The 72089-nt window shown below is 42.6% G+C and overlaps 1 protein-coding gene across 1 annotated transcript; it reads left to right on the top strand.

The window, feature by feature from the left end:
- The first annotated feature begins 12505 nt into the window (after positions 1-12505).
- ANKRD63 (ankyrin repeat domain 63) lies at positions 12506-71462 on the top strand. Its single transcript, XM_078662028.1, has 3 exons — positions 12506-14642; positions 63486-63604; positions 71435-71462. Exon 1 carries the CDS (start codon positions 12738-12740, stop codon positions 14211-14213), a length of 1476 nt encoding a protein of 491 aa, XP_078518154.1. The 5' UTR covers positions 12506-12737; the 3' UTR covers positions 14214-14642; positions 63486-63604; positions 71435-71462.
- Positions 71463-72089: the final 627 nt, after the last annotated feature.

Below are 72089 nucleotides of genomic sequence, written 5' to 3'. Positions count from 1 at the left end.
AATCTTGTCTGTGTATTTTAATTATTAAGTTAAAATTATTTGTTATATTGTCAATGTTTGTGTTTTATCTTTTGTACTTTTATGATTTTAATTAATCGAATAAAGTGGATTGACTGACTGACACAACGGGTGAATTCTTCTGTATGTGAATGTATCATTCACATTGACTTCAACATTTTCAATATTATCACCTTACTAGAGCCTGTTGCACTTCAGGAGGCTCACAAGTCACCATTTACATTATTAGCCTTTATGGATTCGGCATTGTGCACAACTTTGGTCAATTGTGGTCGTAGAGAGGATTTGTGACCTCTGCTGGGTCTCCTATCAAGAATGGGTTGTATGCATCAAACCTCTTGGAAGTCCTTCAGTTACTGAAAGACATTACTGTGGTAAAGTGTGCTGCACACAAGAACTATTATGACTTTGTCACTAGGGGCAACTACAATGCAGATGAGATTGCTTTAAATTGCGCTCTTCAGTCAAGCACCTTCCAAATGGGTGAGCCATGCAATGCTGAGGGAGAACCAGTTTCAAACATTTTATTACACACTGTGCAAATTTTCAATGAGAAGAGGGAGTTGCAGCAAAGAGCTCCAGAGATCGAAAAGGGCAGATGGGAAAGAATGGAATGTGTGGAGGATGCTAGTGACATGTGGGTATCAATTGAGGGAAAGCCTGTACATCCGGATTCAATGTTACCAGCTCTAGGGAGACACATGCATGGGCCAACACATGTGGGCCTTGATGGGATGGTAATGACATATACGCAGGACTGGCATAATCCACAATTTCATGCAATGGCAGCAAACCTGTGCCAGATTTGTCCAATTTGCCAGAAACAAAATGTGGACAAGAAGGTTGCAGTGACTCTGAGTCAGATAGGGAAGTCTGTTGGTCCTTTCAACCGTCCCCAGATTGACTTTATGAAGATACCCCAATGTAATCAGTCAAGGTATGTCTTAGTCATTGTATGTCTGTTCTCTCGTTAGGTTGAGGCATATCCCACCAGGAGATGCAACAGTCTGACAATTGCCAAACTACTACTGCAGACATTCATTCCGTGCTTTGGGATGCCAGTTCATCTTGAATCAGATCAATGAAACCACTTCAAGAACGAGGTGATGCAGTAGCTCTTTTGACGTTAGGGATAGACCAAAGATTCCATTGCAGCTATAGGCCAGAAGCTTCATGCACAGTTGAAAGATTAAATGGGACGATTAATTAAAAACTGGCAAAAACTTGTGCGTCAACATCTCTCAGATGGCCCAATGCACTTCCCCTGGTACTGCTGAGCACTTGTACCACACAGAACTATCTCCTCAGGTGGTGCTGATGGGGAGAGCCAAAATAATTTTGTTCAAGGTGCTGATCTTGTGAGTACCACAGATGATCTGGTTCTCGAATACTGCATGGGATTGACTGACGTGGTACATTTTATCTCTCCCCAAGTCAATGTTGCCATTCCGGCTGATAATGAAACTCCATGCCTTAACCTGTGCCCCAGTGATTGGGTTAATGTGAAAAACCATGGTCACATGTCATGCCTGGAGGAACATTGGAGATCTCCAATACCAAGTGATCTTGGTTACCAACACTGCTGTGAATTCTGCTGGACGGCCAAACTGGAATCATGCCTCCCATACAAAGATGGTGAGACAAGCAGAGGAAGAAAAGGAGCCAACATTGACTAATTCCTCAATCACGTCTAGGTTTGAGGTTTCCAAAGCATCCAAACAGGAAGGCCAATCTGGAACTTCTAAGCCTTCCAGATAAGAACAGCGGCAAGAGCAGAATGACAGTACCACACTTCAATCCGCAAACAACACTGCAGGCTCTAGACTGAAAGTGTGCATTCGCAGAGATAGTGTGAAATCATGGAGAGCAGAATTGAATCTGTTTGGAACAGGTGCACCAGGATCAGAGTGGTGTTGACAGAGAACGTTCTGCCTCTGATCGCGAATCAGCTTCATCTGAGTCAGAAATCACAAGTACCTCTGAGAATCGGGCATCCACAGAAGAAGGTTGGCCAAAAACTAGGATCAGACAAAAGAAACTGTTGACAACTACTGAGCGACCTGAGACTATAACAGAAGTTAATGAGTTAAAGGAACAAGAACATCTAGAACAACAAGATACTTGTGACGAGTTTCTAAACTTGATGATTCCAAAAAGGTCCAAAAGGGAGAAAAAGACCAATCACAAATATTCAGGTCCCAATGGGACATACTTCACCAGGATTGACATTGAATCTGACGATTGTCAGACTGCCACTGAAGACCCTCCATGAGTCAAAGACAATTAAAGGTTTGAATCTATGCAAACTGTTGACAAACTTGAAAAGGACAGAAAGATAGTTAGGGTAAAGGTAAAAGGACTACCGATCCTCAGACATCCAATTGATGGGGAATAACAGTCACCATAGATTTCGAGGTAGTGTAGTGTATTTAGGGTAGGCAAAGGACTAATGTCTTCAATAGAAGGTACAGATTAATCACTTGATCTGATTTAAGCTAACATGGTGCAGCAATGCTGCAAAATTGTGCTTGTAGATTTGGTAGTTGCCATTTCGGTTTCTGTAGTTGGGTGGTTGTTAGATGTCCATCTGCTGAAGGGAAATGTTTCCCAAGTGCTAATGAATAAAACTAATTAACCTGTTACTAGTAAAGAAATGAATGAAGGTAGAGTTTGGCATGCCCCTCGAACTGGATGTGGTTATACTCATAAGGTGGGGAGAGGATGTAGACTTACTGTTAGAGCGGTCAACTTCGAAGCTGGTGAACCAGGTTTGAATCTCTGGGCAAATCACTTAATCTCCCCGTGCCTAACAAAAATAAAAGTGTCCATCTGTAACGAAACTGGTGCTCATGTAAAACGTTCTGATACATGATGTCTCGAGTCTAGTTTGTGCTATATAAAACTCTAAAAAAATGTCTATTTTTAAACATCAGCCGAATATTTTAGAATCATGGAAATTGAGAACCTCTTTGTCTGCTTCTGCCTTCAAGCCAAGGGCTCTGCATACTTTCATTTGCCCCTATCCTATCCTTTTTCTTGCAGTGGCTTTCTTATTCTGTTCTACCAGCAGAACTCTATTATACTGTTTTATACTGATTATGAAAATTATTTAGAAAATGTACCATTGGCGAAGGGATGTGTATTTGTGGTCTACCAAATATGCTTATTGTTTTTCTAAAGCTTTTAAATAAAGGAATTTTGCAAGTTAAGTTAAGCATAATTTGGTTAGTAGAACTTGTGTTAGTAACAGGGGTAAACATTTTCATTATGTACTTATATAATGAAAATGCTTACCCTGTAGTGTGTTTTATCTAGGTACCTGAATCAATATCCTATTCTTTGCCATTGTCCGGTTATAAATCAATAATATCCCTGCAACGGCATAGAAACCCTTTTCATAATTGGATCATAGCGCATGCTGTCACATTAAGCAAGCCTATTCCTCCAGCCCCCTAGAAAAGCACACGAGTTCTTAAACAAATCCAAGCCTCCAGCAAACCTGGGAAATCCCCGCCTGCTATTGTTTTGATTTCGTCCGAGAACTCCTGTAAAGCACTGTAAGAACGACCAGTTCTTAGTGACATCTTTATTGATGTCTTATGTCCATCCTTACGTCAACCCCGGCACCTTTCATGTATAAATATACCGACGCTGCCTTAAGCAAAGACACGGTGGTGGTGAATCTGGAGCAGCGACTACTTGCCCGAGAGCCCAGCTGATGCGAGAGCCCACGGACGCTGCCCCTCCCTTTTGACGCGCTGAGAAAGACGCTGTCTTTTCTCTTGCCGAGAAATCCAGCCTCCGGCGTTTCCAGCTTACCCTTGCGGGTGACTGGGATACCGAGTCCTGAGAGAGAGATACCAGCCCTCCTGCCTTCTAATACCCAGGTACTGAACTGACTAAACCCTTACAGAGAATTCTTGAGTCAGATTCTTGGCAAAACAAACTTAACTTAAACTGCTACCTACTTACTCCTTCCCATGTATTAGGCTTAGGTCAGGTACACCGGGGTAGGCGTAGTTAGAAGCACCAGTTGAGTACGATTAGTCAATGTATATATGTATGTATCTATTTTATCCATTTTAAAGTATCACATGGCTAAGAAACCATATCAATGCTTTTACAGTATTATTTCATAATCCTGCTTTTACTGTATGCACTTTACTTAACTATAAGTATTGCAATTGTAGCAATTCATTTCTCTTGTATGAGGAAAGAGACTGCTCAATAAATAACACCTTTTATTGAAAAACGCCTGTCTCTCTTTTTCTCTGCAAATCTGGTGAAACTAAGTATGCACATATTGACTGAGTAAAACAGTTGTCTTTTGTTTTCACACGACTCTAGAGATGCACTCTTAATCAGGGAGAGCAAAGTTGTCATGTTTTATGGTTGTCAGAAACTAAATCCATTCTTGTCTATCCAGGGAGGTTAAACTCCTCCTCGCTTATTCGAGAAAGTTTCTAGCGAACTCTGAGCTAGCTGGCAAAAACTTAAGTCTAATATCGTCAGTAGAGACCTAGTTAACCTCAGTCCTACGTCTACACTACTGAAGATATTATTCCAATGCGCAGAGCCTATTGGGAATATAGGAACTACACTACAACCCCTGTTACTAACACGAGGGCTATGAACCAAATTATGCTTAACTTAACTTGCAAAATTAGCAACAACTAGGGGATTTTCATTTGTTAATTAAACAAAAGAATAAGGATAGCTGAAGAGAAGACGAGCAAGAAGGTTAACCTGGACATATTACTGGAAAGGGCAAAGGGAATCTAGAGGATCCACTCCCAAGGGAGAGCATTGATGTCACCAAGAAAGGAACATTATGTGTGATAAGAAAACCAGAAGGGAATGAGACTCTTGAGGTAGGGTGTTGGAGAAACTGTGAGCATAGCAATTTAGTTAGAGGAAGAGTTTTCGCTGAATTACAGGTATGTATTAAAAAGATATATTGTGTGTGTGGTAAATCAGCATATATACTGTTGCAACACAATTGAGTAGGTAGTCGCTATATAGCTTTAGTCTTTTCAACAATCTATCATACCAGTGATATAGATCCACAACCTTATCGCTATAGGAAGCGAAGCAGGCACAGCTTTAAGCAGCTACTCAGCGAAATATTTGCACCATTAGTATCCTCAGTGGGAGTAGTGTTAAATAACATTAAAATGTAAAGGAAAATCAATCTTAGTGGATAGGATTGCTACTAATAAGGCAGGCACCCAAAATAAATAACCACCTTAATAGTTATAGCGCCAATATTACAAATATTACTTATGAACTAACTGAATTAGAAGAAACAGGTGCCTGAGAAGGAATCGATAAGGTATTTGGGACTATTGAAAAAGGTTTTGTCAAGATAGGCAAGTTGTTAGGTAGTGTAGGTGGAGGAATACTAAAATGATTCATATTAATTTGCATTGCATGTGTGCTTTTCTTCCTAAAACTTTTCAAAGGATTTTCATCAAATAGTGGGTTATAATGTGGGGCTAAGAAGCAGTCAGCAAACAGCAGAAGAAAGAGAAACAGTTGATGTAAAAGTTGAAGAGATGGAGAGCAAACTTTATGACATCATGAAGGGACTGGGAGGATCCAAGCAGAAGAATCCTAAAATTACAACAACTGTGTTGTAATAAATACATGAATGTGATGATTCAGAAATCATCAGAGGGGGGATTTTGGGATCAGTGATTTAAATGAATTAAACACAAATAATCAAGCTCATGCTAAGCCAATGTTGTGCTTTCTTCCATTTTGGATGTGACATCGTAATATATCATGTGATCACTGGTGCTGTTGTTTTTCATTCTGATAAAGAATTGTGGGCTTCATACAGAATATACTGAGGCTTTCCCAGTCACATTGAACAAATTGTACCTAATCAAGGACAACCTAACAGTCTCAGACCAAATAACATACTATGTAACAAGTCATGTCACCTGAATAGATTCTGGGAATGGCCCAATTTGGCAAAGACTTTACCCCCTCAGAAGTCCCTGGTATATGGTACCGAGGGTACCCAGGGCATAGGTGGTACAGGGGTCCCTAGGGCTGCAGCTCGGTTTTGTGCCACCCTGAGTGACCCAAGTAAACTACTGACAGCAGACCTGCCATTACAGACAGCAGGAGCAGGGCAAACTGTTTGAACTCGACTGTGCCCTCACCATGTGTGGCACAGTCAATACACTATTTTTAATATAGGTCGGGTACCCCTAAGGAAGGCCTCCTGAGCCCAGGAGGCAGAGTGCATTATAGTAAAGGTGAGGACATATAAGTGCAAGCCTATATGTCCCTATAGTGGTGTTCCCCACTGGAAAATATTATAAGTGTTAGCAGTCCATAGGATAACAAGGGCTGACACCCCGGAATTCTCGAATTTGGCAGCTCAATTATTGTACCGCTGATATAGGTCTTGTTTGGTATCAAAAAACTTGCCTTCTCACCCCTGACATGAATCTCATGTCGGGGGTGATGTGGCATGCACCCAGGTGGCCAACTAAGACGTTGCCCACCTGGTTGCCCGAGCTTCTCCGAGCTCCAGCTGCCAAGCCTGCGCTTCCCAAGTTTGCTGTCGCCAAGACAGGACTCTGACCTACTGCCAGCCAAAACACCCGACCCCGCCACAGTGTCAAACGAGTATGGCAACATGGTGTTTTGGTGAAGGCAGTACACTGAGCATGGTGAATACTGGAAAGAAAGACAAGCATTGAGAACGATAAAGGAGTTTTTAAGAGAGACGCCGCTCACACAGAAAGCCGTTGTGGTCCGGAATTATCACCACAGATCAAAGGAGTGTACACAGATTAATTAGCCTTGAGGAAGTCGCGGGATAACCTCGCTTGGGCGGCGAAACACGTGTTGGCTGTTGGAAGCTGTTGTAAAGGCCTACATGAATAAAATACCAAAGAAGAAAGAAAGGATTATATTGGTGTCTTACTGTGTGATACATTGTTAACTGGTTGTTCTAACTAAATTGGGAGACCTTATCTACAATAGACGTGTGCTGGGGAGTGAATTCTATTTCCTGCTACCTGAGGCTTCTTTCTGTGGAGGTTGGTGGTTCTCCACACCCTACAGCACCGTCAGAGTAACTTGAGAGATTGAGAGTTACTGTGTGATTCTTCCTAGTGGCGCCATATAACCTATACTTAATACCACTTTTCTGAGCGTTGTATACTCCCTAGCAAAGTGCACTGAGAGTGTCGGGGCCTGTAAATCAAATGCTGCAGGTGGGCCTGCAGCACTGGTTGTGCCACCCATACAAGTAGCCCTGTAAAGAGTCCTCAGAACTGCCACTGCAGTGGCTGCGCGCAGTTTGTAACTGTCATGCCGACTTGGCAAGTGCACCGACTTGCCAGGCACTAACCTTCCCTTTTCTTACATGTAAGTCAACCCTAAGGTAGTCCCAAGGTATCCCTGTGGGCAGCGTGCTGTGCAGGTTAAAGGTAGGAGATGTACTGGTGTGTGTGACATGTCCTGGTAGTGACTTACTGTGTATTTCGTTTTCCACTATGGAAAGTCTATCTGTCCCATAGGATAGAATGGGAGTTTACTTATAACATCTTAGAAGCATAACTTCTCATTGGGACAAGATAGGGAAATGGAGTTCAGTATGCTTGGACTCCGAATGTAAAAATGCATCATCTAGCAAAGATGATTTTTATGTTCGGTGTTTGGAAATACCCTTTTTAGAAAGTGGGTATTTTCTCACTTAGCCATCCTGTGTGCCTCTGCTGGGTTTGTGGATTAACTGTCTGGCTTTAGAGTGTCAGGGGTTGGAGATGTGCATTCTCTTCAGACATCCACTAGGGGTCAAGGTGTGTCCTGCCTTTCCTGGATGAGTCAGGGCTGGGCTGAATAGACCTGGGCTGCGTTTAGAGTAGGAGGAGGGCCGCCCGTTGGGTGGATTCAACAGACACAGGCAGATCTTGCGCGTTTTATTTGGCAAGGCAGGAAGCCCAGAATGAGGAGATCACTCTCGATGCTAGCCCCTGAGGCTGGAGGTCTCGGGATTCCGGATCTCCGAAAGTACGTTCAAGCAACACAATTGCGCTATCTGGTAGAATGGAGCAGGTGGGAATCAGACAAGCACTGGCTCTTTCAAGACCAGGCGGTGGCTAGTCGGCCTTTGCAGGAAGTGCCGTTTCTACGCCGGGCTCACCGGCCCGCGAATCTCTATGCCTCATTCGTCACCCGACCCGAGTACCCCTGCGGGTATGGGATGCGACAAACATCCATTGCAATCTCACCTCGTTCCCCTCGCCACTTACACCCATAGTAGATAACCCGGACTTCACTCCGGGCACTGAAAAAGGGGCCTTTACCCACTGGAGAACGGCCGGATGTCGGGCCCTGTGTCACATATACGACTCAGAGGGAGTCATTCCCTTCCCGCGCCTCCGACAGGAATACTCCTTCCAAGAGACCGAGAGGCTCCGCTATATGCAGGTACGCCACTGGGCTCTGCACCCACAGGTGTGAGACGCAGCGGATAGGCAGCTCCTCCCTTATGAGAGGTGGCTTATGACTCGCTCGTCGGATGCGAAACTGATCACAGACCTTTACAAACTACTACAGCCGCCTTCCTCACACCTCTATAATCCGGGGAGGGAGCGATGGGAGCGGGAATTGGGCAGGACACTAAGACATAAAGAGTGGGAGCAGATTTCATACAGAGCACGGCACTCAGCATACCATATGGGACTCACTGACACACTGACCAAAGTCTCTACCTATTGGTATTATACCCCAGAACCAATACACGAGATGGACCGTAGTAAGGATAGCGCTTTCTGGAGAGGATGCGGACGGGTGGGCACGCTGACACACATCTTATGGGACTGTCCACTCCTAGAATCTGACTGGAAGGAAGTGATAGATGAGATTGACTCCCATTTCGACACCGAACTGCCACGCTTCCCAGCTTATATACTGCTAGGCCTCCCGAACGGGTTGGTGTATCCCCTTAAATCCCGTAGGGGCAGACAGATAGCTATTGCATTAGGGTCGGCGATACAGAACATCTTACTACTCTGGCGCACCACCACACTTCCTTCTATCACGGGCTGGCTTTATAGACTGTGGCATGTGATAGGGATGGAGAAACTGTCGCTCACAGTGGCGGGGGACATAGAACAATTTGATGACCTCTGGCAACCATTCCGGTCTCTGCTGCTCACCGAATTTAGGGAAATCACCTGCCCCAGATACCTGCGCCTTTTAAGGCTTACGACACCTGAAGAGTCAACTTCCTGAATAACCATTGAGCTAGTTTTCTCAGTTCAGGGAGATTGGGGTAGAGGGTAAGGGGCGGGCCTGCGCACTGGATGGAAAGGGGGGGTGCAGGGGATTAAGGAGGTGGGGTTTTGGGGGGTTTGGGGAGAGGGACTGTTCATTTATCGCAACACCGTATATCTTTAGGGGTTGCGGGGTGGGTTTGCAATGTAACTGCTCTTTGGACAATTAATGCTGTGTATGCAACCCTAGCCGCAGCGACCTGATATCTCATAGGCTATGTATGTCCTGTCTCTTTCTGTTGTTTCAATAATAAAAAATACTTAAACCTAGAGTAGGAGGAGGAGCGGAGGAGATTTCCTTGCACCTGAATGGGCCTGGTCTGGTTTAGACATTGCTGTCTCCACCTCCTGCCGGGAAGCTGGGCCAGAGAGGACCAAACTGGTTTGGACTAGGTACAGACAATCTCTGCCTAATAGAACAAAGACAAACTGAGTATAAATATTGGAGCCCAACCCCCAGAACTGTAGAACTCACTGGAATCAAGCAGAAGAGCTAGAAAAACCGCCAGGAAGAGTACTGCCCTTTGCTGTTTGTTGCTTTGTTGGGTTGGCCTGCAGTTACTGATTCTGCCTTGGGCTGTAAAAGGATTGGACTGAGCTTTCTTTACTTGTGCTGAGTATCTCCAAGGGCTTGAAGTAGAGCTTGCCTCCTGTTCTGAAGTCTCAGGGACCGCAATGACTTAACTGATCTATGGGTACCACCTCTGGAACGGTGGTTTCAGTTGCCACAGAGGGAGGAAAGCAGCTGACTATGTCACCGACTCTGTTGCTGGCTCCGTGTCCTGAAAACACCGCAGAGGGCACCGCCGCACCTCACACCTCAACCCTGGTCTCACGGACAACATCACCACCGAGCCACTGCTTGCACCGTGACCTGTGGACACCATACTCCGCACCACCTTGCTTCACTTCTCCACCCTGGTCTCACTGACTCGGTCGCTGCCGGCTGCCTCCGGGGCACCGCTCGTAAGTATCACGATGCACCATCCTGTCCTACAGCGCAGACCGAACCGACCGACGCCAGCTCCCCGCAACCGGCTCTGTCGCCTGGACAGTGATCTGTCAACACCGCATCGAGCATTGCCTTCACTCCGCACAGTAGCCCTTGTCTCACCCACGCCGCTTTAACATCGTCACCAAGCCGCTGCCTGCTCCGTGCCTTGAGGGTCCCGCACGCTGCACCGCTACGCTTTGAATCGCAACCACAGCGGTTGCCATGACTGGCTCGCAGCAACGCGGCGGCCGCAACAAAAAGGTATTGTTTACAAGCCTGCTGATGCCCCGAACGACACGGTTAGATGGAACTGTAGGAATCTGTTGTTTTCAGTATCGCAGTAGCACCCGACAGAGCTACCGATCCCAAGGAACTGCATTTTCAGTGTTATTCTTGCAAAGTGCATATCTTTAAGTACTATATGTTGGATTTTTATCGTTCTGGACTTGTTTTAAATATATAAAGTATTGGATATTTTTCTAAACTGGTGGGGTATCGTTTGTAGTGCTTTTACTGGGTTACTGTTGGTTATGTACAAATGTTTTACACACTGCCTCTGAGATAAGCCTGACTGCTCATGCCAAGCTACCAAGGAGGTGAGCAGGGTTTTTTTTAGGAGTGTAACTCCCTTACCCTGACTAGGAAGAAGGGTCCCTACTTGGACAAAGCTGCAAACCATTGCCAACTAGAGACCCTCATTTCTAACAAGAGTGTTGCGATAGTCAAGCCTGCGGATGATGAGTGCTTGTGCGATTGGTCCATTTGGTGTTCTGAGGCAACCATTTGAAGTTCTTTTGCAGCCTGCATAAGATGTGGAAGCATGTGGTGTGCACACTATGTTGACTTGAACTGTCATGTTGAGCTTGTCATCTAAGATGAACACTAAATTTGTTGCGTGGTCTGTGGGTGTTGGTCATAGCTCCAAAGGCCACCAGGGGGAGGTCTTGTTGCCGAAGACCAGTACTTCCATCTTGTCGGAGTTGAACTTCAGGCAGTTGGTTTGCATCCATGGCTATGCAGTTGGTGAAGTTGGTTATGGTGGTGTTTGTCTTGTCCATCGGGGATAGGTTGAGTTGGGTGTCGTTGGGGTAGGAGATGACTTTGATATCTTGTAAGCGGATGATGTCGGTGAGCGGTGTAATATATATGTTAAAAAGACTGGGGCTGAAGGAAGATCCCTGTGGGACACTGCAGATCAGTTTCTTGGTATCTGATGTGAAGGGTAACAGCCTGATCCTTTGGATTCTTCCTGTGAGGAAGTTACAGATCCATTTAAGAGCAAATACAGCTTCATCTTAATGTATGAAATTTCATTAAGTAGTGACGGGTCCATGGGGATGGGGGGAGTACCAAAGTACGTTAGGGACTACACCGCTCCTAGTCCGAGCAGTTGTGCCACATTGGACAAATAAATGAGAGAAGCGTCTGCATGCTGCGTATTTCTCTGAATGTGATAGAGTTAGGCTCAGCTATTCAGCCCAGCTAGTTGCCTACATAAAGTAGCATCTGGTGGTGTAGCCAGAGGAAAGCTATGGAGCAAATTATCTATGTTGGGTATTCAACATAAACTGCTTTGACTATGCTAGCTGTTTAACAGTTATTTCAATTGACATATAAACGGAGTACAGATATTTCAGTTTCTGAAGGAATAAGTACTAAGAAGTTCTTCACACAGTGTATATTGTCACCCGCTGTGCAATATTTATTTCGCAGATGTGGGAGTATGCCTGAAAAGTGTCTGGATGTTTCCACTCACTTTTTCCAACTAACTCGTGTGTTTAGATTCGGTGCCATGGGAAGGTCCGGGTGAAGTGATGGTGCACTTTTAGTTTAATTATGTATGCTTCAAATGCATTCATACAGCTTTTAATTGAGCGCAAAAATGTGAGTCACTAAAAGTTACAGTTTTGTGTTGTAAAGATTCGTATAAAGCTCCGCGCCTGAGATACGCAAGGAAGAGATCAAATAGAGATGTTAAACACAAAAATCGTCACCAATGTTGTAAAGAAAAATATTAATCACGGGAATTTAACAGTAGCGAATATTTTTTTCTCCAAAGCGCTTCTCCTTCGGGATGTGCAACAATTAGTGGCATGATCAGAGGCTCGAGAGACCGCGCAGCGGGGCACGCGGGTACCCCCTACAGTTGCCGCTGTAGAGCTGCAGAGACGTGGACCGGGTTGGACGCTCAGCAGTGGCTGGCTCTGCGTGTCCTTCACAGCATCATTGGGCAGAGCTGTCGTCGTCATGGGGATGTGAAGCTGTGGGAGCTGCAGAAGATGAGCAGCGGTGACATGTGTGGCTGGATCCTGTCCGGGGCTCGGGAATGAAGAGAGAGCGCGGGATCTAAGCAGCAGGCGGCCAGCGGGGATCTCTCTGCTGTCGGCGCCCTCAACCTCCCCTGCAGCCCCGGACCCCTCACGATGCTGAAGCCCAGGGACCTGTGCCAGAGCTCGGGCACCAAGACCTTCCTGGATGCCATGCACGGGGGCAAGGTGCACCTGGCGCGCTTTGTGCTGGACGCGCTGGACAGGAAGATCATCAACTCGCGGACGGAGCAGGGCCGCACCCCGCTCATGTTCGCCACCTGCCTGCCCGAGGCAGACATGCGGCTCAAGTTCATCCGGCTGCTGCTCGACAACGGCGCCGAGGTGAACGGGCAGGACGAGGGCGGGCGCACGGCTCTGAGCCAGGCCTGCGAGCTCGGCCACCTGGAGTCCGTCAAGCTGCTGGTGCAGTTCAACGCCGACCCCGAGATCCCCGACGGGTCGGGCAATAGCCCGCTCATGTACGCGGCCTCCTGCGGCCACAGCTCAGTCCTCGACTTCTTGCTGAAGTCCTTCAAGCGCCTGGGGCTCCGCGTGGACCGCACCAACCAGGCGGGTCAGTCCGCCCTGCAGGTGGCGGCCGCCCTGGGGCACGGGGACTGCGTGCAGGTGCTGAGCGGCCGCCTGCGCGGGGGCCGGTCCCAGGGCGAGGGCGCGGCCGAGGCCCCGCGCAGCCCCGGCCGACGCATGACCGAGCGCGAGGGCGGGCCCTGGAGCCCGCGGCCCCTCTCCCGCCAAGTCATGGAGCGCTTCACCCGCCAGTTCCAGCACCGCCCACGCACGCCTCCCAGCCCCCGGGACAAGGCTCTGCCCAGGGCCCGGCACATCTGGGAGGCCCAGGACGGCGGCGGCCGGGCGGGGCACCGCAGCCTGGCGCCCCCCGGGGAGCGCGAGGGCCGCTCTCTGCGGGAGGGCAGGAAGTCGCAGTCCAAGGGACGGAGTTCCTGGCTCTTCTCCAGATCTGCCAGCTGCTCCCCCCGGCGCGGGACAGAGAAGGGCCGGAGGTGGGCCAGTCAGGACCAGGGAGACCAACACCTGTTTGTATGCAGTGCCACCTTAGAGCCTTCCATAGAAGCCATCCCAGCAAGGACTGTGCCATCCCAGCAACCCTGCAGTGGGCACCAGGAAAAGGGACAGAGCGGACCCCGCAGTGGTGAAAATGGGGATTGGGATTTTGGCTCACCCCGCATTGTGATCCAGACCCGCATCTTGTCCAAGTCACATGAGACTTTGCTGAGGGCTGAGAGCTGGGACTGGTCTGACAGTGATAGGGACCCCATCACCCCAAGGGGCACTGGCTCCCACAAACCTGTGGTGAAGGCTGAGGATGATGAAGAAGCATTGGTAGACAACCATGGTCCTGGCCACAATCGACTACTACGGAGGTTCACCTCACCCGAATTCCAAGGCCTGCCTGGGAGCAACCTGGCATCAAAGTCGGAGGATAGCACCTTTCTTCTCTCCAGCACCCAGGCCCAGGTGCCCAGGGAGCCTCCCACTGGGAGTGGAAGCAGAGGGAACCGCAGCCCGCTCTTCATCCCCAGGAGCCGCAGGCAACCCATTGTCATGTGACCCACCAAGCCTGTCAATAGTCCATAGCCTACTGGTGACCAGCCATGTCAAGCCTTCTACAGCCACCACCACACCATGGGCTAGGGAACTGAAAAACAGCAATCATGGACCAAAAAATACTAACTTGAACTAGCAAACACTGCCACACGCCCTGAAAGAGTTAATAGTATGTGTGCAACAACGCAGAAGAACGACATCCTACAAATATGGTCTGGGAAATGTTGATAGTCATGCGATCCATGGGAATCCTGGCGATTTTCTAGTTCTAGGTCACCCGAAGACTGATCCATTCACATCTCAATCTCTGGACTCTTTGGTTGGCACACTTAGAGGAAGTCAAGTAGACCAGGCGCACATGGACTACAGTAACCGGCAAGGGAGCTCTCTTCACCAGCAAGATACTGTCATTCCATTATGCAGGTTATAAATGTATGTTCCCATGAATAATATATAGAAAAAAGTCCATCTTATTGGTAATTCTATTTAAAAATATAGATTAAACTGCAGAAGCCTGCAATAGTGCTCAGAATACAGCTATAACATGATTACAGCTTCAAAGTTTAGCAATATGTGCATAATAATAATATCAATGATGCTTACTACTATGTATGTTACTGTGAATGACTGACTAGGACAGGCACTCGTGCGCGACAGTGCCACGCAGAGCTATATAACAGAATGTTTCGTATGTCGTCTTTGTATCTGAGGCACGAGGCTTCAACATGCGCTGATCTCAAGAGACAATACAGTCTACCACATTTCAAGTATTCAGACTTTTCTCTGTGACAGTTCATTCTCACATTTTTAAAGCCTTTTCTTCATTATCCAGCACACTGACTCCGCTAGAGTTTCCTTTCATGCGCTGCACATTTAGAGCGGTAATGGGGACATCTGGCATCCACCCCAGAGGACGCCTTTAATGTGCAGGAATCACTGAACCTAAAGAAAATCCCTTCAACATCGACTAGTCCAGAAAAAAAAGACAACCTCCGGTGAATACTCGACACCGACTAAACCAGCACAAATCAAACTCAGCTATTGTTTGTAACCATCAGCTCGTGGCTTGTAGTAGTAAATGACTATCCGTATATAGGTAGACTGTATATTACTTAAACTCGTGACTGTGAGCGATGCATCGCGTTTTAAGAGATATGATAATCCATGTTTATTAATATTACTGCCAGAAGCACAGCGCCGTTATAAAATAGCTAATACACGCAGTATTATTGAATAAAGATATGTTGATTTATTTAAAAAAAGCTTTTAGCTTCAAAGTGTTCCATGGCCAACTCTGCAGCATGAAACAACTACGTGGGCTGGAGCTGGGGAGGGGAGGGGTGTATGGTCTGCGGTTTTTACTCGTTACAGAACCCTCTTCCCATGAAATGCGGCCGGATAGAAAGCCACTGTCACGAGAGGAGGGGGCGAGATCGGGTGGGGATAAGAAATTCCTTCCCCAAGGACTCCTAATGCAGATTTCTAAAGTGCGAGGCGAAATGAAAGCAGTTCCCACATGTATTCTGTCGAGAGTGCTTGGCAGGCAGCCTGACACACACAAGTCATCACAGAGCACTGCTTTAATGTTTCATCTCGTTAAACTGTATTTTGTAGAGAGGGGGTCAAAACCCTCCTAATCTGTTTTCGATTCTTAAAGGAAGCTGGGCACCCGAGGTTTTTTTTACCATCAGCATCCTAGCCACAAACCTCTTCTTTTTTTTTACTTGAAAAGTTAAAAAATATATATATGTTAAAATAGTCCAACTAACCCAATTTTCCTATCGATTTTTTTTCAGTGTTTATTGTGAATGTGACTTTAATTCGAGCTGTCACCCGGTTAGCAACAGATACACCAGGCATCTCCAAGGGGATTGATGGGTTATGTCATTGTATTTTTATTGTTGTTTTTAAAAACAATCACCTAGTGTCTGTTTTACTATGCTGAGGAATGCAGACTACATACATAACACTGGACTGGGCCTGATTACCAGAGCCCTGCAAAGATAGTTGGCATTTAAAGCTGCATAAAATCAAGTACTCAGGGGTTCGGAATTCCCTGGGTGCAATAAATATTACCTATTTTGCGTATTTTGTAACATGGGTTGTGGTGCTCCTCACATCAAGATCCATGTGTCTCACTAAATACTGGCTCCTTTTCCTCCGTTAAATTCTAATGTTTGACTGCCAGCATTTAAGGCACAGTGGGAACAACTTATAATTGTGAATGGATAGCAATTTACCCGGATACTTGTAATCCTGCCTTCTGCTGGAAAAGGATGCACACTCTATAAGGGTTGATTTGTTCTGCCAACATATTTTTCAAAATATTTTTTTGCACTGAGACTCTGCAAACATGTTATTTTCCCCCACATTTTTGGCCCTGTTTCCTTTTTTGTTAAAAACAATGAAGCAAAACATTTAAATACGTGCTCATTATGCAGAGGTCTCTGTCTCATGTGGGTGGTGGGAGTAAGATAGCCAATTCTGGTTTTGTTGTTGCTTTCTGATACTTGTTGCAGTGCTTAATTTGTAAAAATTCCAAATGAATTAATTTTGCCAGCCAATTGCTCTCCTCCAGATTTACTTAGTTTCAAAGAAGTAGCATTTTTATAGCGATGGAATGAGCCCAGATTGTTCCATGCCTTTACAAATCCCATCTCCTTCCAGTGCTGTTTTTAATTCCTTTTTGATTGTTTTGCTTTCTTTCTTTTTCCTTCTTTCCTTCTTGTATTCCTTCTTTTCTCTTTTCTCTTCTCTTTCTTTCGTTTGCCTTTTCTTTCTTTCTTTCCTTCCTTTTTTCTTGTCTTCTTTCTGGCCAGCCTTTTTGCCTGCCTTCTTTCTTTTTTTCTTTCCTTCGTCCCTTCCATATTTCTTTCTTTCTCTGCACCTCGTCACATAAAATACCTCCCACTCTAATGCTGTAATGATCCCCTGGATGGCCTTGTCTGATGGACACAGATTAACCCCACTTTAAAACCTGTACTGCGTGAACGAGGCAAATCAGCACAACAAGTGACTTTTAAAAGAAATTAACGTTTGAAATGTTTGACATGCAGATTGAAATAAAAACAAGCAGTGGCAAAGTCGTTAGGCCTTTTGGCAATTCTTTTTATGATTCTTCATGAATTTTACAAAAAGTTATTGTTCAGAAAACTACTCTGCCCTCATTACATATAAAAACCAAAAAAAGTAGCTAACTACATAAATGCATAAAAAAAGTACAGATTACCAGGGTACATCCAGTACCGAATAGAACATCATTGTGTGTGGATGTGCTCCTTGTGAAAGGGCAGCACGCCTTAACTCATAATAAAGTTAGTCAATGGCTGAAGTGGGCTTACATTGCCCCTTGATGCATGCTGGAGTGGGTGGAAGAAACATATGAATGACATAATCACAGACCAATCGATAAAGTCTGGCTTTAAACTCCTATAAGTAACTATGCTATACATACTTTTAGAGAAAATATAAAGGTCTTGGCTAAAAAGACCGAAAAAGGGTATCAGTCTGCATTAGCTGCTAGCCTCGCCTTGGAGAAAGAAGGCAAGAAAAGGGAAGATAGTAAGGAAAAATGTAAGGGAGGAAGAAGGGCGGCAGATCAAGAAGGAAGGAAGGCAGACCAAAAAAGTAAGGAAGAAGGACAAATGGGAAGGAAGGAAGGCAAAAAGGAAGAAAGGAGGAAAGAATGCAAAAGGAAGTAAGAAGGAAAACATGAAAGAAGCAAAGGAAGGAAGAAAGAAGGCAGAAAGAAAGAAAAAGAAAAAAGAAAGAAAGAAAGCAATATAGAAAGAAGGAAGGAAAAAGGACTAATAAGAAAGAATGGAAGACAGGACTAAAGAAAGAAAGAAAAATGGAAAGCAAACAGAAAAGAAAGAAAAAATGAAGAACAAAATGAAAAAATAGGGCAAAAGAAGGAACAAAACAAGGAAAGAAGGCTAGAAGGAAGGGAATAAGGCAAAAAAAGGAAAGAAAAAAGGCAAAAAAGAATAAAGTAGGAAAGCGGGTAAAAAAGAAAGAAGGGAAGTAGGCAAAAAGAAAGAAATTAGGAAGGAAAGAAGGCAAAAAGAAAGAAAGTAAAACGATAACAATGAAAAGAAGGAAAAAGAAAGAAGGAAAGAAAATAGTTAAATAAGTAAAAAAGATTAAAGGAATGACAGGAGTTTAAAGAGAAATAAAGAATGGATGAATGAAAGAAAAAAGGAAAGAAAGAAGGAAAGAAAAAAGGAAGAGCGCCAAAAAGAAAGAAAAGAGGAAAGAAAAAGGAAAGGAAAAGGCAACGGAACGAAGAAAGGAAAGAAGGAAAAGAAGAAAGGGAAACAATTAAAGAAAGGAAAAGAGAAAAAAGAAGAAAAAATAAACAAAGGAAATAGGGAAAGAAAAAAAGAAAGGAAAGAGGGTTCACAATATAATTGGATAATAAAACCCAAATTACACCCCACTTATGTTTTAATAAAACTAATGCAAGTGTGCTGCAAATGACATACGATAACACTTGTTTTTCTTTCTCAGCAAAGATTATTAAAAAGCCACTGATGAAACTGAGCCCAGGAATATAATATGTTATGTGGTGAAGTAATAGCAGTCCACTTCAAACGGAATTTACAACGGCATTCTAAGGAGTCAGGAACTGATACATCTGGAATGTGCCCTGTGCTCACTTCAAATGCATCCTGCTATGACAGCAGGCAACACTGGCACTAAAGGAAAATAAACTATCTTGTTTGCACATGTGCTCATTGTGAAAGAGCAAAATGCAGTCACTCAAAGCGATGTTAACCAGAGGCTTAAGTAGGCTGACCCATTCCCCCTGCGGTGTGCTGTAGTGGGCACAAGCAAACGGGAATGACACAATCACAGACTAATGGGTGAAGAGGGGTAGCTGAAAGCCCCTTTATGTAATTATGTTATAGATATTATTTAAGTAAAACCAAAAAGCCTTGTCTAATGCCAGACCTAAAAAGCAGTGAGCTTATGTCATGGAGTGTGAGGAGAGGTGAAAATGGGAACATTCACTACACAGTCAGTGATGTATTTTGTCACGGACCCTCAAAAAAATACTGGGACGTGTATTTATTTAAGGTAAAAGTGTTGAGACGCCTGGACAGTCAATGAAGAATAGTTTAACTGTCCAGGCAGATCTGGAACATATGATCACCCTACTTTAGGCCACAGTGCCTCGGAAACACCTTTTTTTTTCCTGGGATGTCAACCAGCCCCACCTGACTCGAGTTCCAGTCCTCCCCTGTCTGTACTCTGAGAAATACACTTACACACCTCAGCTGGAAATCTCACACATAGAAAATGTTCTCCCTCCGCTTGTTGCCACTTTCAGAGTCCTAATATAACACTGGTTTACAGTGCTGCCACAGCTTTATCTAGTCAGGGCTAGTCAACTTGCAAAACCTGGGTCCAAAAGTCAATATGAAAATGCCTCCTTTGAGGATTCGATATGATACCCCAGGCTTGCAGTGATCATCTATGTACCAGAGACCTATGCGAAGTTGGGTAGCCACAAAAACAAAGTTTGGGCAGCTCAATGGGGCCCACAGATTAGTACCAGTCCAGCCCACTGGGTATTAGTTGCACCTGCTATTCATAGTGCTTGGAAACTTTAAAAGTGTGGTGTGACATGCCATCTAAAACATTATTGTTAATAATATGGCTGTGCTGCAACCCAACTATGGGGCCGATTATGATGGAGGATTTTCCGCATCCTCCGGGCCGGCGGAAGCCACCGCCGGCCCAGAGGATGCGGAAAATCCTCTGCGGAGCCTCAAAAGACCCACCGCCATATTAGGATGGCGGTGGGTCTTGAAATCTTTCCGCAGCTTTTCCGCCGCGGTCGCCTTCCGACCACAGCGGAAAAGCTTTAACATGGCTGGCGGTGTCTATCAAACACCGCCAGCCATATTAGGATGGCGTAAGACGCATGCTTTTCCGCGGCGGCTTTTCAGCCGTGGAAAAGCATACGGACCTTCACTTCGGGGGCCCGTTGCGGGCCCCCTGATTGAAGGGGTGGGGTGGGGGGTGCACATGGGGGGTACCTATGGTACCCCCCTGCATTTGCGTGCACAAAGCGGCAGGTACCGCGCAGTGCCTGCCGCTTTGTGCTTGCAAATGCACAACTTTCATTTTTAACATTGCGGCGGGTGCTGCTTCAAGCAGCACCCGCCGCAATGTTAAAAATACAGGATGTGACCGCCGGGGTGGCGGTCACATCCTAATTTGCACGGAGGGACCGCCGCTGCCCCTGCAGACGGTCCCTCCTACTCTATGGTGGCGGACGGATTCAGGTCCGTCCGCCATCATAATCGGCCCCTATGTGTGCAGGAGCTCTGGAGGGAGTCTGACTAACTGGGTGTTTATTGGGAGTGGGGAGAGTTTGCATTTTTTAGGTCTGGCTTTAGCCAATTCCTGTTGTTTTTAATACATACTTACTTTCAGTAAGTCCTCTTCATATGTTGCAGTGTCATTCACATTTCACTAACGCCCACAACAGCATTTCTTAGAGCAGTGGTTCCCAAACTTTTGACTCCCGAGGACCCCCATTGAGTCACCACTGGAAGCCGGGGACCCCCAAGTAATTTGTATGAGTTAAATTGTAAACATTAAAAGAGTAATTCGAAATAAATACACACGTGTGCACAGAAAACAAATACTCAAAGTAGTAAGTGTTTTGAGGCCAGATGTACCATCATTTCATTTAGCGCCTCGCAATTGGCGACACATTGCGAGTGGCAAATTGTGAGTCGCTAAATGAAATGTACAACAGTGTGTTTAACACTGTTTGGGTTCCCAATGGGGTCGCAAATTGTGAGGTTCATTAATATTAATGAGCCTCTCACAATTAGCGAGCCCATTGGGAATGCCAGCCCTCCCAGCGATGGTGGCCTGCTGGGCTCTGCAGGCCACCATGTCTCGGACTGCTTTTAAATGAAGCAGTTTTTTAAAAAAAATGCAGCCTGTTTACCATGCATTTAAATAAAAAAGAAAATGAAACGTTTTTGTTTCATTTTCTAAGGACAGGCAGAGGTCCCTGGGACCACTGCCTGCCCTTAAAAAATAATTTTGCATGCATTTCCAAAGGGGAAGGGGTCCCCTAGGGACCCCTTTCCATTTGCGAATGCATTACCATCTACTTGAAGTAGGTGGTAATTGTGACTGTTGAGCGACCGCAAAACATTTGTACATGGTTTTGAAACTCGCTATTTGGAAGGAGCAATTGCAAAACCTATTTCGCCAGTCGCAAACAAAATGCGACTGGCGAAATAGGCTATGTACATGGCTCAATAGGTGTTTGCATGCGCAAACAGGTTCGCGAACCCGTTCGCGCATATAAAAACAGACCGTACATGTGGTCTACTTCAACCATTGGCTTATCAGCGTTTCTGTAGGAATTGTGTTTGTTGTGTTGTTAATACCTTTGGCTCTGTTTGATGAACCTCCATAAAACTTTCCAAAAAGGTGCTACTTTTTGACTAGGTTGTGAATGGAAAGTTTTGGGGTGATTCATCAAGCAGGGCCAAGAAAAACAGGTACGGGGGTTCAAAACACAAAATTCCCATGCATTTTTCATAGACTTATTTAAGAAGCACTACTGCAAAAACTGCTGAACGGAATTACACCAAATCTGTCAGGGAGCTAGATCTTGGTCCGCAGACTGTGCTTTTTGTTATTTTGTTTAAATCTCCTAATTGTTTTTTAAAAATGATATGTGTATTGTTGGGTCCGCCAGAGTCTCTATCGAGTCTCTTGTGAGCAGCAATTCAAAAATAGAAAGTTCTGATTGGCCCAGGAAGCTTTTTTTTCCATTGGGCCAATTCACTCTTGTGGGAGTCAGACTCCCCCAGCATTGAACACTCTGATTGGATGCCAACAACATGAGAAACATTTGCTGGCAGCCACAAAAGGGCTCAGGGACTTAGTCCACTGTCCTGGACTTAAAGAAAAAAATATATAAGGGAGCAAAGTAGGCATACCCTACCTCCAGGCCCCTCAGGGGGGGGGGGGGGCACAGGATCCCCCTTAAGAGCAAAGTTGGAAAAATAGCAATTTTTGCCACAATCCAGTGGGACTCCCACTGATCACAAACAAGAAAAAAAAACACAATCGTGTCAAGGGCTGTATTCTTTAATTAAGGCAATGGTGGGGGCCCTCTTCCCAAGTTGTTTACAGCACAAAGACTCCACCCCAGGGAAATAGTTTAGTTTTTTTGAGGAGGACGGTGCATGGCCGGCTGGGGCTGCGGGGGGTTTTGGGGCTCCACCCACAGCTGCTAATGTGTGATTTGTGGGTGCAACAGGTGGGCACCAGAGCGCCTGCCTATCATAAAGACAGGCCCGGGGCACACACCCTAATTGATGCTGGCCCCAAGTGATGAGGTCCCCGGGGGCGAGTACGACTCAAGGAGAAAGGCAGCATAGCTCCTTCCCCTTTGAAATAAGTTTTGGTCCCAGGGGATGAGGTCCCAAAGGCCATAATAGTCTCAGGGAGAAGGGTTATGTGGCCTCCCTCCCCTTTTAATATATTTATACAGCCCTGGGGGAAGCGATACCTGGGGCCATCATAAGCTTGAGGAAGGGGGCTGCACACCTCCCTCCCCTTTCATATATATTTATATGGCTCTGGGGAATTCGGCCTCTAAGGGCCATAATAAGCTCAGTGAGAGGGGCAGTGCTTCGCCCTTCCGTTTAAACAAAATATGGCCCTGGGCCTAATGAGGCTTAGGGTTAAGGGCCACGTAAGCTCCTCCCCTTTAAAATGAATGCAGCCCTGGGGATGCAGTCCCAAGGGCATAATGTGGTCTGGAGAGGGGGTCCACTTTTATAAAACAATAGACTCCCTGGGGGATTGGATCCTCGGATCTGAGAAGACTCGGGTAGAGGATCATGTGGCCCCTCTCCCCCTTTAAAAAACACACAGACCCAGAGGTTGGGGTCCCTATGGCCTAACAAGACTTGGGGAGAGTGGCTGTACGGTCTCCCTCTCCTTTATTATTATATTTGTCCCAGGGAGAATGGGGTCCCCCGGGCCTTATAAGGTTTGGAAAAGGGGCCCAGTCAGCCTCTCTCCCCTTTTAAATTAAGTATGGCCCCTGGGGATGGGGTCCCCGGGGCCCAAAAACTGGATCTGGGAGGGGGGCCGCAATGATGTAATTTGACATGTAATCAGTGATGCCATAAATGATGTCATAGAATATGTCAGAAGTGGTGTAATATGAGAGGTCATATGAAGTGCATAGCAGTGGTGCAAGTTATAGTTAGTTCCACTAACTATAACTGGTGAAGTTCTGTGTTTTTTTGTTCAAAATGTCATATATATATATATATATATATATATATATATATATATATATATATATATATATATGTGTGTGTGTGTATACATATATATATATATATATATATATATATATATATATATATATATATATATATATATATATATATATATATATATATATGACGTAGACTTCGCCACGGCAATCCCAGATCACAGGACTCAGGAACAGACGAATACAGACCCAATTGTAGGTGCAAGGTGAGTTTATTAGATGCTTTGCATGGCCGCCATGACGCGTTTCAGCCTTGAAGAGGCCTTGATCACATGTCAGATATATATATATATATATATATATATATATATATATACACACTAAACATTTTTTTCCCCTCACACAAGGATCGGACGTTTTGAGTTTCACAACCTTTTATGAGCTTTACGAAACTGTCAACTCTTGATCAGGGATTTTTGCTACTTGGTGCCAAAGAGAAGGAGGGAACAAAAATGCCCTTGTGCTATGATGCCATAATACGTCAGAGGGCCCTGCTCTGGAAATATTTATACTTTTCCTTTCTAACTGTCAAGTCAGAGGATGTCTTCACAGCTCATGTCCAAATATAATGTAGCTACACAATTTATTAATTTTAGAAAGGTGTGCCAGTGCCCTCTGACCTAGCGTAGCACGGGTACAGAAGCCATTGTACACCTTCAAAATTGCTTTAATATATCATACAAAGGCAGCTCGCAGCACCTGTCACATTTTGTTCTCGTATAAAATTAATAATAACATCTACAATTGAGAAAGGTGTCCTTAAATCTTTAAAAAGCAGGACAGTAGTTTAAAAGCGCGCTACCCTTTTCCAATTAACCACTCAGGTGTGTGCGTATAATACAGAGGCTGCCTGTAAAAATATTCTGAGCTCAGCTGTCTTTCCGGTTGGAAATTCCAAGGGACATCAGGCTTTGTTCTCACAAAGCAAAAATAATTGGATTATTACAGAGGGGAAGTGAGCCGACATGTGAAGCCGGCTCTTCACTGGCGCACCTTCGGGCAGGGAGGCAGCTGCAGGGGAAGCTGGGCTGTCTGCCCCCCTGCTAGCAAGGGACCAAGGCATAGCCAGGCCTGCTTTTCTTATATTTGTATTGATGGGATGCAGAATACTCCTTTATTTTATATCTATAATCTGTTTCTAGCGAGTGTATACAAAAATAAATGTTTCCTTGTAAGTAAAAAATGTTACTTGACTTTTGTGATTTCAAGAGGTTTATTAAAAACATTTGTATTTCTTTAATTTCGAAGGTTGTTGCGTGGGTCACCTGTTATGAAATAATGTAATCACATTTACTACAATAAACAACTTAAAACCACTAAGACCTGTGACATATTTTACGTACGAGGAAACAACATTTAATTTTTGGGTACAAGAAATGTTAGGATATATCCCTATAACATGTTAGGTGCCTTGGGAATCCTACTTGTGCATTCTATCAGAACTGTTATCACTCTTTATGGCTAAAGGATGAAACCCTCCAGGGGAAGCGCTAATCTGCACCAAACATGTGCAGTACTAGATATATAGAATGATAAAAGAGCATTGTCAATCACCTTGCAAAGCTGCATTCTGGACTGGGCACACATTCACACACAGTTCTCTTCTCTCTTATGTTTGCTTCTGGTACAATTAAAAAAGCACCTTCCAGAGTCTGCACAGCTCAAGTCAATGTGTCTTTGACCTGGTCTCTCAAAGGAGCTAACAGGAACATGTTTAAAATTCCATTAGCAGGCTGCAGGCAACTATTTAGTTGACTTTTATGCCTCCTTCTTACCACCAGGAAATGCAGTCTTTAAATGTAACAAAGTGTGGGATGTTGTTACTGGTCTAATGTGCTTACAAAGGAACTGTTTGTAGCGAAATTGCATCGATTTCAACGAAACAGCTTGTAAAGTAGTATTCAGAGTCTCACATGTTTGCCAATGCAACTAGCTAAATGTCGCCAGCCCCTACCCTTAACTGCCTCGTGCACATATCACCTGTGCCCTGATTTGCACCATGACATTTCACATTTTTGGCTCCCTTACTCCTTGCGTGCTGTTTTATAGTATAGGAGCTAGCCCAGGAGGATGGCTTGGCAGAGATCTGTAACCCATTTGGCAGTAGTGCATTTTTGCCCTTGCATGAAGGCCAAGTTTCGGAGATAATTTTTCTCAACGAGGTTTCTTGTCACGATGCAGTGGTGTCTTTAGATGCACCATGGTCCACATAAAAAATGGATATGTGAGCAAGGGCGGATGCCCGAAACGCGTCGGATTTAGTGGCTCTTTCTGAATAAATCTTTGTGCCTAAAGAAATACGTTGGATTTGCGTGATCTCTACATTCGCGGCTGCGGTGATGTGGGAGACTGCATTTGGTTTCATATATATATACATTCACTGAAAAAACCATAGGTTATAGACCATATATAGTTAGGAATTAGCATTTAAAAAACCTTATTTTACTCACACAAAACCATTGAAATTCCATATATAGTTAGTTGTACTAACTATATATCGCGCACCCGCAATCCACTGCTGATCATGTCACATATTACATCATTCATGACATGGTCAGTGACATCACCGATGACATCACTGATGACATCTCAAATGACATCACTGATGACATCACTGATGACATCTCAAATGACATCACTGATGACATCACATCACAACTAAATGAGTGGATGTATAAGTGTCTGAATGAAGGTTTTAGTAGGTGCGTGACTGACTGTATGAGTGAGTGATTAAATGTGTCTCACTGAATGCATAGGTTAGTGACTAAACTGTCTTAATTTGTGCATCATTATGTCTGGTATTCTGTAAACTGCTGCATGTGTTGATCAGTAGCTATATGAGTAACTATATGGGTTATTGATTGATTGTCCAAGTATTTGTATGGGAGACTGAGTGTGTGTGTGGCTGGCTGGGAGATGTGTGACTCTGTGCAGATCAATGTGTTCTTGTATCAATGATTTATAAGAGAGTAAGTATGTGTTAGAATATGTTTGAAAATGTAAGGTACTCTATGTTTAACTGTATAGATTAGAAAATGGAAGTGTGATTGATTCTTTACAGGACTGACTAGGTGTGTGAGTAACTCCAAGGATGAGTGGCAGAGTGTGAGTGTCTGTATAGGGTGTATGAGTGCATATGATAGTGTTGTAAAGATGAGTGATTGTATGTATGAATGATTGTATGGGTGAATGAGTGAATGTGTGTGTAGACGTAGGAATCAGTGAGTGCGTATGTAGTAACTAGTATTGGTGTGTCAATTGTTTAAAAAAATATATTCTGTATTTAACACTGGGTGTAACAGAGGTTATATTAAAGTGTGAGGAGATGCATTGTATTGTCACATGAATGATATCATCAGTGATGTGACCATTGATGTCAAATGAGATGTCATCAGTGATGTCATTTGAGATGTTATCAGTGATGTCATTTGAGATGTTATCAGTGATGTCATCAGTGATGTCATTTGAGATGTCATCAGTGATGTCATCAGTGATGTCATTTGAGATGTCATCAGTGATGTCATCAGTGATGTCATTTGAGATGTCATCAGTGATGTCATCAGTGATGTCACTGACCATGTCATGAATGATGTAATATGTGACATGATCAGCAGTGGATTGCGGGTGCGCGATATATAGTTAGTACAACTAACTATATATGGAATTTCAATGGTTTTGTGTGAGTAAAATAAGGTTTTTTAAATGCTAATTCCTAACTATATATGGTCTATAACCTATGGTTTTTTCAGTGAATTTTCAAGGTTTTGTAAATGCTAATTCCTAACTATATATGGTCTATAACCTATGGTTTTTTCAGTGAATTTCATTGTTTTTTTAAAAGCTAATATCTATAGCTGTAAAATGTATTCTTCTTTAAATCCAAAAATATATTTTATATGTTTATTAATAATTTTTTTAAAATATTTTTTTTGTTTCGCTCCCGGTCCGCTAACCGGGAAGCTTTCCGTTAGCTCAAATTGATGCCGCGACCCGGTCCGCGAACCGGTAAGAAATCAACATAGTGACGGTATCGCGTTGCCGCGTAATGCGTCTTATGACGTACTGCGTTAGCGCACCCGGAAGTGCCCCGGGGCGCGGACCGAGGCGTGAAACGCAGCTCCCCGAAAGCGATCCGCGGCGCGAAAGCGCAACGTATCGCGTTGCCGCGAAATGCGTCTTGTGACGTATCGCGTTAGCGCACCCGGAAGTGTCCCGGGGCGCGTACCGAGGCGCGAAGCGGAGCGACCCGGAAGCTAACCGGGGAGCGTTCTGCAGCGCGTAACATGAGCGTGAGAGGTCATGTGACTTGTTAATAAAACTTTTCATTGGTTCATTTCACTTTTGGTTTCATAATGATGGAAGGCTAGGTCAGGTGACTTAAAAATAACACTTTTCATTGGTTGAGAAGTATTGTTTTTTCCCAAATGATGAAAACCCCTCCTTCTTTCCTCACTCTGACTTTCAACATTGTGAGAGGATGACCTATTTTGCTTCTTGGAAAATGGCTTCATTGGTAGCTTCAGCTGGTGGACCCCCACCACCACCACCACCTCCTCATGGGAAGAGAGGACCACCTCCCCAGGTCCTTACCAACACTGAGGCGGAAGAGGAAGAAATGGATGAGGAGGGAGAAGAACCACAATTTTTAGAAGAGTTGCCCCGGGTTTCCAGAAAGAAAGCCAGTTTCATCTGGCAGTTTTTTTCACTACCTCGTGGCCAAAAAAAAGTCAACGCGAGGTATGTCACCTGCCTGATACGCAAGGAACAATTGTCCAGAGGGACGGACAAAAAATATAGCTTTGGAAATCACACAATGCACAGGCACATGACGAGGAAACATCCCCTAAATTACAGCCGGGCGGAATTAAGGGATATGCACGACAATCCAAGACCAACTCCTGTGGCCAGACCAACAATACCGGTTTCTCTAACACCAGAAGAGGCACGGGAAACTGTGCCAAATATTCAACAAAATTTTGGGCACATGATTCACTTATGTATGCACTGTCGTGCATTATTAGCTTGTGGCAACATGAGCATCAATGCACTGAACCTGGCGTATGAACACCATGATTGCCCTAACCGCCCCCAGTAATTTTTTTTTGCTCCTGTTGAGCCCTTTTCAACGCCTGTTTTTTGTTGTTTCCCCCCCCCCAAAAAAAACCAAAAAAAATATAAAATCGTTCAAAAAATACAAAAAAAACAAAAAATGTTCAAAAAATAAAAAAAAAATATAAAACAACAAAAATATAAAAAAAAAGTTCTTTTCAGAACTACCTTCCCTTTCCAAAAAAATTGCTAGAATGTTTAGCACTCTGGCAAGCTCTATTTCTTTTGGTTCGCTTCCGGGTTAGCTTCCCGGTACGCGGACCGGGAGCTAACCAAAAAAATTAAAAAAAATAAAAAAGTGTAAGTATAAGGAAAGGAAACAGAGAGTGATGTTAAAAGAAAGACAGCTATAGGGAGTAAAGAAGAGATACTGTTTAATAGATCTATTTACCGAAGAAAAGACAGAAGAGGGTATAATTGTGAAAAACAAAATAGATAACGAAGTGAAAGAAAAAAAAAGAGAGTATAACATTAACAAAGAAGAGTTTCTTGGAGAATGTGAGTGAATGTTCAAAATAAGATTAAAACATGAGGAATAACAGAGAGAAAAAATAGAAAACAGAAAACAAAAAATAACAGAAAAAGATTAATTGAAACAGCAAAGAAATGTAATTAACATAGAGCCATATCATCAACATAGGCAATAAAAGTTTTGCAGCTTTTATTGGCAGAAATGTGTCGCTAAAGCTGCTTTTGTGGCAGAAAACTGCCACTAAAACCACTTTTGCACCAGTTTTCTGCCAATAAAAAGAGCAATAATTTTATTGGCTGTGTTCATAATATTCCCCTTAGTGTGCTTCAACTACACAGAGAAAGCATTATGAACAAGTAGTGATAGAGTGATCAGTCAAAGACACTAAGAGTAATAGAGACGCAGTGAGTGAACAAGAGTGAGGAACTATGAGAAGAGAGGGACTGAGAAAAAGAGTGGAAGGAGTTGAGTAAGTAGGTAATAGAGAAAGGAATGAGGGAAGTAGCAAAGGCAGGAAACTGAGGGTTAAAGAAATGAAGCAGTGGAACTAATAGTAGTTAAATGTGATAGAAATGTAACGAAAACAGTACAAAATATTTACCTTATAATTGTCGTTAAATTACTCACTTTTTGTTTTTATACTTTCAATCTGTGAAAGAGAGAACAAACATTTGAAAAATATTAAAAAATGTATTTAAAAATTAGAAAAGACAAGGGAAAAGATTGAAGGACAAACAGTTTTTCAACAACTTTGACACTTACAGAAGCTTCTGCTTCTCCAGGCCCCCTACACAGTCCTAAAGATATACATTTTAAACTAACAGTATCTTGATGCAGATGAAGTGAGGCCTATCTTAAAACATGGTGCATCTTTTGCATTGCTGTTGTTTCAGAAAAGTGTCGCAATACACTAAAATTTTAAATAATTGCTTCAGGATGCCAATAAGATGTCTACTATCCAGAGGTTTGTTTCAGGTGAGGCCTACTCAGGGTTGCAGATGAGATTTACACTTGTTGAAGAGTACAGAGGAGATAATACATGTGAAGGTCTACCAATGAAGTGAGTCATGTCCACTGCACTCTTCAACAAAGTCCAAATCTCCTATGTTTCCCTGGACAGACCTAAACTTGATCTGCACAATGTGATTCATAATGATAGGAAACACAGGTGATGTAATTGAAATACGTGCAATTTATTTTGCTCATTTCACAATCACATCACTTGTGTTTCCTTTGCTTAGGTATCTCATTGTGCAGATGTAGTCTAGCATATGAAAGAATACGCAGAAGTGCAGCACTGCATGCAACAACTTTGACACTTACAGAAGCCTCACCTTCTCCATGCCTCCTACACAGTTCTACATATACATCATAAATGCAAACAGTACAGAATTAATTATACATGTTAAATGGTTTATTTTTGCTGTTCTCAGAATGTATCAAATTTCACTAAAAACAGTGACTTGAAGGTATTCATCATGTAACAGCGGGGAAAAAAAAACACAATCAAAATGATTGTGTTTAAAAAACCCATACAACATCAGAAATCAAAATTCAGAACTCCTTAAAGTTAACTTACTTTCCATGACGTCCAAGGATGTCCTATGAACAGCTTACACTCTTTTGTGCTGTTATTACTTTCAGCCCGCCACTTTCTGAAAGAAAATCTCCATCGTTTTTAAAAACACATTACATGCAATAAATGACTTCTTGCTCTCTACCACAATTTTCCACAAGGCCAAATCTGGTCAGAGCCATTTATAACTCTTGGATTTCTTGTAAGCCAATCCCGTCATTTGGCATTTCCGCAACTTTCAGAATTAAAATGTTGAAGATCATTTTCACAATCCTGGAATAGTAATATCTTCCCCTTCTTGCTCAGTCATGTTCTACATTTCCTATGACACTGATACTGCTTACTATGAAGCAGACTTACACTACCTCTATGACTACTACAATTATTTAATTCTCTACATCACTTTTAATCACAAAGCAATGTAAAACAGTAGACAGCATTGCAGACTTACATTCCCTCTACTCCATGTTTTGATTGGCTGCTTCAATTAGCTTATAAAAAGAAACAGTTTTTCTGAACTCATTGAAAGTGCACGTATTTCTCCATGACGTCCAGTCCTATGGTTAGAAGTTATGTCTCTGAACTACACTTATCCTCAAGGCCAAATTGTGTAGGAGCCATTAGAACTTCTTGAAATTCCACAGAGCACATCCCGAGATTATTTCCCTAAAAGTTTGGTTTTAAAAACACCAGGTAAGAGTTTTTAAGGTCATACGGCAATTTTTTTTTGAAAATTAAAAGAGAATCATTGCAGAATGACCAGCCATTTCTAGACTTTAAATAAGCTGTGTAATGTCCTGATGTTATTGAAGGGCTGTCATGATATATAATTGCTGCAGTTACAAAAGTCCTTCCTGATATTGACAACTGCGAAGCTACAAAATTTTTAATTAAAGTTGTCAATTTTGTTCCATCAGGCCTACATCGTTGGAACATTAAAATGACATACTGGCCATATGTTCGTATAAATAATGTGGACATCATTTCAGATTTACATTGGCTACACTCCATGTTGTGATCAGCTGCTTTTACTAGCTTATTAAAGGAGACTGATTTACTGTCTGGCAAAGTTAAATATATAAATCTTTCTGAGTCTACACTAGTAGTACTTGATACCATACAGTTCTCGCAGTCATGCTGCCATTGATAAGAAAGCCCAAACAGCTGATCTACATCTACACCTTCAGCATGTAATACATCAAGCATATACATTAAAAACTCCTGACAATCTTGCTGAATATTTTGAGAGAATTGTGTTTGGCCTGAACATCTGTCTAACAGATTTCGAATTTCAGACACACTTTCTATGTTTCTTCTATCAGTGCTACATTTCTCTAACACAGAATTTAACAAACTGCAAAATCTTTCATCAGAATTGACCACAATCTCTTCTTTTACATTTTTTAGAGAAAACAAAACATTAACCACTACATTAGCATAGCAGTTGACACCAGAACTGTTTTCAAACTGAAAACCAACAACATCTTCAACAGAATCCTTTTTGTTTCTGCTTGTAATTTTAGGTTCATTGACTTTTTGTCTTTTTGCTACAACCTCCCCAGTATTGTTCTCATTTCTTCGTTTCCGGCCTACCACACGTTTCTCAAACAAAGGATACTGAGGCAAATGTGGCGCATACTCTCTTCTTAACCTGCCCGTAACCTTGGGGTCCTCTTGGACAACCAATTGTCCTTCAGGCAGCACGTCGTGAAAGTCTCTGCCACCTGTACCACCATCATCAGGTGGCTTAGGAAAATCTCGTGGATGCTGCCTGTTGACACCCTGAAATCTGTAATCCAGGCACTTGTCATCTCACGCCTGGACTATGGTAACATCTTACTTCTGGGTGCCTGTAAGGAGGTCACTAAGAAGTACCAGGTAGTACAAAATATGGCTGTCCGCCTTATTTGTAATCTACCCGCCAGATCCTCAGCCTCTTCCCACATGCGTAACTTACATTGGCTGCGGATCGAGAGCAGGGTTAAATTTAAGGCCCTATGTTTCATGCATAAAATCATGACCGGAAAAGCTCCCCCTTACCTATCTAGTTTGGTGCAGCAATATCTTCCACCGCGCACACTTAGGTCTTCCACCCAGAATAAGTTCAGGGTACCACGCATCAAGAGAGCAAAAATGGGAGGTCGCTCATTTTCTCTGCTGGCTCCCTCTCTTTGGAACTCTTTACCCCTCCCTCTGCGTTCCGAAATGTGCTTCCTTACTTTCCGTAAGGGAATCAAGACCTGGCTTTTTAATATGCAAGTTTGCTGATTTGACTCCCTCCCCACTTTTGGCATACTGTTTTATACTCCCAGCGCCGGGAAACCCTTGGGTAGCTGAGCGCTTAAGAAATGTAATAATAAATAATAATAAATAACCTATTGTATTCCTTAACACAATCTAGATCCGCACAAATGTTTGTGACATCACACTCAATCAAGTACAATCCCGATAAAGTTCTAACTCGTGACAATGCCACATATGCCATACCCTCCTTGAACACAGAACTGCCAATATTCACCAATGCACTGTCTACACTTAAACCTTGTGATTTATGGATTGTCACCGCATATGCCAAGCAAACAGGAAACTGCTTACGGCGAACATATAAGTCTTTTACAAGCAAAAATCTAGCAGAACAACGAGCAATTAGCTGTACTTCCTCAATGCCATCAAATTTAATTTTTAAAAATTCAATTCCATCTCTATTTCTGTATTTCACAAAATCAACAACATTACCCATTGATCCATTTACCAGACCTCTTTCAACATGTAAATTCCTTCTCAAAATTATACGGCAGTTCAAGCACACATTCAGAGTCTTTTCAAAACCTGCAGTTTTAGATATACTCTTCTCTAATGAATCCAATTTTGTTTTCAGATTCTCAGACAAAATAATTGTTGATCCCATATGCTCTACTCTATCAATAGCTTCCAGTTTCACAATCTCTTGCTTTTCTAAATGCAACATTTTGTTGTTAAATTTGGCACATTCTGCAAGAGTTGGCATCAAACATATTCCAGATTTCTTCTCAGTAATTTTCAGAAAAATATTCTCAGGCACAACATCTTGTTCTGGATATAAATTTGACAGTAATCGTGCATGTAAAGCTTCTTTCCCATGCTCGGTCACTTTTCCAATTCTAACATCTTGTAGAATAGTCTTGTAAACTTCATCCTTTGCCTGACGCATATTTTCATGCAGTTCAGCATAATTGAAGTTTAACCATATATTGACGTTGCCAATGCTGCCTAGGCACTTCCTGGTATCTTCATGCGTGAGCATTTTGAACACAGGTTGCCCTTTCACTGGTGTCAGCTGCAGAAGATCTCCGAAAACAATGATGTGTTTGCCACCAAATAACACATCATACTCTGTTTTGAGAACTTCTTGCATCCTCAAATGCACAAAGGCAAGCATGACATTGGAAACCATGCTTACTTCGTCAATGATAAGAAGTTTCATTTTCCTCAAGATTCTTGAAACTTCAAAACAAGCATCTCCAGATAGCTTGTGATATTGTAATTTGTTGTCATGCTCCACTGGCAGCATCAGTAAACGATGTAAAGTAATCCCTTTAATATTATGTGCTGCCAGTCCAGTTGGAGCAGTGACAACACAAGACAGCGATGACTCTGTCCTTTCCTGCAAATAGCATGAAATTGCTTTAATGAGGAAACTTTTTCCAGTTCCCGCTTCTCCACTCACGTACAGTCGGACAGGCTTCAACGACGTACATGAGCACTCTTTCTTGTCATGACTTAATCCATGATCAATTTGCATGGTAACTTCGTCATATATTTTCCTCTGCTCAACGTTGAGTTGTCTTTCCAACTCTTCTAAGTTAACCGCATCCTCTTGAGCATGTGCCATGGCTCTTTCCACTTCATTCATAGCAGTGGCAGCTTCATTTTCAATAACAGGTCCTCCTAGTGGATCCTGACTCAATGAAGCAGAACTCTGACTGTCCTGAGAACTGTCTCTGGCAATCTCGGCTGCAATCGTTGCTTCCTGCTCAATTTCCGCATTCAACATTTCTACATATTTGGGAAAAGCAGGACATTCTATGGTCTCCTTGGCGGCATTGAAAGAGTCTTCGTAACAGAGGAAATCTCCAAGCAGTTCCTCTTCTGCACGCCAAGGCTTGAAAAGTTGCAAAAGTGCTAAATAGAAAAACTCCTTTTTTTCAGGAGATTCGCCACTCAATTTTCGATGGTTTACCAAGTGGCATTTTCTTTGCTTGACCAGACATCCCTCACTTCCTATTACAGCATACACTCCTTTCTCAGTATCTTCTTTGATGTTCCTCTTGAATATGTAATTTTGAAGAACCTCATACAGACAAACATTGTCGAGGTGAATGCTTCGATTTGGATAATATGTATCCAACATGTTGGTCTTCAAAATGTCGGTACTGTTTGGCTCCTTTTCTGCCAAATACTCAATTTCCCGCACAGGTTTGAGAACTCGATTACGCGTTGCAGCAAGACCAAGACTCGCCCAAACGATACTCCTGGACTTGGCATAGAGACTTGCTGAAGACAACCGGTCAGAACATTCGTACGCTCCGATTTCTCGATGCGACAACATCTTCAGACTGAAACTGTACAACTTCTTGCTGAGGCTCTTTTCATGGGAAATGTCCTCCCACATATCCTTCAATTCTGTCTTCTCTTTTTTGGTGATGTAAGACGTCACATACCGAGCCACAGCCATACAGTTATCAGCCACAAACTGTATATCCATGTTAGCATTCCACATGGACAAAATCACCGGGTTGTAGTCGTTGATGTACTTGGACTCTTCGTTCCTCTTCAAATTGTAAGTGTTTTTAGGTGATTTCTTCATGACATTGTGTCGCAGCGAAGACATCAAACTGTTTACTCTTCCTTTAGAAATCACCGGTCGTGGAAAGCCGAAACGACATTTAGTGTAGAACTTGTCCTTGTTTCGGAATTTACGACGGCAGTACTTTCCACATCGATGGCTTTGGAAACGCAGAACTTTTTCTCTTAGGCTTTTCTTCTCCTTTGCGTTTGGAACAGCACACGTAGAATACTGTTGGATGAAACTCATCACTGAGTCTTCTGGATCCGTTCCAAATTTAGGTGCATCCTTGATCCACAGCAACATATGTACATGAGGAGCACCTCTTGCTTGGTACTCCTTTCTCCAGAAGAAATCCAACACCTCTCCAAGAGGTGGATTCTTCTTATTCATGATGAAAGACATCATAGCTTCAAATCTATGATTGAAGTACCTACATACATTGACTGGATCCAAAGAGCACAGTTCTCCGGGTGTCTTGAATTCGATGTTATCTACGTTAGCATTTGCCTCTCGTAGAAATTCAAGTAAGTCTTCCCAGCCATACTCGGCACAGCTCAGAGTGAGGAACCATGTGGGAGTTCCTAAGTTCCTCAGCATACATTTTAAATCACCATGACGACGGTACCAGTACTCATTAGTACCACGCTGACACGCCATGAGATTAATCAGGTGAGAATCCAAAATACTGTCTTGGACATTGACTTTATCCATAAAGTCACTTGCCGAGATGTTTTGCATGTGTATACCACTTTTCAAGATGTGGTTCACTGCATATGACAGTCCAGACAGATCGCTTTCAAACAGGAGATGAAACAAATAAGGAATGCATTGTCGAAACCTAGCATCTCCTGCATACAATCGCAAAGTCCGGTATTCAGAAGCAGGAATTTGATGAGGTCGCTCATCATATCTTCCTCCCTGACCTGTTGGAAAAAGCTGTGGGAAACACCGAGCTTCCAAACTTTCCTCCCAAACACTAATGGGACTCCCTTTGGCTTCTTTCATTTGAAACAACTCAATAGCATTCCCCATGACTTCCTTGGAATGCAAAGGATGAACACTATAATGTTCATATATTTCTTCACTAGTAGAGGGTTCTACTTTCTCAATTTGACCAGCACACAAATCGCTATCCTCTTCCTCACTTACTTCCTCTTCTGCAACATATACATTCTTATAGTATTTATTATTTTTTTTCAAATACAATGTTGCCTTTTTAACTTTCCTAACATCTACTAAATCTTGCCATATTTTCTTATTCTTTGTCGGAACCCCATTAACTAAGATAACCAGAGGTTCCTCTTCCACTTTTTCTACTCCAATTGTGTTAATGTTTTTCTTCAAATCTAGAGGCAAATAAACAACTCTTCCCTTTAATCCTCTCTGTAAATCTGATGGAGGCAATTTCCCTGTCTTTGGCTCCATTCTTACAATAGCCTGAAAGGGATGGATACTTTGAATCAAAATAGATTCATAAGTATTTAAATCCTTCAATTCAGAAGGAATCTCAACCAATTCCAGATTATTATGAACTGCTCTAGCAGGCATCTGGTTTTGATTTAATTTGCAACAACAATAACTACACACACGTTGATCCAATCCCAAATCAAAACAATTTTCTACCATCAAGTATGTTGCGAAATCCTTCCATTCACTATTATTTTCCCTTTCACTTTTTGCATATAAATCCACTAACTTAGTCTGATTCTTATAATAAGTGCGTCGACAACACACACAAGTGAAATTAGGCCTCTCACTTGATTTCACCTCAAACGTCGCAATTTCCCTCTGGAAATTATCTGTACTGGAAACCTGTACACTATCTTCCACATGACCCTCTTCTTCTTGCTCAATTTCAACATTCTCCTCTTTACTTCCAAAGTAACAAAACTCAATTTCTTCACATATATTCTTCACATCTATTTCAGAACCATGCAAAAGAGCAGCGCATAATTGTTTAAGCATAATTGCTGGACTCTTAGCATAATACAACATTCTAACTAATTTCCTCACTTTATTATGATGCACTGCTAGCATCCTGAAATGATGAAAAACACTCTGGCATACTCTCCTGGAAAGACAAGCCAGTGAATGACCATGCAAACCTGTCACTTCTCTTACTCTGCAAGGATCTAATTCTTGCAACAACCTTATTTTCTGCTTCAAACTTTTCTTATTAAATGACCGTACAAAATCACAAAGCAAATTGATGGAATCCTGTCGCACACTGCAAATACTACTACACTTCCAGGTGTACACAGGACCCTTAGGACGTCTTCCTAAAACCTCATTACCTAACACCTCTTCTGTCTCTGTTGTCACAAGTTTTTCTTTTTCAACTGGACAACCATCTTTCACTTCATAAGCTCGACCACTGGTGTCAACTGCATGCACCAAATCATTATCCTGGAAATAACTCTCCTCATTAAAAAATGCCTCACAGCTTGAACTATGCATCCATTCTCCAGAAAAAACTTCACAAAAATTACTACGATTAACTATTCTCTTCCATCTACTATTTCTTTTGAAATCATAAATTGCCTTGTTTAGCTTCCTAATTCTATTGATTATCAAAATAAATAACTTACGTTTAATTTCAAATGCCTGATCAATAACTTTCTCAACTTTTTTTTTTCTCTTATAAAAAACCAGTTTCTGTTGACCTTTCTTAATATTTTTTAACAAATTGCCAATTATCCTGTTCCGGAACATTCGTTTACGAATCTCCCTAAACTGTTGTTTCCTTCTACTATCATGCACAGAGTTATCTCTTGCTCTAGCAGTAACATTTTTGATTGGCCTTTCCTTTCCATTTGAATTCCTTCTCGTTTTATGGACTGAAACATTTTCTGTAGTAATATTTTTTTTACTACACATATTTCTTATAAAATATTTTGTGCTCTTACCCGGTGCTTTCTTCGTGACTTGACAAATCTTTTTGTTAGAGGACTGCTGCTTATTTGATTTCACCTGCTGTCTTTGACGTTTTGCAGCCTTTCTCTGTCTTACTATTGTTGGCATGGTGAAATCTTGAAATGATCTGCAGTTGAATCTGTGGTAAAATATAATAAAAAATGTTATTAACCATTATTACCAAACAGTAAATCAATAACAGTGATCAAAAACTTAACACACTACTTGACATTGACCCATGGTGTGCCATATTTACAATCAGATAGGAGAAAGCTGCGTCAAAACCCTGCGCCTGCTTTAAGCAGGCATAGGTGTTGATGCAACATTGTGGAGATGAGTCACCCCTGAGCCTTGCTTGAGCTGCATCGCACTTGCGATACAACTCCAGCAATCACTACCTTTACAGCACAGATACGTCACGCATCTGTGCCATTTTTGCCCCATGATGCCCCGCATTGTAAATGCAGCACACCATGGGTGGCGGAACAGCGGCGCAGGATGACTGACACATCCCTGGTGATGCACCAGTCATCATAAATCTATCCCTAAGCTTCTTATCTTGTTACAGATGAACCGCCATATGTACCATCAAACTATTTTGCATTTCCTAAATAGCGAATTTTAAGGAATAAATAGCAATTCTTTACCATTCCTAATTTGCAATGAGCAAATTGCTAATTGCAAATTAGCACCGCCGCTGCATCATAAAAGTGACGCACAGTGGCACAAAAGAGGCATACACCTATCATAAATCTGTCCCTAGCATTTTAAATGATTAATCCAGGATGACAATAAGGTGTGGCCTATCCAAAGGTTTGTTTAAGGTGATGCCTACTCAGGATTGCAGATTAAAGTTACGCTTGATGAAGAATACAGAGGAGATAATACATGTAAAGGCCTACCAATGAAGTAAGTAATGTCCACTTTATTGCGCCAGTCATCATAAATGTATCCCTAAGCTTCTTATCTTGTTACAGATGAACCACCATATGTACCATCAAACTATTTTGCATTTCCTAAATAGCAAATTTTAAGGAATAAATAGCAATTCTTTACCATTCCTAATTTGCAATGAGCAAATTGCTAATTGCAAATTACCCATTCATTTCCATGGGCTAGGAGGCTCATAGGAATGAAGGTTGCAATTTGCGATTAGCAATTAGCTCATCACAAAATAGGAATTTCTCAAGAACACCCTGCTGCACCCCTGAAAAAGATATTTGGGGGCATATGGCGCACATAAATTTTAACAACATTCCTTTACCTCAAAAACGATTTTCAAATCATAATTTCAAAACACTGCACATGGGAAAATTACTTAAAATGTCCTTAAGACACATAAAAGCGTTTTTTGATTGCCTTTGCAGCATATTTGTATCACTTTTAACATGGCTATGTAACACAAACATTCAAAATCTAAATTTGCCATGCACAGGTGGGAGCATATTTACAAGCAATTTGCGCCACAGAGAAAGGTCTTACATTAAAATGGGAAAAATAACATCAGGGACAGTCAATTGCCTTATAAAGAAGCATACACCATTATGTCCTTGTCATAAATTTAAAAACAATTCCTTTTCCCCAAAAACGATTTTCAAATCATAATTTCAAAACACTGCACATGGGAAAATGACTTAAAATGTCCTTAAGACACATAAAAGCGTTTTTTGATTGCCTTTCCAGCATGGTTGGGTCACTTTTAACATGGCTATGTAACACAAACATTTAAAATCTAAATTTACCATGCACAGGTGGGAGCATATTTACAAGCAATTTGCGCCACAGAGAAAGGTCTTACATTAAAATGGGAAAAATAACATCAGGGACAGTCAATTGCCTTATAAAGAAGCATACACCATTATGTCCTTGTCATAAATTTAAAAACAATTCCTTTTCCCCAAAAACGATTTTCAAATCATAATTTCAAAACACTGCACATGGGAAAATTACTTAAAATGATTTGTATTACTTAAAATAAACTTGTATCACTTTTAACATGGCTATGTAGCACAAACATTCAAAATCTAAATTTTCCATGCACAGGTGGGAGCATATTTACAAGCAATTTGCGCCACATAATTCATAATTTTCTCCTTAAAGCACACTATACTCTATCTAAATTAAAGAAATATTTTCTCACCTTAGCAAATACTTTGAGTTTGAAAACAGTCTCAGAAACACACCAATTTGTCTTCAGCAGAGCAAAAGGTATGCACTCCAGAGTCTGCAGCTATCAAAAGCACAGAAATGCTGTAATTCTTCACACATATCTCTCATGTCACCCAATCAAAAGTCTTCCCTCACTTTTTTTCAAATGAAAACCCATCCCCCCTCTGCCCTTTCTGCCTTTTCTGCATGGCAACCACCTCTTGGAAGACTTCTGGTGTTTGCAAGTTCACACAACAATGTTGCAATTGAACTCTGAACTCTCAGTGCACCTGCATATCCAGTGCATTCTTTCATTTAATGATTTTTTATTGACCACTCAAAATACATCTTTCAAAGAACACATCCGTGCACCCTAACTTTCTGTTTTCAGCAATCAAAATCCACCAATCACTGTTACTGCTTCATGAACACAGAAACTCCACAGTTTTTTTTCATTTTACACTCTCATTTTTTAAACTGCCATTTCATTGCCACACTTCATCTGACTGCAGGAGAACCTTCTCTCACCATGTTTTCTGTCTGGATTGTTGGACATAGTTATATTCACTGGGCTCAAAGGTACGTTGAAAACAGGAATTTACCTAACCTCAATTTACAAGATGTGGAAATTAAGTGGTTTGGCCACAGAGGATTAAAATGTCACCAATTGATACCATTGGTGAAAACCTTTATGCATTTGCCCAAACCTGACCTGTTAATTGTGCACTGTGGAGGTAATGACTTGGGCACTTTGACTGGTGTAGGTCTGGAAATGCTTTTAAAGGACACCTTTGAGCAATTAATGGCACTTTTTCCTCAGACTGCCTTGGTATATTCAAATATATGCCAAAGACAGAAATGGAGGTGGTCAAACCAATTTTGTCCACAAATTGAGAAGTCGAGGAAGCATGTAAACAAATCTGTTTCAGCTTACATGAGAGACCATGGAATGGGCTCCCTGTACAACAATAACTTGCGTTACTACATGCAAGATATCTACAGAGGAGATGGAGTTCACTTCTCAGATGAGGGCAACAGAATTTTCACTCTGAATTTAAGAATGTGCATTGGTACCGACTTATAAGTACCTAAATGTACCATAAACCCAAAAGCTCTTCTCAGAGCTACCCTACATCTAATCACTCACAATTATTATTTTACTCTAACATTTTTCACTAATTTTCAACAAAGTACGCTCCCTGGGGCGCTACCCGGTACGCGAACCGGGAGCTAACCTCGCGAAATTTTTTTAAAAAAAGTTTTTTTTTCGCACATATAAGCCTCCTCAGCCACCCTCACAAAACCTAGGGGGTCAAGATCACTCTACCGTGCCCCCTTCTACCCATTCTGAACATTATTTGCCCTCCATCTTGTATCTTAATTCGACCGAAACACAAAATGGTGGACTCCCGGAACGCTTAAGGTCCGCGAACCGAGGCGCTCAACGGTTCGCGTACCGGGTCGCTCCCTGGGAAGCGCACCATCAAAAAAGGTGGGAAAGTAGTTCACAGAAAAGCCACTGGAGACAATTTCACCAAATATAGATTAGCTCATACTACATACCAATCCCTACCATTTTCACAAATTTGGTTGGAATTCCATTTAGTCATTTAGCCTCTAGACCTCTCTAAATACCCTGAGGTAAATTACTTCACAAAACACATCTGAAGTGTTGGAATTGACAACCAATTAAAATGTTACTTTCATTTTCTACTTTTTTTACCTGACATTTGATTGGTTATGTACCTGAATATATATAAAGGAAGAGAGAGAAACACAGCCATTTTGACTACTACTTCCTGAACTACATTGCAAGATCATTTTCACTCACAACTTAAACTTGTTTTTAGAAGGTGAGATATTATTTTATAAATTTGAAAACATTTTCAGATAGTTATATACTATCCCTCTGTAAGAGTTAGACATTGAGAAAGGCTTCTTTATTATAATTATGGATTGATTTAGGTTTCTGTGGTATAATTATGAATTTACTTAGGCTTCTTCACAGGCACTTTTTAATAGTACTACTTCACGCCTGAAACCATACTGTGCCCATAGATTACTTCTCTGTTATAAACTCACAAGTACCTGTCTGAACTTAAACCCAACAGTGCCCTATCTCTACTGATATATTTATTTTTTATGCAAATTACAGCAATAAAATGGAAGGTGAGCAGAATGTTTCCTTCGAAATTGTTCTGGAGAACAACACAGAAAAAGATATTGAGGACAATGATGACTCAGATTTCATGGATGAATCACGGGACCATGAATTAGTTCAATGTGTAGAATCTGTGGATCATTTACTTCATTATGATGACGGTCAAATGTGGGAACTTATGTTCACTCAACAAGAGGACATATCGGACAGTCAAATGCTAGACGTTCTATTAAATTTTGAAAAACAATCCGAAAAATAAAATTGTATGTAATATTAAAAAATTGTTTGAGTCTTTAATCATTTTTATATGTAATTAATAAACTAGTTAAATGTTAGAAATGTTATTAAATTTTCAACCACAATCACAATAATAAATAATTGCTTAAAAAATAAAAAAAATAAAAAATAATCAACAAAACCAACAATCAATTAACATACTGCATTTGAAAAGTCTCTCATTCATTTTTCATTGCAGTACGCTGCCCAGAACGCTTCCCGGTTCGCGGACCGGGCGCTACCCACGAAAAAAAACAAAAAAAAAATATTTATTTTTTTGCCCCGCGGGGCCCTTTTAAAGCCTCCACATTAAACCTAGGGGGTCAGGGAGGATCTACTATGCCCCCTTATGCTTATTTCCCCCTTTGTTTTGGCCTCCTCTTGTCTCTCAATCCTACCGAGAGACAAGATGGCGGCCGCTCCGGACTGTTTGGAATGTTGACAGACGCCGGAGAGCCAATCAGCTTCGCTACCCGAAGTTCTGGTACGCGCCCCGGTCCGCGAACCGGGGAGCTGCCCGGTCCGCGAACCGGGGAGCTGCCCGGTCCGCTGTTACAGATATATATCTTTTTTTAAACGTTAATTTCTCAAAATCCACTGGAGCACATATATTGAGACCTACAAAAGGCACATCGGGCTACCAGTCCCTACAATTTTGCCAAGTTTCGTTGAAATCCATTCAGCCGTTCGGCCTAAAAGTGAGGCCAACCGCCCTATGGAAAACTCAATGTTAAAAACACGTTTTGGGACCCCCCTTTTTTCTCGGCCCCCCCCTGGACGAACCCCCCCCAAATTTCCAGGGGCTGCTCAGAAACAAAATGTTCCATTTTCCAGAAAATTTCAGCCAATTCCGTCCACAAACGCCAAAGTTATTAGACATAGAATTTTCAAAAAACCCATAGGGAAAAAATCCTAACTATATATACCTACTGGCGACCGCCAGTAGGTAATATACATAGATATATATATATATACATACATATATATATATATATATATATACCTCCAAATCAGTTCCTTTGCGGGAGATGATGCAGCGCTCACTCATGTGCGGTATCCTGCGGCAGAACCAAGCCGCTATTATCCTCAAAACTTTCTCCCAGCTGGGAAAAACGGGTCGCACAGCCAACTTTGGGATTTAAACAGCAATCCTTTTTATTATCATTTTCAAGGGCAACAGGCACAGAGATCTACGCGTTTCGGTGTCACTTCACCTTGCTCACGATCACCGGGTTTGCCCCACCCACAAACATTTAACCACAAACATTTTTTTCAAAAAATCGTGTTTCCTGTCACATGGTATGCTAAGAATTGTGGTTCTTGTAGTTTTTTCTAGTTTTTGACAAAAAGACTATTTCTGAAAGAGTGCATCTCAATTAATAAATAATAGAAATATCCAAAATTAAATGCATTTTAGTCAATTGCCTGCCAATAGGCCAACTACCGTTATTTGTCACGCCTTCCAATAGGCTGTCTACTCATACTTATTGTTCTTGCACAAATAGTTTTTATAACAGTTCAAAGGTGCACATATAATTCCTCCGATTGATTCAACCCATTCGGGTGCAGGGTCCTCAGGTTAATGATGAATTTAGATTCCACTTGTCGCAGTTTTTTCTCTCGATCACCCCCCCGCTCACTTTTGAAAATAGTTTGAATGCCATAAAATCTCAGTTTTTGCCAATCACCCTGGTGTGCAATTTCCATGTGTTTGGCTATGGCATTGGAGCGGTCCTTGTGAATTGTGGCCCTCATATGTTGTAAGATTCGGTTCTTCAATTCAACAGTTGTACTTCCAACATATTGCATTGGGCAGGGGCACTCCACCACATAAACAGTAAACGGTGTTTTGCACGTGATACACTGACTGATTTTCCATTTCTTTTTGTTTGCCAAAGTTATTTCTTTTGTTGGCTTGGCTATCTGGCACATTTTGCAGCCATGGCATTTCATGAATCCTTTGGTTTTCAGCCAATCATCCTGTCTCTTTTTCTGGAAGTGGCTGTGTATCAGATGGTCCTTTAGATTTTTTACACGCCTATAGGTTATTGTTGGATGTGTTCCCACAATCTCTTTGACCGTGTTATCTAATTGTAACAATTTCCAATTTCTGCGGAGAATTTTGCCAATTTTTTCACTCTCTTGTGAGTAGTCTGTTATTAAGCGAATCTTGTTTTCCTCGGGATCTTTTCCTTTGTTTGTTCTCTTCAAACAATCCTCGCGTGTTTTTGTACAGCTTTTTGCGAGGCAATCTTTTACTGTTTGTAATGGGTATTTCCTTTGAATGAATCTTTCCATTGTACGTTTACTGTGCCTTTTCCATTCATCTTCTTCACTGCATATCCTCCGGACTCGCAAGAATCCAACAATAACCTATAGGCGTGTAAAAAATCTAAAGGACCATCTGATACACAGCCACTTCCAGAAAAATAGACAGGATGATTGGCTGAAAACCAAAGGATTCATGAAATGCCATGGCTGCAAAATGTGCCAGATAGCCAAGCCAACAAAAGAAATAACTTTGGCAAACAAAAAGAAATGGAAAATCAGTCAGTGTATCACGTGCAAAACACCGTTTACTGTTTATGTGGTGGAGTGCCCCTGCCCAATGCAATATGTTGGAAGTACAACTGTTGAATTGAAGAACCGAATCTTACAACATATGAGGGCCACAATTCACAAGGACCGCTCCAATGCCATAGCCAAACACATGGAAATTGCACACCAGGGTGATTGGCAAAAACTGAGATTTTATGGCATTCAAACTATTTTCAAAAGTGAGCGGGGGGGTGATCGAGAGAAAAAACTGCGACAAGTGGAATCTAAATTCATCATTAACCTGAGGACCCTGCACCCGAATGGGTTGAATCAATCGGAGGAATTATATGTGCACCTTTGAACTGTTATAAAAACTATTTGTGCAAGAACAATAAGTATGAGTAGACAGCCTATTGGAAGGCGTGACAAATAACGGTAGTTGGCCTATTGGCAGGCAATTGACTAAAATGCATTTAATTTTGGATATTTCTATTATTTATTAATTGAGATGCACTCTTTCAGAAATAGTCTTTTTGTCAAAAACTAGAAAAAACTACAAGAACCACAATTCTTAGCATACCATGTGACAGGAAACACGGTTTTTTGAAAAAAAAATGTTTGTGGTTAAATGTTTGTGGGTGGGGCAAACCCGGTGATCGTGAGCAAGGTGAAGTGACACCGAAACGCGTAGATCTCTGTGCCTGTTGCCCTTGAAAATGATAATAAAAAGGATTGCTGTTTAAATCCCAAAGTTGGCTGTGCGACCCGTTTTTCCCAGCTGGGAGAAAGTTTTGAGGATATATATATATATACATACATATATATATATATGGGCTAAAATCCGCTTTTGGTCACTCTACATGTGCTCAACGACATTTATAGCCAGCCACATACCACAATAGGTATTTAATCAGGAATATGGGTATCAACAACAACCTGCTAAACATGTAATTCTAACATGTTGTTCGGCATTATGCCTTACCTCTATACCGTTTATTCTCGTTCAGTGGCATTCTGTTTCTCCTCAAACGGCATTTGGGTTTTTAACATTTTTTCCGCACCCGCCGTTTTTCACTATTTTCGCCCAAACCCCTACTGCAATCATTAATCACTCGATAAAACCTTAGAACAAGGATGGAACCCTGACACCAACAGCCCCTTGTCATCATCATGCTCACATAAATCATTTCTGACGGGGACAAGATATGACTCACGTCTCTTCACTGCCGCCATAAACACGAGGATTGACTGATGCTGTTGCTGGAAAGTTACAGAATGGACATGCGCTGATAGGCTTTAAAGAAAGCGTAAACCTTTTTTCCATGTCCATAGCAACATACTCAGCAGTGATGAGCTTTAGACATACTTTAAATTCCCGAGCTAGGTACATTTAATGTGGTTAAAAACACAAGACGTAAAGAAATCACGAGGGTAACCCACTTTAATTTGTAAAGAATTATTTACAAACTTTGTTTTACATTTTAAATACAGAAATTGTCAAATGTATGCCGATTTTTACCCTTTATGTCTATTACTGTGTCACATGTCAGTTTTGTAGTTTTTCCTTGAACCAATGGGTTACATTGTACCACTATATATATGTCATATGCACTTGGTGAAATCAGATGTAGTGAGCAAGGTGGACTTGTCCGCCGAAAAGCGTCTGATCGTCTTTCTTGCTAATAAAGACCCTTTATTACGAATCCCACGGAGTCGGTGCCTGCTTTTGAAAAACTTGAACACAGGATTGGGTTCATATATATATATATATATATATATATATATATATATATATATATATATATATATATATATATATATATATATATATATATATATATACCTACTGGCAGTCGCCAGTAGGTAGTTATAGTTAGGACTGAGTTTCCATAGGAAGAGCATTTTTTGTTTTGCTTATAACTTTAGCGCCGTTTGATGAATCTTCATGAAATTTGAAAAACTAATTCTTTGTTCATATCAGCTCCAATGTTGAAGGATCTTGGTCTAGAAAGCACGCTTTTGTTGATTTGGTGTAAATCCGTTAAGTAGTTTTTGAGAAATATCGAAATTTACAGATATCGATATTTGGGAATTCTGCCATCTGATTGGTTGAGGCGTTACGAGCACGTGCTTGCTGCTTATTGGCTGCGAGCAGTTGCAACTAGGAAGTGTTGGCTGCCATTTTGTCATTCAGTTGAAGCGAGTAAGGGGAAAAAGGGCAAAATAAATGGGAAAGAGGAGGGTAGGAGCACTTTAACCTCTGTGGGGTGTTTAAGGTGTGCTATAGAGGGGGTGCGAAGCAAAGTATTCACCCCTACCGGTGTGAAAATGCTGGGCTACGGAAATTAAGTGAGGTATTGCCTAGAGTGTGGTGCTGCTAAGGTGAGGTGGTGCAGGACTCTGGAATTAAAGCATGAGCCCAAACAGTGTGTCTTATGCTGTGAAGTCATGTGCCTTGGTCGCTGCAGTACAGCTGTGGAAGTAGTGTCAGCATGTGTGTATACCTACTAGGATGAACTACTGACCCGTACTGGTCTGAAAGTCCTCTGGTACGGAAAATATGTGAGGTATTGTCTAGAGTTTCATGGAACTAGGAAGTGTTGGCCGCCATTTTGTGATTCTGTTGAAGCGAGTAAGGGGAAAAAAGGGCAAAAAATGTAGGAAAGAGGAGGGTAGGAGCACTTTAACCTCTGGAGGATATTTAGGGTGTGTTATACACGGGGTGCGAAGCGAACTACTCATGCCTACCGGTCTGAAAGTGCTGGGCTACGGAAATTAAGTGAGGTATTGCCTAGACTCTGATGCTGCTAAGGTGAGCTGGTGCGGGACTCGTGGATTAAACCGTGAGCACAAATTGTGTGTGTTATGCTGTGAATTCATGTGCCGTCGCCGCTGCAGTACAACTGTGGAAGTAGTGTCAGCATGTGTTTATATCTAGTAGGATGAACTACTGACTCGTACTGGTCTGAAAGTCCTGGGGTACGGAATATATGTGAGGTCATGTCTAGAGTCTCATGCTGCTAAGCTGAGCTGCTGGCAGACTCGGGGATGAAAGCGTGAGCCCAAATTGTGTGTTATAAGCTGTGAAGTCATGTGCTCTAGGTGCTGTGCCATACCTGTCCAAGTAGCGTGAGCATGTAGTTATAGCTACTTGGATGAACTTTTGTTTCGAACATTGTAGCTTGTGTATGGTGCTTAGGGGGTGTTATAGAGGGAGTGTGAAGGTAAATTTGCGCTTATCAAATCAATTAGGTATTTGTGAAGTGCTAACTACTCACTCCTACGGGTCTGATGGCACTGGGGGCGTAAGCTGAGCTGCTGACGGACTCAGGGTAAAGCTGTTGAACTACTGACCCCTACCGGTCTGAAAGTGCAGGGTACGGAAATTAAGTGAGGTATTGCCTAGAGTGTTATGCTGTTAAATTGAGCTGCTGCGGGACTTGGGGAGGAAACTGTGAGCCTAAACTGTGTGTGCTATGCTGTGAAGTCATGTGCTCTGGGCGATGTGCCACACCTGTCCAACTTGTATATGGTGCTTAGGTGGTGATGTATAGGGAGTGCGAAGGTAAATCAATACGGTATTTGTAAAGCCCAAACTACTCACCCCTATGGGTGAGTACAGCCGGCGATCAAAGCAAGAGCTTTGTGCTGCAAAGTGAGATGGTCTGGCCGCTGCGCCACAGCTGTGTGGAGAATACATTTTAGCGAGGGTCCAGGAGTTGCCGTTATCTGGCCCTAAAATAGCGTGCCTAAGTTGTAAGTTATAGGGTGGCTCTAAAAAGAGCCCTTGTGTTCATTAGTTGGAGCTACAAGTGTGGATGCACAGCTTCAAGTTATTCAGGAAAACTCGGTTTCCCTGATCTGTGAAGTGTACCCCATCACTTCTGTAGATATCCGCTATATCAAAACGTATGTTGTTGTTGTATATGGACCCCATTTTGTGGTCTCTGAGGTATGCAGACGCAGCTTTGTTGGCTTTCTTCTGAGATTTTTCAATCGGAGGACAAAATTGTTTGGACCATTTCCACTTCTGTCTTTGGCATATATTGGAATATACAAAGACAGTTTGAGGCAAAAGTAACATCAATTGTCCAAAGGTGTCCTTCATAAGCATTTCCAAACCTACCCCAGTCAATGTGCCTGGGTCGTTTCCACCACAGTGCACAATCACGAGGTCAGGGTGTTGGAGATGCAAACAAGTTTTAACCAAAGGCAACAATTGGTGCCACTTCAATCCTCTCTGTCCAAACCATTTAATGTCCATATTTTTTAAACCGAGGTCTAAGTCAATACGTCTCTGTTCCGCATACCTCTTGCACCAGAAAGCATAGCTATGTCCCACGATCCACACTAGCATTTTGAAGGTATGCCTGGAAGGTATGGAAAGATGTCTGTAGCTCATGCAGTTCGTTCGTAACCACTTGGATGCTAAGCATCTTCTGGCACTTCAATGTAATTTCCATTGAAATGAATGGGCACTCCATGACGAGTTACCCTTGTCATTAGCATCCAAGTAATTAAAGATGGGGAACTAGTTTCTATTCACATACAAAACGGACCTGATTGGGAGATGAAAAGCATTGTTTTTTAAAAGTAGGGTGCACATTCGTTTTGTGGAAAAACATCTTTGGGATTCGTTAAAAAAAAGCAGTTTGAACGTGTAGTACATGTTATAGGATAACATTTGATCAATTCAACCGCACCTGCTACTTGCATTTGGAATGCAGTGTTGGAACTTAAAACAATCTTGAACTTTTAACCTGCATGTGCCGATAAATGTTCGAGAAAATTTTGCAAAAAAATATCGTTAGGTTTAAAAAAATTGATGAACTTTTAACCTCCACGTGTTGTAGAATGTTCTAGAAAGTGTGTGTTTTCTCCATGTTAATTTCCATTGGAAACTTTAGACAAGGCTACAGGTCGAACGGGTGAACGGAATTACCCCAAATTTGGCAGGGAGAATGGTTCTAGTCTGGAAAGCACGCTTTTGTTTATTTGCTGTAAATCTGTTCATTAGTGTTTGAGAAATATAGAAATTTACAGAAATCGATATTTGGGAATTCTGCCATCTGATTGGCTGAGGCGTTACGAGCACGAGCTTGCTGCTTATTGGCTGTGAGCGCTGCGAGCGGTTGCAACTAGGAGGTGTTGGCTGCCATTTTGTGGTTCTGTTGAAGCGAGTGAGGGGAAAAAAGGGCGAAAAAAGTAGGAAAGGAGGGTAGGAGCACTGTAACCTCTGTGGGGGAGTACGAAGCAAAGTAGTCACTGTTACCGGTCTGAAAGTGCGGTGTTGCTCAGAGTGACATGGTGCTGATATAATATGGTGCTACACTCGGGTATGAAACCGAGAGCCTAAACTGTGAGGTCATTGCTGCAAAGTGATGTGGTCTGGTCTTTGTAGCATATGTGTGCAATTAGTGTTAGTATGCGTTTATACCATACAGGGAGTGGGAAGCAAACTACTGACCGCTATTGTGTGTTTATTCTATACCGGAAGCGGGAAGCGAAGTACTCACGCCTACCGGTGTGAAGATTTGGAGATGAAACCAAGGAGATTGCTGTAAAGGGATGGGCTCTGGGCACTGTAGTATACGTGTGCAAGTAGTGTTAGTACCATACAGGGAGTGGGAAGGGAACTACTGACCGCTACTGTGTGTTGATAGTATACAGTAGGCGGGAAGCGAAGTATTCACGCCTACCGGTGTGAAGACTTGGGGATGATACCGAGGTAATTGCTGTAAAGGGATGGGCTTTGGGTGCTGTAGTATACATGTGCAAGTAGTGTTAGTAGGCGTTTATACCATACAGGGAGTGAGAAGCGAACTACTGATCGGTACTGTGCGTTTATACTATACCTAAAGTGGCAAGCGAAGAACTCACGCCTCGCGGTGTGAAGAGTCGGAGATCAAACCAAGCTGATTGGTGTACATTGATGGGCTCTGGGCGCTGTAGGATACTAGCCGCTGTAGTATAAGTGTGTAAGTAGTGTTAGTATGCGTTTATAGTATATAGGGAGTGGGAAGCGAAACACTCACCCCTACTGGTGTGAAGACTCAGGAATTAAACCTTGAGCCTAAATTGTGAGCTCATTGCTGTAAAGTGATGTGCTCTGGGGCTGTAGCATACCTGTGGAAGTAGTGTTAGTTTGTGTTTATACAATACAGGGAGTGGGAAGCGAACTACTCACCCCTACCAGTGTCAAGACTCGTGGATGAAACCACGAGCGCATTGCTGTAAAGTCATGTGCTCTGGGTAGTATTCCAATGTAAGTCATAGTAGAATGTTAGTATGTAATTCTACTAGAATCTAAGTATGTCATGTTAGAATGTAGGGCTGTCATGAGGGGAACCTTGCGGAGTTTGTACACGGTGCTGGAGAAGACGGTTGCCTTACTGTCTGCTCCTGTTGGTGGCTGTTTCAGGTGTCTTGTTTTCCTGTAATAAATCTACTTATCATATCCACTGCTGTCTGCCTCTTCACTACATAAATTTGACGACAAGTGGGAGAAGGTAAAAAGAAGGCAGCACTCACCAATAATTCAAAGTTGCTTGCGTTGTGCTGAAGACCCTTTTTCTTCGTGTAGCTGTTTCTACTCATGCCAGGGTCGTCGGCTCATTGAACTATGTCATCCAACTTCTGGTAGGCTTTATATTTTTAGATTTTGCACTTCCTCTACTTCTTCACTACATTCTGGTCGCTGTACTACACGTGTGTAAGTAGTGTTAGTATGCGTTTATACTAACAAATGTATCATGGTCCTAGGGAGGGCGACCTCCCAGGCGCAGCTCATACAATGTCCCGGGATGTGCATTCGTGGGACATTTGTGTTTTCTATTAGAGTGCGTGTGCATGGCCTCCACCCTGTGATAGCAAATCCTTGTTTGACTACTTGAAGCGAGAGGAGGAAAACCTCGTATCGCTTTAATAGAGAGGATGCGGCTGGTAAAAATGGAGAGAAAAAAAAACAAAAAAAAGAATGCGGGGTCCCACCCGTTCATTTAAATGAGGCCCCTTGTGAGTAATATTCCGTTCCAATCCAATTAATATATTGTGGGGTCTCTGTAGGACTGGGGATCTTAATGTCACATGGAAATTAGGCGCGGAAGGGCACAGAGACGTTTCGCAGCCTAGGGGACCGCCACCTTCCCAGGTATTGTTTACTAATTGTCCAGGGGGATCGAAGCCAACTGAAGTCCGGGGATCGCCCCACTCTGGGGCTTTACTTAAATATGCAGGGTGGGCCTCGGCAGTCCCTGAAGCCTCGGTGGTCCTAGGCACTGTCTTATTGGTTCTGTAATCACACGGGCAGTACTCATGGTGTTATAAAGTGATACACTCCGGTCGGGGACGGTGTCTTGATACCACGATGGAAAGTGTCAGACTGCCCAGGGCAACATTGCGGGGTGTACTCCCGCTCCGGCCATCTAGGGCCAATCAATTCAGTGTCTGAAAATGGAGAAATAATTTAATGGTGGAAACGTCTGGAGGTGAATGAAGATTTATTTCAAGCTTGATAGAAAACAGGAGTTGAGTGCATCCTTTGTTTTTGAAGTACGATCTACCAACTGTTAGTGGTAATCGTGGTTCAAAGAGGAGCTCACAACAGTGCCCTAAAAGCCAACGCCACGTGTCTGTAGGGCAGCGCTGCCTGCTGGCTCAGACCTACAGCATGGTCCAGCAGATCCTTAAAATGAGACAGAGATGTGACTGAATGAGGTCAGAGATCACATCATTACTCACAGCAACATCGCTTATTTGCACGTGCGCACTCAGGCTGATGCATCCCACCCCTCCCGCAGCACAGCAGGTGTCTGTAGGGCAGCGCTGCCCGCTGGTTCAGGCCTACAGTATGGCCCAGCAGGTCTTTAAAATGAGACAGAGATGAGACTGAATCTGGTCAGAGATCACATCACTAAGCACGGCAACATCTCTTGTTCGCACCTGCGCAGCCAGGCTGATGCACCCCACCCCTCTTGCTGCACCACGCTCAATTGGAGGCCCTGTGCACCCAGGCCGCTCTGCTCACCTGCTGTCATTGTAGTGTGAACAAACCCTATGGGCAGCAGTGCTCACAATTCAGCTGGAGTGATGATTTCAGGATGGTGTACACCTCATGGGTCCCTTTCGAAGATGACGGGCAGTAGGGCTCACAATTCAAAGCCAGCGTTCATTGCCAGGATGGTGTACAGCTCATGGATCCCTTTTTTTAATCACGCATTGTGATATGTGAGGTGGATGCGGGCATATCTCCTGAGGGAGTGTGGTGGAAGAAGAGGGACATGTGGTGTTGTGGTTATCCTATTTATATGTACGCAAAGTGGGCTGGGCTTGCGTACGCCAGCGTAGGGGTGTGAGTAATTATTCCGGGGGCCTGGGCGTTGTTCAGTTCCTGCCTGGCCAGGTAGTGTACTTACGTGTGTTTCTTTTGTAGTTTTGACTAGGGGTGGGTGGAATTTGCGTAATCGCATTACACAAATCTCCGCAAAACTGTAAAAAATCTCCGCGAACATGCAGAAATTCCGTGAACAGGCGGAATTGCTTGTTCGCGATGCTTTTTTACTGTTCACAATCGCTGTTTGCGTGCTCAGGGGGAAATATCTCGCAAACACGCATTTTGAGAACGCGAATAAGCAAAAATTTTGGGAAGTCGCGGAGTGCAGAATTTTGGGCAATTTTGCATTCTCCACGGAATGCGAAATTATCCAAATTCCGCAAATTCCTTGAGCGGAACAGAATTCACGGCTCAGGCCTAGCTTTGACCTCGCAGAGTGTGCAATTTACATTAGTGGAGCATCTGTCGGGAGAGCAGCAACTATCGCTAATGAGATGGTGTTTGAAAAGATTGAATGGCGAACATCACATGTCGTTGTCAAGGTTGTGGATATACGCAGACACGCATGTCAATGGTTGCGGTAATATTGAAAGTGTTGCTATCGCGAAGCATAGACATGTGAATGTGCTCAGATGGAGGGAGGATCAGCAGTGAGGCTACGTCATTCACAGTGATAACACTCATTAAAGTCAAGCAATCATGTCAAATGTGAATCTGAAAGTCTCACATATAACATACTGAATACTGAACTACTATATTGGTAAAGCCTGACAACAGAGCGTAAAGCAAAATTAATCTACACATTGCTGTTTACTGTTTGTCACATGTGATCTAGGATGTGCACTCTGCCCGTGGCTCCTGATACTTCTTAGAGCCACGAATACCCAGGCCAAAAGGGAGCACAATAATGTGCACACACACACCAGGGGCATCGTGTAACACACATTTGTTTTTTGATGGAACATTTGAGATGCATGGCAATCACTCATGGAAGGCTAATGTACAGACCAGGAATATTGATCAAGATGATCGTTGCATGTTGGGTATAGTATAAGATAATTGTATACAGGAAAACACTTTTCAAAAAAGCTTTCCAAGCAGAAGAGGTGTCTCTCATCAAATCATGTAGAGAGAATGAGTAAAATGGGTGGGGTCGTCCAACTGTTACAATGGGAAATGTTATGAAACAATCAAATGTTTTCTTTTAAGGTCACATGGCAACCGCGCACTGAGCGCAAAAGGAGGCCGCACACGACGCGATTTTGACAAAATATAATTATCATCATATAAGTTTATTACAGTTAGAAATGTATACATGTTTCAAATATTTTAGATTATCGCTTGCTCTCATATACTGTTTAAAGTTATTTAGATATACTTTTGAGACAAAAAAAACGAGGGTGTGTCGTACCCGCCGCGACACTATACGTCTGTGATGTAACACAGGGCCTGGCAGCGTGTACTCGTCGCATACGCAACGTGCAGCGGGCGCGACCCCATATGTACATGACGTAATGTGTGGCCTGGTATTGCGTACCCGTTGGAAACCAAAGTAGCAGCTAGGGTGACTTCATGCGTATATGATGTTGCACGGGACGCGGTGCCACAAAGTCGTCGGATATGAAATGCGCATCATTTATGAGTTTAGCAATATAGCGGATAGGTTTTGCGTGGGGATGAAGCTTGGTACGCTACCGGTATGGAAGTGCAGTTTTCTCCCCCCCCAAAAAAAAGATACATATATTTTGGGGAAGATATAAAACATTACATAATTTTTAAAGTTAAAAATAAGAAATATAATAGAGTTCCAAAATATAAAAAAAAATATTTGAGAAAATATAGGTTTTAGAAACAATAAAAAATGAAATTACCATTTAAAAAACCTTAGAAATTCACTGAAAAAACCTAGGTTTCAGGCACATAATAGTCCGGGATTAGCATTTAAAAAACCTTAGAAATTCACAAAAAAAAACATAGGGGTCAGGGACGTTATAGTTAGTTGAACATTTGACTCATATAAAACCATAGAAATTCACCTGTTATAGTTAGTTGAGCTAACTATAACTTGCGCGCCCGCAATGCACTGCTGATGATGTCACATATTACATTACTCATGGCATGGTCAGTGACATCACTGATGACATCACTGATGACATCTCAAATGACATCACTGATGACATCATCCAGTGAATGTGTGTTTCTATATAATGTAAATATATTTTATATATGTATGCCAAAGTGTATTGAAGAATGAATGGGTGTATAAGAGTCAGGATGGATGATTAAGAAGGTGTGTGACTGAGTGATTAATTATGTCTTACTTAATGCATGTGTTAGGGACTGACACAGACATTCACACAGTTTAGGTTGTCAGTTGGTGTGTAAGCGGTTGCATGGTTTGGTTAGCAGCTAAATGAGGATCTATATGGGCTAAAGAATGCTTGTCTGAGTATCTGTATGGGTGCCTGAGTGTCTGTGTGGGTGGGTGGGGGGTGTGACTCTGTGCATAAATATGTGAGAGTATAAATCACTGCGTATATCTGTTCAAGTCTGTATCTGTGAAGGGCTGTATGGCTGGTTGAGTTTGTGTATGGGTGTCTTGGTGAGTGAATGGATGCCTCAGTGGGACAGGTGTGAATAACTGCATATGTGAAAGGCAGTATATGTGAGTGTTGGACTGTATAAATGACTATATGTGAGAGTGAGTGATTGTGAGACTGCCTGCATGGATCAGTGTGTGCTTGTATTAGTTATTGTATTAGAGTGAAAGAATGTGTTAGTATATGTTCAAATAAGTGAGGTGGTATGTGTATAACTGTACAGGTGAGTAAATAGAAGTGTGATTCATTATTTCCATTACTGACTAGGTGTGTGAATAACTCTATGAATGAGAGGCGGTGTCTGTATAGATATGTGACTGGATATGATAATGCAACATTGATGGCTGACTGTGTGTATGAGCGACTGTATGGGTGAATGAATTGATGTGTGTGTAGACCTAGGAATTAGTCAGTGGATATATACTAACTGGTATTGGTGTGTTTATGGTATCGAATAATATCGTCTGTATTTTAGAGTGGGTGTATCAAGTGTTATATTAAGGTCTGAAAAGGTGCATCAGATTGTCACGTGGAAGATGTCATCAGTGATGTCATTTGAGATGTCATAAATGATGTCATCAGTGAAGTCACTGACCATGACATGAATGATGTAATATGTAACGTCATCAGCAGTGCAATGCGGGGGCATGAGTTATATTTATCTCAACTAACTATACCAGCGGAATTTCTATTGTTTTGTATGTGTGAAATGTCCAACTAACTGTAACGTCCCTGGAACCTATGTTTTTTTCTGTGAATAATATATATATTATCTATGTGTGTATATATATGTATATATATATATTTATACATATATATGTATATATATATCTATATTAACAAATATATATATACATATTCATTGAAAAAACCATAGGTTTCACACATGTTATAGTTAGCTGGACATTTCACTCATACAAAACCATTGAAATTCCCCCGTTATAGTTAGTTCAACTAACTATAACTCGCGCGCCCGCAATGCACTGCTGATGACATTACATATTACATCACTCATGACATGGTCAGTGACATCACTCAGGACATCACTGATGACATCTCAAATGACATCACTGATGGCATCATACTTGTGAAAGAGTGGCACACCTCCTCTCACCCTAATATAACCTTTGATATGCACATTCATAAACAGAAACTAAAATTTTCAAAACAATGGAGATACCAATACCAGTTACAACAACCTATTAGGTAATTCCAACATCTACATACACATCCACTCATTCACCAACAGTTCTATATAGTCATTCATACATGTACTCACTCATCATATGTACTCATACACCTATACATCCTGTTACACACCGATACTCATCCATAGAGTTACTCACACACATACTCACACATGCAAATAAACTATCAAACATCCATTTACTTGCATATACAGCTATACACACACCACTACACTTACTTCTACAGAAACGTACACATACTTACTCTCTTAAACAATCAGTTATAGAAACACATACTTATTTATACAGGAACTCTTCCAATCTCTCACTCTCACATATACTCAATTATATACATGAATAGTCACATATACTAGTTTAAAACAAACGTACTCATACAGACACTATTGAGACAGTCGTTCACTCACGAACACACTCATACACACACTCATACACTCATACAGTCCTGCACACATGCTGTCTTCAAAACGCATACAAACAGTGAGTCACTCATTCATGCATCTGTGCGCTAAGTAATATCCCCCACCGAACCATACAGACACTCATACTGATACTCAAAAAAACAACTAATAACCCATATACACACTCATGTAGCTACTCACCAACCCATGCAGCCACTTATACACAAAGTGAGACACTGGTACAGATATTTAAATATTTAAACATTACTCGCTAATACATCTATTCACTAAGATACACTTAATAAGTCAGTTTTATAATCAATTTTACCAAAAAAACATCCATTTAGACACTTATTTACCCATTCATTCTTCCATCGACCTTTAGATATACATATAAAAAAATATTTATTTTTCAGAAAGACACACATTCACTGGATGATGTCATCAGTGATGTCATTTGAGATGTCATCAGTGATGTCATGAGTGATGTCACTGACCATGTCATGAGTGATATAATATGTGACGTCATCAGCAGTGCATTGCGGGCGCGCGAGTTATAGTTAGCTAAACTAACTATAACGGGGGAATTTCAATGGTTTTGTATGAGTGAAATGTCCAGCTAATTATAACTGGTGTGAAACCTATGGTTTTTTCAGTGAATTTCAAAGGTTTTTTAAATGCTAATTCCTAACTATAACGATTGTGAAACCTATGTTTTTTTTCAGTGAATTTGCAAGGTTTTTTAAATGCTAATTCCTAACTATAACGTGTGTGAAACCTATGGTTTTTTCAGTGAATTTCAAAGGTTTTGTAAATGATTTTTTTTTATGTATTAATTATTATATTTCTTTCTTTTTATACTAATTTCTTACATTTTTAATATAAATATTTATCTTTATTTTTTTAATTATATTTCATATTCGTATTGTAAAATAATAACAAAACTAAATTGCAAATTATTTTTTTGATTATTTTTTTCCCCAATGTATTAAAATTGAATTCTATATAATTCCCTTTTCATTGTTTTTTTTGGGTAATCGTACCGCACGCATACGGTAACGGAATTACACCAAATTTGGCAGAGAGGTAGAGTTCAGTTCGCAGATTGTGCTGTTTGTAAAATGGTGTAAGTCCGTTCAGTAGTTCCTGAGAAAACCCCTATAGACTAGGCATGTAGTGTTCAATGCATCGGGAAACTTGTCTTTTATATCTTCAATTCCCCAATCTGTATCCTTACACTTCCAGTAAACACTATCACACTTGTGTTTCAGTATTGTAGTGACCATACAGCACTATGTACTTATCTATACACTGTTCTAAAAGAATCCATTCACTACATTAAAACACTAATCAGCAGATGTACAATAAGTGGTACATCCCCAGGGATATGCCAGTTATTGTGTACTGTGATATCACCTCCCTCTGGCGCAGGGCTTTATAATGTGATGCACCTTCCAGATGTGTCACATTGTAAATACTGCACACCATGGCACATCTTTTGCACCACCAGTGCATCACAAAAGTGACGCAACGGCTGTGTTAAAAGAGGCACAAGAGGTTTGTAAATCCACCCGTAACACATAGAAATTCATCCAGGCAGTTTCACTAGCAGTGCAAATTGAAGCATAGACTTGTAACATATTTATGTGCATATGTTACATTAAAGTGCTTCGGAGGTACTACAGTATACTATAGGTAAACTGCTTATAGATTTATGCTGAAGCAGTTCCTTATAGTTCTGCACTTTCACATTCACCATACACTATTAATGTATTCATTCATTCATTCATTTATGAACTACACATTCATTCTGAGAAACTTTTATACACTAACATAGAAATATAGTTCTTTCTTTGACCAGTGAAGGTAGTTCTAAAAAGAACTGTTGTGTTTTTAGTTTTTTAGTGTTTTTTCAACATTTTTTTTTTAAAACCCCAAAAATTGACCTGGAACCCAAAAAAGCGTCCAACGGGAACAAAAGAATGAAAAATAAAAACTAATGTCGAGGACAGCGATGCTCCTGCTTCCTGCGTTTTATCAGGTCGATAGATTGTTCCCCATAACAAAAAAGTTTATCGCAATAAATGCATAGAATTTTAACTTGACCAAAATCAGCATCAATTTGTGGGTGTGGACTGCTTGCTGAAAATGCTGCTGCAGCAGTTGATGTGCTTGGTGCAGTAGCAGGTGGGTTGTCCTGCAACCTCCGTGTTGCAGCTCGAGCAAAGTTGTTGGGGTGAAAGTTCTTCACGTGTCGCACCATATTTGCTGTGCCAAAGGAGTATTTTTTAGATGGATCACCCCTTGAAAGAATTGTTTGGCAAATTTTACAGGTTACTTTTGGAGCATTAACCTTTTTTTGCCCTTCAGGAAAAGTAAAAAACTTCCAAATTAGAGCTTCTTTCTTCTTCTTTGGAGGTTCTTCAGGAATGAAATCTCCCTCTGAAGAATAGCTGGCAGATGAGTCCATTGCTGTTATTATGGTGATCTTACTTCTAGTTGACAGGATATTCAGAAGAGATGCTTCTTCTTAGAAAGTCAAAGTAGAATGATTAAAATGGGATGGAACTTTCAACAGTTGGAATATGAAGTGTTATGAACCAATCAAATCTCTTCTGTTAAAGTCACATAGCTTTGCGTACGCTTACGGTGGGCTTACGGTACTCTTACGATGCGAGTACGCATGACGTTCCACCGCAATTTGTGTAATTGCTTTTAAAAGAAATATCTGATTGTTAAAAGTAAAAAAAAAAACCTATTTTCATAATTATCCCAGATAATTTCTACCCTTAGTATGCACATTAAATACATAAATATATGTTTTTAAACAATTAAAAACATTGGCGCCTTTCGCGTACAGGTCGCCGTACATGCATCACACGGAAGCTTTGATGCGAAGCGTAACGTCAAAGCGTATTCGTAGCGTATGATTAGCAGTACAAAATATGGTGCGATCACCCTCTCAGTGTCAAATCAGAGCACAGGGCGCACTACAAGAATGATTGCAAGTGGTCACTCATTGGAGATCACTAAAATCATTAACCATCCGAATCAGCAAACCTTGTTATGAAACTAGCTTTGAGCCACTTGTTCTCTCTCACTATATATAACTCGCACCATAGTTCACCCTGCGCCGTTCCCGCTGTCCACTTTGTCACTTGAATCGCCATTTATGTCACCTGCACATCACCTAGCACCAAGTGCAATTGGGTTGTTATTTGATTTCTCCTGTACAGTGTTGCTGTAACTGTAATTTTCTCCCCCTTGTTTCTCTCATAAAAAGTACATGATGAATAACAAACTTTAAAGTGATTCAGCACTTTGCCACTGGATTCAAGCAAGCCGGGCTGAAGACGGCTGGAATGCCAGAAACCGGTCCTCGGAAGCTTGTTTCCGGTCCAGGGAAGGCATGGCTTGGCAGTTCGGGCTGGACTGTTCCCATGAGGCACAGGGTCAGACTGATTTGCATATAGCCATGTCTGAACTGGGGTGGCAGAGTGGGCTAAAGAACGGTGATGGATCAAACCCAGATCTTTTGACAGGGTGTGAGTGTTTGATTGGTTCTGATGCTCCGTCCATCACCACCCCCTTTTGTACCGCTTTGGCCGCCATTAGTGTGGCAGGGTATGCTCAGACGTGAGTCCCTTGCTCACTTTGCCACTGGATTCAAGCAAGCCGGGCTGAAGACGGCTGGAATGCCAGAAACCGGTCCTCGGAAGCTTGTTTCCGGTCCAGGGAAGGCATGGCTTGGCAGTTCGGGCTGGACTGTTCCCATGAGGCACAGGGTCAGACTGGTTTGCATATAGCCATGTCTGAACTGGGGTGGCAGAGTGGGCTAAAGAACGGTGATGGATCAAACCCAGATCTTTTGACAGGGTGTGAGTGTTTGATTGGTTCTGATGCTCCGTCCATCACCACCCCCTTTTGTACCGCTTTGGCCGCCATTAGTGTGGCAGGGTATGCTCAGACGTGAGTCCCTTGCTCACTTTGCCACTGGATTCAAGCAAGCCGGGCTGAAGACGGCTGGAATGCCAGAAACCGGTCCTCGGAAGCTTGTTTCCGGTCCAGGGAAGGCATGGCTTGGCAGTTCGGGCTGGACTGTTCCCATGAGGCACAGGGTCAGACTGATTTGCATATAGCCATGTCTGAACTGGGGTGGCAGAGTGGGCTAAAGAACGGTGATGGATCAAACCCAGATATTTTGACAGGGTGTGAGTGTTTGATTGGTTCTGATGCTCCGTCCATCACCACCCCCTTTTGTACCGCTTTGGCCGCCATTAGTGTGGCAGGGTATGCTCAGACGTGAGTCCCTTGCTCACTTTGCCACTGGATTCAAGCAAGCCGGGCTGAAGACGGCTGGAATGCCAGAAACCGGTCCTTGGAAGCTTGTTTCCGGTCCAGGGAAGGCATGGCTTGGCAGTTCGGGCTGGACTGTTCCCATGAGGCACAGGGTCAGCCTGATTTGCATATAGCCATGTCTGAACTGGGGTGGCAGAGTGGGCTAAAGAACAGTGATGGATCAAACCCAGATCTTTTGACAGGGTGTGAATGTTTGATTGGTTCTGATGCTCCGTCCATCACCACCCCCTTTTGTACCGCTTTGGCCGCCATTAGTGTGGCAGGGTATGCTCAGACGTGAGTCCCTTGCTGACTTTGCCACTGGATTCAAGCAAGCTGGGCTGAAGACGGCTGGAATGCCAGAAACCGGTCCTCGGAAGCTTGTTTCCGGTCCAGGGAAGGCATGGCTTGGCAGTTCGGGCTGGACTGTTCCCATGAGGCACAGGGTCAGACTGATTTCCATATAGCCATGTCTGAACTGGGGTGGCAGAGTGGGCTAAAGAACGGTGATGGATCAAACCCAGATCTTTTGACTGGGTGTGAGTGTTTGATTGGTTCTGATGCTACGTCCATCACCACCCCCTTTTGTATGAATTTCTGTTTCGTATTTTTGAACTGTGTCACGTGATTTAGCCTGTATTGTTATATATTGTGCGTTCATAATAGTATTATTTTTTTACTGCGTCACGTGCCCCTCCCAGCTCTGTTTTACTTTATTTTTGTGCGCAACATGCTTTGTGCTTCTTCGTATTTGCTCCCTCCTAATCCTCCCGTGACTTTTAATATTTATTACTGCCTCACATGGCCTTCCCAGGCCTCTATTCTAATTGATCGTATATGGTTGAACGTAAAGCTTGTTTCCGAAACAACGACAAGTTATCTGTCAAAGGAGAGAATATGTAGTATGCAGCAGCCGCACAATACCCATTAGGCTAACGGGGCTTCAGCCCCCCACCCATCGTGTGTGTCTCTTCCACGTTTTATTGTCTGTTTATCTCTCTCTTTCTTACTGTCTCTCACATCGTTTTTTTTTCTTTTTTACAGTTATGGACGCTGCTGTCTCCGCTGTGCCGTATAAAACCTTTCCCGAGTTTAAGTGGTGAACTCTCTTGGCTACAATGAAGCCTGCTTCAACCCACTTTTAATCATGTCTATGGCACTAGGTGAGCAAACAAACTTGTTTCCGAAACAACAACAAATTATCTGTGAAAGGAGAGAGTCGATAGTGTGCAGCAGCTTGACTGTGTAGAAATGTATAATTACCACAGAGCAGACACAATAGATAGGTTACAACAGTCTGAGGAACAGATATACAAGCTTATTGTGCCACTTTTGTGTCACTTTTAACATGGGAAAAGTGGCGCAAGGAGCTTGTAAATCTGCGTCTAACTTCTTTTTTAAAAACTCTCAACTCCAGACTCTGCGAGTCAATGGGGTGCAACAATATAGGTACGCATTATTAAGTACTCACATGTCAGCGCCAAAGCCGGCGGAGTTCCGTGTGTGCCTACCTGCACGCTGCTTGCCATCGGGGGACCCTGACCTGCCTTTAGCCTTGTCTGCCTTGGGTTTTGAGCGACCTGTCGAGGGAGAACCACTGCCAGCACACCGCACCTGCTGTGTCCTCCCCCCGCCGCAGCCCTCCAACACCGGGACTGCCGCCGAGTGGGGGAGTAGACTACAGTCCCCAGAAGCCTCCGCGACTGGCCCGGAAGTCGCGTAGAGGCTTAGCGCCCGGAGGCGCCGTAAAAGGGGCTGGCCTTGCGGTGGAGCGGGTGTGTCAGCGCCAAAGCCGGCGGAGTTCCGTGTGTGCCTACCTGCACGCTGCTTGCCATCGGGGGACCCTGACCTGCCTTTAGCCTCGTCTGCCTGGGGTTTTGAGCGACCTGTCGAGGGAGAACCGCTGCCAGCACACCGCACCTGCTGTGTCCTCCCCCCGCCGCAGCCCTCCAACACCGGGACTGCCGCCACGTGGGGGAGTAGACTACAGTCCCCAGAAGCCTCCCCGACTGGCCCGGAAGTCGCGTAGAGGCTTAGCGCCCGGAGGCGCCGTAAAAGGGGCTGGCCTTGCGGTGGAGCGGGTGTGTCAGCGCCAAAGCCGGCGGAGTTCCGTGTGTGCCTACCTGCCCGCTGCTTGCCATCGGGGGACCCTGACCTGCCTTTAGCCTCGTCTGCCTGGGGTTTTGAGCGACCTGTCGAGGGAGAACCGCTGCCAGCACACCGCACCTGCTGTGTCCTCCCCCCGCCGCAGCCCTCCAACACCGGGACTGCCGCCGAGTGGGGGAGTAGACTACAGTCCCCAGAAGCCTCCGCGACTGGCCCGGAAGTCGCGTAGAGGCTTAGCGCCCGGAGGCGCCGTAAAAGGGGCTGGCCTTCCCGCGTCGCGGGACCGCACGCGGGGCCGTGCCCGGGGCTAAGCCCGGGCAAAGGGCGGGCCATCTGTGGCCCTCAGAGGCCTGCAGAGACTGGGCTGGGCTACCCCCCCCTGGCCGTGTCGTCGCCTACTGCTAAGGTAATTACACATTTGATCTATAAAGCCCACTGTAATGCCACCTATGGAGCCCAAGCCAAATGCCAAGAACACGGTTAAAAAAACGCCCATTGATACACGCTCTGTCACAAGGAACACTGTCTCAACAAAAACACCGCTACCAACGTTAACTGCAATTGACCGCATGCTCCAACAGACAATCGTAGTGGTAGCTAACGCCATTGAAAATACCGAGAGACGATTGTCGTTACCACCGAGTACCTGTTTAACCCAGCAGATATCACAATCCGAGTATTGTAATGTAAATAACATAAATGTGACATCACTATCAAACAATTCCATATTAATGCAATCTTATGCGGGTCTCCCAGGGGCTGTGTCAACTCACGTAGAAGATCCTTCCATCCTTCCTGCAGTATTTCAAGATAGGGATAGTCGGTTGTCCCTAACTCCCAATTTACAGATTAATGTTACCCCACTCAAGGAACCAGGGCCTAGTAATGCGCCTGAGACCAGCGCAATTCTGATTTCCTGTGACAATGATGATACCATCCCCCCTATTGATTCACTTAACAATAGCTGCGTAGATATCATAACTGGCAACGGCTCTGTCCACCGCAGACCTAGACCCAGACGCACACGCAATAGAAAATTACTGGCCCCATGTAGGGGGTGCGCGAAACAAAGGGGCAGAAGAAAGAAGGTAATTCCATCACCACTAGAACAGGTCAACGGAAGAGAGTCACCCCCACCGCAGTTAAGCCCAAATTTGGGACTAAGAGGCAATATCAATCCCACCACACTCAATGAGGAGTCTATAATGTGTCACATCGTGGATGCTATGAAGCTCCTCATTGCCCCCCTAAATGACAAACTTGAGGAGATCTGTAAAAAGGTGGAAAATTTGGAGCAATTAGGTCTAGCCAAATTAAACATCCTTGAACATCTGGGTCCACATGTCACACCTACTCCTTCGCATGCACCCTCTAGGAATAAGGTCAACATGACTGTTACTAGTACAACTAATTCACAGGTCCCTTTCGCCAGAAATGTGGCCCCCACGGCTGCCCTCGGCAAGCCCACTAACTTACACACCAATACCCCAGGTAACACCACAAGTGGGCCCTCTGGGGTAAGAGGTTGAGTGCCAACGGGACACACCTTAGTAAATGGGAATTCAACAGGACGCAGCTGCTATAATAACATCATTCCTGCAGTGATTAATCTTCCCCCAGAAAGTAGACCATATGTGGCAATTCTTGCCAATGTCCCGAAATTGAAACCCTCCCAAACCGAAAATAGTGAAACCCTTACAAACAAAATTTTGCACTGGCTCGCCCACAATTGTGGATTTCCCCTAAGAGGGGCAAGTCAGATTCTCTCAACCCAAAGGGTAGGGTGGGTGGGCCCCAGCAAAAAGGAAATAAGCGGGGACTGTGTAATCATAAACTACAAAACCACTGAATGGGCAAGAGATTCAATCTTGAACGCGCCAATCCCATCAGATAATGATTACAACACCACCCTGTTCCCACTGGACTACTTTTACAGACATCAGGCGGGATCTAAAATCCCCGTGCAGAATTATAAACATCCTAGAGCAATAAACATGCCCCACCCACCTGTACAGCAGGCACCTGCACAATCAATCAAGCACCCTTTTATTCCTTATGACCCATATAACCAAAACACACTGCAGCAACCACCGAATTTATTCAGAACACTAAACCCCAACTACTTCAATAACCTTAATGTCCCTGGGCCGGAAACGAGCATTTATGGTCAATATGCAGTCCCAACATCCAATAGATTTCAGACCCTCAATTCCTTAGATGAAAATGACTGACTACGGGGGTATTCCCGGTGACGAGTCATCTGTAACTGAGGAACTTAGGTTGATGGCCGTCAAAACAGTTGAGGAATTTCCAACAGATACCCCTGTAGCAAATTCTAACGACCCAACTTTGATAGATGCTACCATATGCACTGGTGAAAATTACCCGGAGAACCAGATAACATCACCAGTCATAACGGTCACCGATCCACCCCAAGTAGCTCTGGAAGAGAACCTGAGGGCTATTACGTGGAATATAGCTGGGATAGCCTCTAAGGTAAACACCCCCACATGGGCTGATTTTATTAAACAGGGTTATGATATAATCTGCTTGCAAGAAACTTGGGATAGGGAAGAAGTACATGTTGAGGGTTACACTTCTTTTAATGTACAGGCTGTGGCATCACAGGCTGGTAGAGCCAAGGGCGGACTTGTGACCCTAATATCTACCGCACTGACTGAGTTTCGTGTCAGTGATCATGTTGTTCTAGGAGAACACGCTTCCGTTCTGCGTATGGCCCATAGCAGAAGTAGAGAGTTAATAGTAGTGAACTTCTATAACAACATTGCGGGGGATAAACGGGGAATGTTTATTTCTGATATAGAGCGGGCCATCGATGTGATCTTATCAAGTACATCCAAACCAGCTGTTATCCTATGGGTAGGAGACTTCAACATCAAAACATGTAGTTATGCTCTCAAGGGGGCATGTGGTCACAGGGAGGAGTACTCGTGAAGGGAAACAAGTGTATATAATTATTTCCCGCACAATAACTATGGCAGCGCTTTAAATACCCTACTTGCCAAATATGACCTGGACCTCCTAGAATGCAACAAGAATGCGAACAATGTCAGGTGCCCGACATTTCATGGGAGAAACAGCCAATCATTCATTGATCACATTATGATATCTTGCTCTGTAGCTTATATCAACGTCTGGGTGATTGAACAAACGGTCAGTGACCATAACAGTGTAACCATTGAATTATTGGGCTGGGGAACCAAAAAGAACACCTATGGTCAACCAATCCAGGACATTGCAGCAGAAAGACCAAATGGGATGAGGGTGAAATGGATTAAAGTTGACCCCACTCAATTTGTTGCCAACGTGATCACAAATTGCTGTAGAGAAGTCGAGTATTGCCTGTCATAGAAACCATGCCCACGAACCTTGTTATCCAACTTCCTAACTATAACAAAAACTATTGAGAAATCCTTGATGCATAAAGCCGGGAAATCAAGGAAGGTCATGGCAGTGTGGTTTGATGACTATTGTGCCCAGTCACTAAAAAGGCTGAAAACTTCACTTGATGCCACTCCAAGAGACGCTAGTGAGATCAGGGAAGAGCGCCATAACTACAAAACTGCTCTCTCCATTAGGAAGAAGGAATTGCAGGATGAGGCTTGGGCAAAATTAGATCTGGTCGCAGATACTAAAGATCACAAACTTTTCTGGGACACTGTAAATAGTCCGTTCTTGAGGAACGACAACATTCCTGAATTAACTTCGCATGTCAGTTGCCAGGCTTGGATAGCACACTTCACAGGGATTTTTAATTCTGATTTTACCTCTGGTTTTATTTCTGTTTTTAATTCGAATGTTTTAACTGACACATCAACCTGTTTTAAATGGGAAAAATTGCTGTTTTCTGTGACATTAAGTGAGGTGATTGACGCAATCGAGAAGAGTAAGGGGGGGAAAGCCCCGGGACCGGATGGGGTCCCTGTGGACTTTTACAAATTTGAGATTACCCTATGGGCCCCCATTTTGACCCGTTACTTTAATGCTGCTATTGAGGACAAGTTACCAACTTCATGGGGTCAATCTATTATAGTGCCGCTTTTTAAAAAGGGCTCTAGGGCAGAAGCATGAAACTATCGCCCAATTTCACTTCTGGACTCATCACTAAAGATCTTGAGTCGTGTACTCTTGGTGAGACTAGAGTCTTGGGCAGAAGATAATAATATTCTCTCGCCCATCCAGTACGGGTTCCGTAGGGGTTTAGGAACCATGGAGCAGTGCGTGAACCTGGAACTTATTATCGGCAAGTACACAAAAGCTAAGGACGGGAACCTGTTCATGTGCTTTGCCGATCTAAGTTCAGCATTTGACCTGGTGGAACACGCACTGCTCTGGCCAACACTACTTGCTATGGGTGCACCGCCTGAAATCATCCACCTCCTGGCCAGAATGTACAGTAGTCTTTCTAGTAAGGTTAGATTTGGAACAGACGGTGAATGTACCCCCTTTTTTAAAATTGGCAGAGGGATCCGACAAGGGTGCGTGCTTGCCCCCCTTTTATTCTCCCTTTTTATAAATCAGGTTGACCAATTTTTACAAGAATCTCATGCTGATGCCCCCACCATCAATGGAAAGCAAATACCCGTCCTTTTATACGCGGACGACGCGGTCCTGATCTCCAGGACCGCGAACGGGCTGCAAAAGTTAATTAATAAGTTCCATACTTTTATTCAGGGCAGAAAGCTCAAAATCAACAAGGGCAAGACAATGACTATGACCTGCGGAAAGAAAATGAAGAAAAACAAGTCATTCTTTCTTGATGGGGATAAACTTGAGGCTGTCCAACATTTCTGCTACCTAGGCATTACTTTTTCAGGAGATGGGAGATGGGTGAACGAGCAATCCTGTGCTGGTCTGAAGATGACTAGAAATGTAAATTGTATCTTCAGATTTGCCTCTAAATTAGGGGGTCGTAGAATCCGAGAAATGATCTCCATTTACAATTCAAGATGTATGTCCTCTGCCCTGTATGGAGCAGGGATATGGGGATATAATCCTCAGATTGCCCTGTCCATCCAGCAGGAGGAAAACAAGTATCTGAAACGATTATTATGCCTCCCTGTTTCTGCCTCAAACGAGATTATTCACAGAGAGTTAGGCATAAATCATGTTACAGATTTGATCGCATTGCGTCCCCTGTCCCTATGGCGGTCCATATGGGCCAAAGAAGAAACCAGGTTTACCCAGGAAGTAATTATGGATTGCATTAAACTCGACCAACACTCGAAAATCCCCTGGTTAAAACACATCCATTCCTAGTATAAGACCCTTTTTGGTCAGGACATTTTTAAAGATACATCAAATGAATCAATTTTAACAAAACGTGACCTCAAATCCATTTATTTGGACCATGTAAAAGGGACCAGAATGAAGGTGTATGCAATGCAAAGCACGTTTAAATTGTACATGGAATATAATCTTAGCACAGGTCTCCCCCCTTATCTTACATTTGTCAGCATTAATTCCCATCGGTTTGTTTTAGCTCGCCTGAGGCTGGGAATAGTCCACCATTTGGTGGCCTTCCCAACTGTAAAAAAACCCGGGACATGTCTGTGTCCATGTGATGGGAAATCTAGCAGAGCACCTGCCACTTTTTACTTTTTTGTAATTTTTATACCGGTTTTAAAAAGTTTTACTTGAAGCATTTATTTTTAGAACATAACATGTGTAACACCAGAGCTGCAATGCAATTGTTATTTGACCTGGCTTCCCCGGATGTGTGTTATCGTGTGGCTATTTATATCCTAAAATGCATCTGGCACAGGAAATCAATTATCATATGACTTTTCCCCCCCTGTTTATCCCCGTCTATCCCTTGGCTGTCACATTTTATGCTACGAATGTGTCTTTATCCGTGAATTATCGTTTGAGTTACACTGTTTGTATGTGTATTTATTCATATGCACTTTATATTTATTCTGCATATTTGCACCTGCCGAAAGCACCTTATGGTAATGACTGTCTTTCGGTTTTTGCATTTCTGTACTGGCGTTTTTGCACAAATCTTTATTGCAAACAAATTGCTGCTAAAATGTTAAAGTGACCAAACAGACGTTGCACTTTACCTCTAACTCTGCATATTTGCACATGTCAATAGCACTTTATGCACATAATAGGTCTTTCTGATTTTGCACTTTACATTGGCGACTCTTTGACTATTTGCACTATTTCCTTTTGTTCCTACAACAATTGCTGCTAAAACATATATAGAGATCAAATCTAACTTTGTACTCAAGTGATATACCTTATCGATTCAAATGAGACTGGCATGGATATTGACGTAATTTTTAATTGTTTCATTATGAAACTTACATAAATGATTTGAAACTGTATTTATGTATGTTGCTACATGGTTGTACCTGTACAAACCGAATAAAGCATTTTGAAACTGAAACTGAAGTACTCACATTAAAATTCACTTTTGACAGGAGTTTCGCAACTTAGTTTATGGTGATTAATCAAATGTCCTTTTGTTTGCTTCACAAAAACATCCGTCGGGAGCAATCAGGGCATATCGAGCAACAGCAATGGAATTGTCCGCAATGTATTGAATATACTTTGACGTATACAAACAGAGTTCAATTGAAGTTGTGAACTCTGATGGCCGCAATGTTTATACAATGCCTCCAATTAAATGCATTAGAAATAAATCGGCGTATTTACAATCCTGTTGTACCACTTTTGTGTCAGTAACGCAGTAGGCACTTCCATAGAGACACCACTTGAACGTGGGACTATAACAGAAGTGAAATGTACCAGGCACACTGCGCATGTAAAATCGTAGTGTTACCTTGACTTGTAATGTTTCACCTCATTTACTCACATCTACATAATTTTAAACTCTAATTTTCTTTTTTGTTTTGCAGATTACCTATTGTACGTCTTTTGGAGTCCACATCACAATTTGTTTATAATGTTTTATTAAAGTTATTTTTGTACTTGTTTATTATATTGTTATCATTAAGTTACGTTTACAGTTACTGTTGTTTTAATAAAAGTTAATAAAAAAACTACATACTACTTTTTTGGGGGCGAGGGGGTGTGACGGTCCATAATAAAAATAATATTTATAATTTGAAGTACTATAGTAAGATGTTCAAGAGTAGGGTTGAAAAGTACTAACTGTACAATAAGTTATATTTTCTCTGGATGGACTACAACATAGAAAAGAAATCAAAGTAAAACAAAACAATTTGTACCACATTTACAAACCTCTTGCGACATTTTCCCGTGTAAACCTACCCCCCTACAAAATTAAGTGTGTGGGACTCAAAAATGCCCATCAAAACACGGAATCAATCACCCCCCAAAGATTTCTATATTGTATGAGAAGGGCTGCGTGACCCTCCACCTAGTGCCCTGCAGTCCACGATGCCCAGACCTGGTTGCTGCAGTGTCCATTGGGGGGAAACAGCCATTACAACGCGGTCATAAGCACGCGTGATCGTCACCACGAAGCCATTAGCACGCATATGGCTTTACCATGCATTCTTTTACAACTAGTATACATTTACCACCCAT

The sequence above is a fragment of the Lissotriton helveticus genome, chromosome 9 (assembly GCF_964261635.1).
Source record: "Lissotriton helveticus chromosome 9, aLisHel1.1, whole genome shotgun sequence".
Classification (NCBI taxonomy): domain Eukaryota; kingdom Metazoa; phylum Chordata; class Amphibia; order Caudata; family Salamandridae; genus Lissotriton; species Lissotriton helveticus.
The sequence above is the reverse complement of the archived record's forward strand: the minus strand, read 5'-3'. Positions and strand labels throughout refer to the sequence as shown.

What these genes read in the sequence shown, in the direction of transcription:
- ANKRD63 (XM_078662028.1), top strand. Translation starts at nt 12,738, where the DNA reads ATGCTGAAGCCCAGGGACCTGTGCCAGAGCTCGGGCACCAAGACCTTC.